This window comes from Adiantum capillus-veneris, chromosome 26 (assembly GCF_014529385.1).
Source record: "Adiantum capillus-veneris isolate H3 chromosome 26, ASM1452938v2, whole genome shotgun sequence".
Taxonomy (NCBI): Eukaryota; Viridiplantae; Streptophyta; class Polypodiopsida; order Polypodiales; family Pteridaceae; genus Adiantum; species Adiantum capillus-veneris.
The window spans coordinates 79,583,897-79,655,985 of NC_140956.1; positions in this window are offsets into that span (position 1 = coordinate 79,583,897).

The following is a 72,089-nucleotide window of genomic DNA, read 5'->3' on the forward strand; positions in this document are numbered from 1 at the left end:
TGATTGGCACATGGTAGCCCTCATACATCCGTGCACTATGAGGGGCTACCTCTATGACGTACCACCTATTTGATACATACTTTGTAGGATGAAATATCACCTACCAGAGCCACATAGCTTACATGAGAGCTTCCAAGCACATAACTTCTAAAATTGGATAGCTTCCAAGCACATAACTTACTTGTTCACAATGCTCGGGTAGTACGAAAGTGTCTCTTAGGTCGGTTCATTTTTTAGTCGAATCCACTTCAAGGAAACCAAACTCTCCATTGCGCACAATAGCATTGTGACCCTCCATGTTTATCTTGAACCATTGTACATCGAACAAGTCAACAAAAAATCCTCTATAATCAATCCTCAAAATCTCTTGAAGCATGCCGAAGGAAGTGAGTTCCGCCACCACAGGATCTGCATCGTTGACCAGACTGTTCAAATTTTTCCATGATTCCACAATCTTGAGTAAAACGCTTTTTGTCAATCCGTTCCACCCTAAAATGTCGACCTTTACACCATGCTGCTGTGTATGACTTATACTACAACCAACAAAGATTATGACTAGCTGTTCAAACATCTAGAAAGTCACTAGTCATACATTGAAAACTTACCTTGGTCGCGCAACCTCAAGAGTACTCCCACTCCTCCTCAGTCACTTCTTCACTTCACTGTTGTGCGCTTTTCAATTTATTTTGTAACCATCTTAAGCTCATGAATGTTGGTAGGCTCTTGAGACCCGCCGGATAATGCATCTATGGTCGTCTTCCCCATCTTCACTCAATCCGTGTCCTTTGTCACTCCTACTTTGCATCCTCGTATTGTGAAATCCACTTTTGCATCACTAGATTGTGAAGCATGCAAAATCGATTGATTTTAGCCTCTAGATCTTTCGTCATCTTCTTCTCAACAACGAGATTGCACATGACAATCCCAGATATGCACTCATCATCTATGGTTCGCCATAGCATGTCTTGGGCTTTATCAAATCTATCTAGCCACTCTCCAATGTAAACTAGAAACTCTGATACCATCCAACCTTCTGCCATGCTACCCTCCGGACGTGCCTTCTGACGCACATATTCCTTAAGTGTTTTCATGAAACGTTCTAAAAAGAATATCCATCTGGAATGTACTATGCCAGCTAATTCCACCTCATCAACTATGTGAACAAGAAGATGCACCTGAATGGTTAGCATGGTCGAGGCCAATATGGTAACTCATATATAGAGAGAGTCTCTTCATCCCTAGGGGCAAACCGTCATCACACATCTCCTTCTGCTCTAACCATGCTTGTGCATACATCTTCGGTGGCTCTCTTCCCAAAAAGCCATTGCGTAACACATGATTCTCTGGAAGATACCCTTGATGACCTTCGTAGATTTGCTTCTTCAATGAGACATTCTCCTCTTCTTCCTTGCATCAAGCATTTCTTCAAATGTAAGTCCATGGCCACCCTAGCATCATAGCATGAGGAGAATAAATCTACGGATGGTGTGCTATGGATTCTTGTAAATTGCACAGCCTTGAAACATATAGACAAAACATGGCATGGACGGATTTTTCTAGGGAAGCTCGAAATTAATAGGTGTCAGATTCTGATGGGAATATACATATTGTTGTGTAACTAGTGTTTGCTCTTTAGGCAAAGCGCGCGCCTTCATTGACATGCACTAAAATATAACCTAAATCTAATCTAATTTTAAATCGAACATAAATCTAGATCTAATCTAATCTTAAACTCAAAATAAACCTAAATCTAATCTAATCTTAAATCTAACCTAAACCTAAACGTAATCTAATTAATCTTAAACCTTGTCTTAATCTTAAATCTAAATCTAATCTAATCTTAAATTCAACATAAACCTAAATCTAATCCAATCTTAAATCCTAAACCTAAATGTAATCTAACTTAAATCTAACATAGCTAGCTAATCTTAAATCTTGCCCTAATTTTCAATCTAACCTAACCTTGATATAACATAAATCTAAATCTAACCTAATCTTAAACTCAACATAAACATAAATCTAAATCTAACCTAATCTTAAACTCAACATAAACATAAATAAAATGTAACCTAACCTAACCTTAAATCTAATTTAAATCTTAACCTAATCTCTCTCTCTTTGTTTCTCCCCTTACCTCTCTCTTTCGTCTTCTCCCCCTCTCTCTCTCTTTGGTTTTTTATTCTCTCTCTTTCTCTTTGTTTTCTCATCTCTCTCTCTCTCTCTCTCTCTCTCTCTCTCTCTCACACACACACACACACACACACACACACACACACACACACACACACACACACACACACACACACACACACACACACACACATTGTGTCTTTGAAAGAAAGAAAGAAAGAGAGAGAGAGAGAGAGAGAGAGGGAGAGAAAGAGGGGAGAGAGAGAGAGAAGGAGGGGAAGGGAACACGAGAGAGAGGAGAGAGAAGGAGCATACCTGGCTCTCCTTTCTCTCCTCGTGTATATGTGTGTGTGTGGGGGGGGGAGAAAGACAGAGAGAGAGAGGGAGAGCACGGGTTACCTCTTTCACTTGAGCACCAAAAACTTAGCTGAGATTTGAGTTCTAGTGCTCCTGGTTTATTTTTTACCCCTGTCGACGTCGCTATGCAACAAATAGAATAGCGATGCTCATAGCGATGCCGTGGATTTTCACTTTTGAGCATCGCTAATGTGAAGTACCTCTTGTAGTGCCTGTGAACCAGGTACCTGTGAGGTATAGCTAGCTCAAACTGTATCTGAAAATGCATACATAGCATGAAACTGCACAAGACTGTGCCAAAAGCTCTCTAGAATGCTCCACACAATCATACATGAGCACTATATGTGCCGCATCAGTTGTGCTAGAAAGACTGTGCAACTTGCGAGAAAAACTGATGGAAAAATGGCACACACTACCTCATCAATCGGTAAACTCCTCATCCAGAAACACTTGCCAAGAGATGAGCGCCAGGGATTTAATATTTACGTAATTACGTCAAATTTTGTGTGATCACAAGGTCTTATTGACACATTTACATGATCACAGTAAACATGATCACACAGAAACCGGTTTAGGGTGACTTGCAAACCCACAAAACTCCCACCGGGATTTCTTGTCTCCCCGGTGGGCTCGCCGGGTTTTATTATTTTCCTTGCGGGCCCGTCGGGGAAATAGAAAATCCTGGTGGGCTGTTTGCGTTATATATGTGCGAGCCCGATCGGGCCCACTGGGTGTATTATCGCTTTCGCCTTCTGAGAGAGAGAGAGAGAGAGAGAGAGAGAGAGAGAGAGAGAGAGAGAGAGAGAGAGAGAGAGAGAGAGAGAGCGCTTGTGTCACCTTTGTTGCAGGTACGTCGAGAGGAGAGAGGAGAGAGGGATAGAGGGGGTCGCGTGGGAGCGTGCTCTGCGTCGCAGTGCGCGGTAGCAGTTGGCCACACGATCCGGGTATGTGTTGTGTGTGTGTGTGTGTATACGTTGTGTGGTAGCATGCCTTTTGTCATAGTGTGCGGTAGTAATAAGGTACCTTACCACACAATGGGAGTGTGTGTGTAAGATGTTCTCCGGAACAGTGCTTATCGCGGGGGCATCACCTCGGTGACGCGGGAAATATGGTGTCCTTGTGGTAAGTATTGGCTTACTGTCTGGGTACTACGTCGGTAACTCGGTGAATCTAGTATCGTTATGGTAAGTCAACTTCCCTTCCCCTTTTCCAAAACACATATGGGCATCGATCGGTAACGCGGCTAATAGATGTTCGTATGTAGGCCATTGTTTTTCCTTAGATTCACACGGCACTTGGTCGGTAACACGGCTAATAGAGTGTCGTTTGTTAGAAGCATATGTTTTTGCATTAATGTGGCGTTCAGGTCGTTAACCCGACCATACGAACGTCATATAATTTGTATGTGCATGTGCAGTTAATTTTTTAACTAATAAGTATATGAAATACTTGGTTAGTAACGCAGCTGTGAAGAGTATTTCATATACAAAATGTATGAATTGTTTGATTTTGTTGTTTTTAGCTGTCCATTTGAAATTATATACTAGCTAATCATATTCAAAAGAATACTTTATTCATCAATCATCGCTATTTTAAATGTTCTAATTATATAGAATACTTTATTCATCAATCATCACTATTTTAAATGTTCCATTTATATAGAATACTTTATTCATCAATCATAGCTATTTTAAATGTGTCATTTATATAGAATACTTTATTTATCAATCATCGCTATTTTAAATATTTTATTTATATAGATTACATGTAAAAAAATATTTGCACACAAATTGCATGTTTAATATTCGTTTTTAATCTTTTTAAAGGACTCTCAAGAATTATCACTAGTTCTAATGCTTCATTTATATAAATTCTCTGCAAAAATCTAAATACATACAATTTGCATGTTAAATATTCTTTTATATCTTTTTAAAGAGCATCAATTATCATCGCTTTTTGATTGCTACATTTACATAAATGCTATGTAAAAAAGCGTGTGAACATAATTTTCTAGTCCAATTTGTATACTTCCAATGTTTTAAATGTTTTGAATATTTTAAGTCGGTGTGTGCTTTGTTTGAATTAGTGTGCGCACGGAGAAAAATATAAGTTACAAAATTCAATATATGCTGAAATGTTAAAGACTGTTGTCGTGCTGTGACACGTACATAGTGGGAACGCATGCTACAAGATCTATCTTGTAACTTTTTAGATACATAATTATCTTTCCTATAATGTACATATGCATATTTAAGTATAATAATAAGCCTTCTATCTCATTCTATTATTTTTCTCAAGGGTAACCTATCCTTACTTTACCATCAGAAAATACTATGGGAAAAGCTCAATAGCTCCGCCTCTTTAACTTGGGGCAAAAAGCATCGATTCTTTATTTCTACTATCTCATTATCATCTCACACCCTAGCTAGATCCTATATCTAGGGTAAACTCCAATATATATATATATTATATGTATTTTTTATACTTTTCTTATATTTCTTTTTAAATAGCTACTAGGAGGGAATTAAATCCTAGTGGGACACTAGGTGGCATGATTTCAAAGATACACTTATTTTAATGCATTATTGCAAGCATGATTACAAAACTTTGTCAAGGAGCAATGTCATGCTTTCATATGACATGAGGTGTCCTTTGGAATTAAATGAAAGTCTAGGCTAAAGGGACCACGGGAAGACTTTTGCTGCCAGAAATGGATCCTATTTTGATGAATTTTTTACACAAGGTTCCAATCTGAATTGGAAAATGGTTTTAAAATGAAAATCGTAGCTAATGAGCTAAAGTTTCTGCCCATATTTTTACTTTTTTATTTGGAGCCACGGTTGAGGATATATGATCAAAATACTGGACCCCAGTCTGCCCATGTCATGCAGGGACAGCTCATTTCCAACTTTTCCAATTCCTATTCACACTGGCTCCTCTCTTCTTGTGTAAACCCTTGGGGGTTCCCTTCACCTATAAAAGGGGAGCTCTTCTTCCTTGAAAAGGGAACTCAAGCATTCAAGCCATTGATGAGAGGAATTCTTGAGGGAGTGAGTAGTAATGCCGAATTGTACTTAGACCCATTAACATAAGCCCAAGCCTACACTTTCTCCTAGAGGAAGACTAGCCATTCTTGTACGCTATCCTTAGAAGATCAACTCTAATCAAAGAAGGTGTTGTACTTGGCGTATCAATCAAAGTGGGGTGCTCCCCTCTTCTTCTCTCTCCATCAATAATGGTGCCGAAGGGTTTGTCAAGTAAGATGTGTTCTACATTGATGTTTTCTTGATTTCTTGTTGTTTTCTTTTTCATCTCTAATCCGACATATATATATATATATATATGTATCTAATCTCATCTCCTTAACCAAACCTATCTCTCTCATTCTTAGTAATTCATCCTCTCTGCAAATTCTAGGTTCTCTTTTCTACAGGTACATCTCTCCCTGCAGTATCCTTATTACCTACGGGCAAGAATAGGGCTTGGGAGGGAAACTTCTCATCTCTTTACTTCTCTCATATCTACATTTCTCACATACTATCCTAGATGAATAACCCACATGATGATCATTTCTATCGCTTTCACTCTGTACGATCTATTAGAATTAACATATGGACTAGCCGAAAAATACACTTTCAACAACGCATAGTGTTTCTCTTTGGCCCAGAAAGGCTTAATGAAATACTTCTATCACCGGATCCCATCATACTACCTCTCATAGACTATAACTTTTCTTTTGACGTAAGCGTAGTTATCTTGCTATGAACCAAGAGGATTTGTACACACAATTAATCCCAATCACTAGACAAAATATATATAGCACAAAACTACAATTCCAAAGAATAATTCGTAGCCTATTTGGTCAGTCAAGATTGAATGCCATTAACTCATCTATTAACCCTTTCATATTACCCATGATACGATATGACCATAGCCTTGATGTTTTTATTTTCGTATTGTTTTGACATTCTCTTTTGTATTCTTTCTTTGTGTGTGTGAGTGCAAGAGAGAAAGAGTGAGTCTTCTTTGATTGCACTTCTTTCCAAACCCTAGTCTTCATGGCATCTATGGTTTAACTCCTTCATATAGTTTTTGTTGAGTTCTCTCACAAACTCTCACAGACATAAGCCCGGTGCTTTCCTGGCAAGACCGCAAATTTCTCGACACCGTTAACGCATGTATTATTTGATCTGAATTAAGTTCTTATAAACCATTTGTTTGAATTGGTTTTTACATGTGTAAGAGATTACAATTTTAAGTGAAGATTATATTCAATTTTTAATCAATATTTCCATAACATTTATTAAAGTCTTCAAGTGGTGGTTAAGAGTTTACCGGAGATAGTGTGAGAGTGGTAGTGTCATTCGCAACCATGAATTTGTATTTGATATGTTGTTTTTGTATTCTCTAGTGCAAATATGATGCCAGATCAAAAGAAATGTATTATGTGTGCCATTCGTAAAGAATGTATTTTGGTAATCTCATCATGTGCAGCTGACCGCATACAACAGATTAGTGAAAGCGATGTCTACATCAAAGACATCACTAGCGCTATATGGGAGAACACAGAGCGCAGGTTGCGACTCGAAGGCCAATAGGGGTTGTTGAGTCCAGCTGGGATACGAGAATTTGACCCCCACCATAAAGTTAGGACAGTGTTGGGCAATATGAAAGTATGTTGCAGAGACTTAAAGGAAGATATCCCACCTGCTTGTGACATGTCAAAGTTAGAGCTCTGGGATAAATTGTGGGAAGAACAGAAGGTAAAGATAAAGTGTGTGAAAGCGCAGGACCAAGAAGCTTTACCCAAGAGAATGAAGATTGCACAAGATGCACAAGCAGCTTTGGAGGTCGATCCGATGCCAGTGGTGCACTGCTTTGAATGCAAAGGGCGCTCATCTTGTCGGCATCCCTCACGAAGCCTTGGTAGAAGGTATGAGGATTGGAGCTGGCTCCTTCGATGTGTGCACATTGTACACTATCAAAGGTATCTCATTTTTTCTAGACCACATTACATATGTGGGAAAATGTTACAAGGGAGGGAGTGAGGCAAAATTTGACAGCTTTTAGACAGATTAAGGAATGCAAATGCTTCATCCCTCCATTGTAAGGTGCATTGGGTTTACTACAGAGTCTCCTTGGATCACGATATTCCCATACTACAATGGGGGTATCGTGGGCGACATGATGTGCCGCTTACCGTTTACTCACGGATTGTTCAGACGACACATGCAGAGGCTACAACACGGCTGGAGGTCATTGCAAGTAGCAAACAACCCTGTAAGCGAAATAGACACGGTGCGGATCAAAGAAGTGGTCGAGCAGATGCCGGCAATTTTTCATGCCTTAATCGACGGTGTTGCGGCTGCCCACTCGGACGGTATAGTGCACAGTGACCTGCACCCATTCAACGTAATGTTGGGCTTTACTCGCACCAATAATCCCCGCGTCGGTATCATTGATTGGGGTATGATGCTGAGAACACCTGCTAAGCGCGTAGCAAATAATTATTTGTCTCCAAGCGCACAGTCGAACGAAGCAGTTTTGAATGCATAGAGAGCAGGGAACACCGAGATGGCTAAGCGACCGTGGATTGCTCCCGAACTATAGGATCCACGGTGCGCAGATGTAGCCAGCGACATTTATGCAGTGGGCTACCTGTTCGACATGCTAATAGATTTTTGGAGTGCAGCCAGAAAATTTTATTTTCCAGACGATGTTTTTCACCACCCGGACGAAGATGTTATGAGGGCTATTCGAATTAAAGTAGATTGTTGGATGAAGTTAAAAGAGCGGGACCAAAGAAGAAATGCTTCTGACGTGTTGATGTTTTTCAAAGAACATTTAAAGACAGACCCTAATCCTGTGCAACGTCCACTTGTTGAACTTGCACCATCATTTTATCCGATTTAAACATTTTTATGATATACATGTCTTTTCAAGTGTATTCAAATTTTTATTGAAGTGTATTATCTGGTTTGAAGTGGTTCACCTAGTTGAGTCAATTATCTTTAAGCATTTTAAATTTGTCATTTAACTGTCAATATTTCAAATTTGCCTTGTGGTTCAATTAGTCGCATTTGAAGTGGTGGTTTTTAGTGGATTCCGCGTAGTGTCCCAATGAGTGAGAATATATATTTGCCAATGATATTGAATATTTGCAACTCTGTTGACTGCAGCTCTAAGAGAAAATGGCTGATCAAGAACAAGATATTGGCACCCAATCACTGCCTGATGATCAACAACAAGCGGCTGTTAATGCATTTCAGCGCATGAAGTCTCTGGCACATGGCATGTCAGCACAACAAGCGACGCGTACTGCTCGCCGACTCTCAAAGTGGGCAAATCCAAACCATATGCAGTTGAAAGAGATCAATAAAGAAGTGACAAAGGACATGATCAAGACAATATGGCCATGTGAGGATGCAGAGATCAAGAAAGGAAGGTGGAAGGTTTCCAAGTGCACGCATGATGGTATCAAAGATAACGCTGAGAGGATTTATTTGGAGGTTTATGGACATCCCCTGCACAATGTAGATTGTGCGCTATATTTTGTCAAAATGTTATATGTTCACTTTGTGCAACAATGACTAGTAGAGTTCTCGTTAAAGGAGACAACTGTTGCCACTCATGATTTAAGGGAGAGTTGTGACACTTTCACCCGAGATGAGTTGGCATTGATAGTGGAAGGCCCCAACCTACAGTTACAAAAACAGAAGGATATTTATATGACACAGTTGGCAGAGAAAGATGCAGAAATAACACGTCTTTCTATAGCCACCCAGACACCGCAACCCTCACAAGTCCAGATGGAGAAAAGCATTCACCGCTTAAGTCAAGACGTTCATCATCCACCACTTCCATGCAGGTTGCTCTTTTGCCATTACCTGTACAAAATCATTCGCAAAAGGACCTTCTTTTAATCTAAATGCACTCATTTCTTTGATGCAATCAATTCAGTCTTGAAGGTTGAAGTAGAACATGTTGACCATGCCGATAGAAATCGCCTACCACCTCTGTATTGGACATCATATCTAAATTCCAATACTCTGGATCGAGCATGTAAGCCATGCTATGGAGTGGACTATGAGCGCTCTTCCACCTTGCATGAAAATACTTAGCCAAAATTTTCCTCTGTTTGCCAGAGAATGGTGATCGCCACTCCTTATCTACTACAGACTCTTTCAGCTCTTCAGGATTTTCAAGACTCTGTTGGACTGACCACCATGTCATCCACACTTTGCCCAAGTTTGGTGCCCTTTGATCAAGATTGCGGATCGCGAACATAACGGGCATCATTACATGGTATGCATCCATTACACTCCTCCACCAAGCAACTTTGTTTACATTGCCACATAGACATGTAATTTTATCCTTCACTGTTTCTTTCTGCTCAAGCTCCCATTCATCAAAGGACGCGCAACTGAATGTGTTAATCACAACACATTTATTATAAAGAAGTGATTCCAAGGTATAAAAGTGTATGCAGAACCGAGTTTTGGCAGGAAGTTTCAACATCACTGACATGCGCATCCTATACAAATCGAGCACTCTCTCTCGTTTCAAGATAAATTTCATAACTTGACGTACTGATAAATTATTTTGGAAAACCATGTGGTTTCTTTGCTAGTGTACCAATCTTTCAGCACCAAGTTCAAGCTATGCGTATTACAACCATTGGCAAAAATGTGTGGAAAGCACTTCTTTATTAATTTACTAGCGTTTTTACAATTCTTTGCGTTGTCCATTACAACTTGAACGACATGTTCAATACCAATTTCTTTAATTACATCAATCAAGACCTCAGAAATGTATTTGCCACTTTTAATTGCACCAGAACTATCAATCGCCTTTATAAACGTTTCTCCCCTTAGACAAACCAGCATTACATTGATCAACGGTCTTCTCTGAACATTTGACCAACCATCACCCACAATCGTACACCCTGAAAGTGAAATATGCCCAAGTATTATTTTTTCAACATGCTCCTTGACTTCGATGTAACATTTGTCCAAGAAAACATTTCTTATCGTGTGATAAGAAGGAGCTGAAAATCTTGGACCAAACTCACCGATTTTCTTCCAAGAAGCCTTCCAATGATTGCTGTCTACCATGACCAAGGCACTTCCAATAAAGAATATTGCTTTGGCGAGTGCTGTTTATGCTTCTTTTAGAGACTGCACTCGAAAGCTTTGATGTAATGATTTTTGATGCATTTGACAAAGTCCACCTTCATTGTCACGTTTAAAAGGAATATTGCTTGGAATTTCCTCTCCTTGCGCATGTTGCTCTCCAAGGTTAGTTGGCGTCACTACAGGATCTGCGGAGTTAATATTTGGCTCTGGGAACTCTTGATTCGATGGCACAAAGCTATATATCTGTCGTTTCTTGCCACCCTTTTTGGCGAGCTCTTCTCTCAAACGCTTTGCAACTGCAGGTACCTGAGAATGTTCACATTTTCTACAATTGTTTTTAGCGCTACCCAGAAAATGATCCCTAATACGTGGTGCACCGCCAGATTTTGTTGTGTGACAAAATTTACATTGTCACTCCATATATCGGCCGCATATGTTGTGAGCACAATCCCACTCTTTGCCAGGAGCTTTTTTATTCTTTGGCTTCTTTGTACCACTTGTGCCCACATTTTGCTCCATTGCTTTTAAATTAAAACTGAAGAGAAAAGAACAAGATGTTACAAACTGAAAAAAGTTTTTTATTTTCAATATATATTATAATTTAAAAACCATTCAATATGAAAGTAACCATGATGCACAATATGAGATTTTCAATGCACGCTAGTCAATCCACATATCAATCACCTATATTGTGAGCAACCATACACATTGCAATGTAATCTATATATGGCATAATAACCATAACAATGCTATGAATCTCTCTATGCAATTATTATTATAATGATTATTTATATGTCCACTTTGATTTGCAAACAATAAGACACATCTAATTTCATTTGCTACAAAAACAAACGAAAGCAATAAAATATATAATTGGTCATTTCGTGCACTAATAATCTATCGTAATAAATAATGTAATCTCTGTATAAACCAATGCATGAATTAACACAAATAAATCTTCAATATAATCACCCAATTGGGGACTACTTGTAGACAGTGAAGGATTGTAGCCCACCCATGCAACCAATTCAATATATAAAAGCTATTTTAACCCAATCAAGGATTATAGCTCTTATATTGTAAATCAACTCAAATATAAGACTTCAAGGATCTTTATATGCCCGGTACACTAGTAGAGGACATCCGACCCTTGACTATCGACCAGTCATTTACATATGCTCATCTTCCAAAACCAGTTACAGCCCTCATTTGGACCACCAATGGCTTCTTCGCAATGAGCATGATTCCCCAAGTTTTCAGTTGTTTTGGTTTCGTACCTTTATGTCGGTAAACGAATTAAAATTTTTAGAAGTGGTTACCGAATTAAGAATCACGTCCCGCCCAAAAAAGGACTTGTGACTCTGTAACCTTAGGTCAAATCACAAGGAGATGACAATACCCGGCACTCGGATACACTCCCTAAGGATTTGCCTAACTAAAAGACCGGGGTTAGCACACTATTTACTATATATAATTACGCCCGCCTGGCTTTTTCGTTTTCCCGGCGGGTCCCACAGGGAAATTATGAAAGCCCGGAGGGCTAACCGGCTCTATAGGTTTTTGCAGGTCATCATCAAAGTCACGTTAACAATTAATGTGATCACGTTATTTTTTTGTGTAGATACTAGAGTTATTTACGTAATCACCCGATCGTGATTACGTTAATGAAATCCCTGTTGAGCGCGCCCGAGGTAAAAAACCCGCTCCGAAATGGCCCATCAGAGCTGAATGTGTCGTATGTGTATCGTCGAAGCCAAAAATTGGGAAATCGTCAAAGCTGAAACGCCGTGGAGAGTACATTAGAGTTGGGTTGCTCCAGATGAAGGCTAGAGGAGAGCGGATGCTGCTCTCACTCTATCGTCTCCTGCTGTGTTAAGGTCGGGAAAACGAGGATGTCGGTCGGAGCCAAATCCGCTCTGGAATGGACGTGGAAGGGAAGCCGATGCCGAAAGTACGCTAGAGAAGAGACCTGCCACTCTCTCTTGCTCTCGCTAGCTCTCACTGTGTCAAAGCCGAGGAGAATGTCGATGATGCCACCTTCCGTCGCAAGGGAGGAAGCACGCTAGCCGTCGATCGGTGTCAAAAATTGATGCCGAAGCCGTCTCTCGCCGCTGGACAGGAGTCTCTGATGCCGAGGAGAACGTCGAAATCAGGCCGATGCCGGGAGTGATGCCCGGGCTTACTCACCGAAGCTCGCAAATGCTTGTGTGTGTGCGCTAACGCCGAGTGTACACGCGCTTGCTCTCCTTTTGCCACGACCAAGAGAGCTCCTAAACTCTCTCTCTCTCTCTCTCTCTCTCTCTCTCTCTCTCTCTCTCTCGTTGAGAAGAGCTATCTCTCTCTCTCTCACACATCTCTGTATCTCTCAACCTGAGCGGGGAGTCTGGAGGTGGAAGGGTCAGGGTGTCAAGGATGTTGGATGTCCACTTGTGTGTGGTCAAAGGTTAAAAAAAAGGGGAAATTACCAAAATACCCCTCTAATTTGAGGAAATTCCCAAAATACCCCTCAAATTTCAAAAATTCCCAAAATGCCCCCGATAGTTTGTCATAAATTCCCAAAATGCCCTTCAAATTTTCCAAAATTCCCAAAATACCCCTGGTTGTGAGACTAAATTTCTCGAAAAATAATTTTTTTTGTAGGTCTTCACAAGAAGAATGATTGTCTATCGTACAAGATGCTAAAACTACAATTTGAGTTGGTTACGTAGGCTTTGGAGATGAATTGCTTCATTATTTTTAGACATAATTGCCTTTTTGCGATGGTAACTGGTGACAAATTACATGCCGAGCACTCAAAAACGGATCTCAATTGTAAAAAACGAATGAAGATTAGAAAATCTTGAACATTCCAACCAAAATAGATACAAGGGTATTTTGGGAATTTTTTAAATTTGAGGGGTATTTTAGGAATTTCCTCAAATTAGAGGGGTATTTTGGTAATTTTCCCTAAAAAAAATCTTTAATTCTCTCCAATTTGCTGCCGAAATGCAGGCTCTTTTGTCTGACGAGCACTCTATCAATTCCGAGGACTGTCGGTTGCTTCTGCAATCCCCCTCCCTCCCCCAAGATTATGTGTGTCTGTGCATGCGTGTGTGTGTGTAAGCAACACCACATACAAGCAAAAATTGCTCTCTCTTTGCGGCCGAATTGCATTGTCCAAGCACTTCTCGATTCTATTGATGCTCTCCCTGCTCGAGTTCCTTTGCTGGCAGTGCTGCCTACTCGACACTCTCCTTGCCTCTGCTCTCGTTTCCCTGCTGCAACGATCTGATTCCCCTTGCTTCAAGCCTTCAAAAAGGTTCTCTAATTTCAAGCTTGCTTTCGGTTCAGCTGCCCCAATTGCTCCTCTGAACAGCTTTGCCCGCTCTCAATGCCTTGCTTCCAGTTCGATGCTCTATCGAGACCTGCATGTTTCTTTTGTGAACGGCTTTCAAGTGTGTGTGTGTGTGTAATAGAGTCACACTCCAAGTTCTCGGACTGCCCAATCAAGGTCAAAAGCTCGTCAAAGCTCTGCATTCTCTGTTGCTTCTCTCTGCAGCTTCCTTTGTTTCTAGAGAGATTCCTTGTTCTCGCCAAGATTCCCTAAAGCCCAAGAGGGGTTGTGTGCGCCGGGGGCCGAGATTGATGATCCGCTCCGATACGGCTCCGATCCGCATTAAATCTTCCACCGCCGAACTGAAGACAGCATAGCCAAGCTCCGTGCTTCCGCGTCAATTACCGGGATGCCGTCGTGCACGCCATTGGCCGTAGACGGTAGTAGCTCTGATACCACTTGTGAGGGCGTGTGCGTGTGCGTGTGTGTGTGCGGTGCAGTGCGCATGTGGGAAGGAGAGAAGGAGAGAGTACACAGTGTGTGGGTGGAGAAACCTCAAGAAGTGTTATGAGTGAGGAGCTCATTATTCATAAGTATATAATGAACAAGGGTACGTACACACAGTGGGCGAACGGTCAGACACCGAATGTTCAGTCCCGAGCAAAGGCACAACTCCTTTACCCCAACAACTTAGCTTGTATTCAACTTTGTTAGAGTCCATAAAAGAGCATATGTTACCTCTAATATCCATAGTCTTCTCCTTCTCCACTACCCTATGTCCTACTCTTACAAAGATAATCCTAAAACGAGTTTTATACGCTTAGGCATAAAAGAGTGTGTGTTTATTTTTTGCAAGCTTTCGATTTTGAGCTTTTGCAATGAAAACCATTTCGCAAAATTTTTGACTTAGATTTGGAGCCTTTTCTAACGACACAGAAAAGCTAACCAAAAAAATAGGCATTACTTATATATACACACCAAAAAACATGCATAAGTTTTGAAAAGTCCTAACTTTGAGCGTGAACATCTTTCAAGATATGAACAAGTAACATTTATCCTTAGGTCCACCTTGCCCAAGAAAATGACTTTCATGCAAGAATGGGAAGACACAGTGCACCAGTAGTATATTGTCATATCCATCGCTAACAACAAACTAACCCCTGTTTAGCTTTCTCATGTGACATGATTCCTTTGAATTCCCTATTCAGAACAAGTGGCATCATTTCCCCAAGAAAGATTGAAATAACATTTATCGGGCATCTAGCATCTGTACTTTTTTAGGACCCCTTTCTCAATCTTTACAAGTGTGCTACTAAAACTATGCATCTTTTCAAGGACTGCCCTCCGAGTACTTGACTAAACATTATCGACATGCTTCCCCAAGATGGATCACCAAACATGTCATTGTGGCGTCCTTTGTCATCACATAACAGATAATGCAGGTGCAAACATTTGAGCAAGTGACAGTTTTCTCACAATAGTGGCAAGTTATTTTAGATTTATCTTCACTAATAGGATAGCCCATGCTAACTTGTCTATCCAAATGACCATAAAAGAATGCATCATTGTATCTTCTTTCACTCATGTAAAAAGGTCATGTGACAATAGCTCAAGCACATTGTGCATTCTATGGCCATGTTGGTTGATGCTGATCGAGGTCACGTGTGACCGTCGTTCTTCTGCACCATGCCGAGCATCCTTTTACTTTTGTGTTCTAGAGGAAGCTCAAAACAAACATTGCCATTGTACACAATTGGGAGCTCACTTACCCTTTTGGGAGGTCCAAAAATCTCTAATATTTTGAACAATCTACAAAATTTAGCTCTGCCTTTTATCCATGATAGATGTCTCCTTTGAACACTCCTTCCTGGCATGCTCATCCAAACCTTGTGTGTCCTAAACTATCAGACACCTAAACATAACCAACTGAATGCAGAATGTGGTAAATAGAGGATAATGGACGATCAAGGAGGTAAATCTTTTGGTCTTCATAATCCAATATTTCCAACAGATTGACCTTCGTCCTCATAGACCCTTTTGTCTGTATGATTGCATGTAACCTTTGTTGGAATTAGGGTTGTAGAGAAACGCACACAGCTTGGAGAAGACGAAGGAAGCTCAAGACACACAATAGAGAGTGTGTTACTTAGTATGCAATGGAAAGATAGATAGCCCTAGAGTGATGGGCGTATATACAATGCTCGGGGGAAAAAACCTCCTAAAGAGGGAAAAAATACCCCGGCGGTCCTAGTGTGTTCACACACATCACCACCACATGTATATGGTAACAAATCCCCCCTGGAGTGATGCGGTGAACAAGAGTTGGCACATGAGTAAAGGGAAGTGACATGCCTTGAGGACATGATCAGTCCACAAAGGGGAGTAAGCCCAAAGTTTTGTGGAAAGCTTCAAGATTCTCACAAGACAATGCCTTTGTGAAAAGATCTGCAAGGTTTTCCTGTGTTGGCACATAAGCCAAACTGATATCTCCTATTGAGAGCCTCTCCCTGACATAGTGGTAAATCACCTAAATGTGCTTTGTACGAGCATGAAAAACTGGGTTCCTCGCAACTGCCAATGTGCTCCGACTGACAGTGTAGATAGTGTTGTCAGTGTCTTGTCCAACACCCAAATCAGCCATAAGGCGTCTGAGCCATACACACTCAACCGTAGCTGTGAAGACTGCCCTGTACTCAACGTCACAACTCGAAGTGGCCACAGTAGGTTGCTCCTTGTCAACCATGATATACATGAAGTGCCAAGCATGAAACAAAAACCACTTGTGAACACTTGAGTGTCAAAACAACCAGCCCAATCTGAGTCCGAAAAAGCATGTAAGTCTGGCGGCAATGATCCCCCCTTGGGATAAAACAAGCCAAGATGTAAAGTGCCACTAAGGTAGCAGAAAATCCTCTTGACAGCCTACCAATGCTTAGACCCTGGGCTATGCATAAATTTGTTGACCTGTGAGATTGCAAACTGAATATCTAGCCTCGTGTTGCATACATAAATGAGGCAGCCAACAGCAGTTTGGTAAAGAGTGACATTAGCAGGATCTCCAACATCATGTAGACTCAACTTCAAACCTATTTTCATGGGAGTGCCAATAGGTTTGCAATCCTCAAGTCCAAACTTACATAGCAATGTCTCTATGTAAAGTTTTTGACACAAGGCAATACCACCATCACAGTGCTTAAAATGTATACCCAATTAATGATGCAACAACCCCAAATCTTTCATCTTGAAAGTAGCATTCAAATCAGCCTTAAATTCAGCAATATGTCTCTCATTTGGTCGAGTGATCAGCAAATCATCGACATAAAGAACCACCATGAGAAGTACATCACCCTCACGCTTGACATACAATGTGCTTTCTGTTGGACTGTTACGAAAGACTCATTTAACCAAATGAGTGTTAGCTTTCTCATACCAAGCACGAGGATATTTCTTCAACCCATACAAAGCCTTCTTACATCTGCACACTTTGTCCTCTTGTCCTTTTATGACAAAACCGCGAGGCTGCGTTACATAAACTTCCTCAAATATGTCACCATTCAAGAAAGCATTAACAATGTCAGATTGATGTACATCCCAACCAAAATGAGCTGCCAATGCACATAGAAAACGCACAGTAGTCATACGAAAAGTGGGAGCAAAAGTCTCTTCATAATCTATGCCTTTTTGTTGTGCATAACCCTTTGCAACAAGTCGAGCCTTATGGCGATAAATCTCACCATCCGGCTTGCATTTCAACTTGTAACCCACTTCATACCAATGTCCTTTTTTCCAGGAGGCAAATCACATAAAGTCCATGTGTCATTTTCTATAAGTGCATCATATTCTGATTGCATGGCAGCCATCCAATTTTTTGAATTCTGTGCTTCATCAAAAGATAGAGGCTCCTCAAATCATGTAAGCTAGACACAGCCAAAGCATAACAATGTGATGCATAAGATGCATGGCGAGAGCCTGAATGAGTACGACTAGACAACGGTGCATCCAATTTACTGTCACATAAAGTGTGCACCAGCCATTTTGGCATACCTCTAGCCTGGTCATTTTCAATCCTTTCCTCATCAAGTACATGATGTACATCTACATTAGTAATAGGCTGATCTGTAACATTTTTCGAAACCCCCATAGGCTGTACATTTTCCTCATTGGAACTTACATTCGTCTTTCCACCACTGAAAAGAGGCAACAAAGTGTCATAAATGTCCTGTGAGCTTACATTACTGTCTCTAGTACATGACAGGAAGGGCTGAAGAGAATCTTCCACAAACACTACATCCCGTGAAACCAGAATACTCTTTGTTTGCGGATGATATAACTGTAACCTTTGCTTTCAGCACTGTAACCAAGAAAAATACATTTGACAGCCTTATCATCCAATTTTTTGCGTTGTGTTTGTGGCACCAAAGCATATGCCAAATAGTCAAAAACACGCATGTGCTTAATAGAAAGCTTTCTATCATGCCATGCTTCATATGGAGTAATATACTGTAAAGCTTTTTTAGGACACCTATGAAGTACATAAGTGGCACACATGATGGTCTCAAGCCAAAAAGAATGCGGCAAAGCTTGAATTTTGACCATACATCATGCCATTTCCATCAGTGACCTGTTTTTCCTCTCAGCAACACCATTTTGCTGAGGTGTATAAGGCACTGTACATTGGTGTTTTATCCCACGACTAGCTAGAAATGCATTAAATTCATGAGACATATACACCCCCCCTCGATCGGAACGGAGGGTGCCCACAGTACATCATGAGACATATACACCCCCCCTCGATCGGAACGGAGGGTGCCCACAGTACATATCAAGAAATTGTTTGAAGCACATCAAAACTTCGGACTTCGCTTTAAGTGGAATTACCCAGGCATGCCTGGAGTAATCATCAATGAAAGTAACAAAGTAAAGGTAATTGCCCAAGGACGGAGTTTGCATGGGCCCACAAACATCACTATGCACAAGCTGCAACCTGCATGTGGCCCGAACTAAACCATCCTTTGGAAACTTAGAACATTGCATCTTACCCAAAATACAGCCTTCACAAACATGTTTGACAAGTGCTTCAAGAGGCGGTAAAGAAGCAACCATATCAGATATTCTACAAACGTAGCAAACTGGCAAAATTCAAATGACCAAAATGTGCATGCCAAAGTTTTGCATCCGAAATAGCCCTTAACAGCATTTGCAAAATTTTGTCCACACTTGTCATACAAAGTGAGATTATACAGCCCACGACACAAAAGGCCAGATGCAACAATTTCATCACCAAAATTGAGATCATGAACTGTACATCTGTCATCCACAGATTTGACTACAAGTCCAAGTCTAGCAAGTGCGGATACAGATAAGAGATTCTTCTTGATCCCAGGTACATAAAGTGCATCAACAAGTGTGAAGGAACAACCATTTGCAGCAGTAAGCACAATCTTTCCAACTCCCTGAACCGGATAAGAGGCATCGTTGGCACAAGTGACTGAATTCCCATGAGGCACAGACTCGAGAGAGGTAAACAATTCACGATGTGAGGTAATGTGCTTTGTAGCACCACTATCGAAATACCACATATGTGAATCTGCAGCAAACTCACAAGCATGCATCATGGAGAGCAAGATTGTAAGTGCAATCTATGCTAAAAGCCCATTCTACATCAACATCAGCAACACAGTCTCCTTTCACAGAAGACTCGACAATGGCTGCACTTGTAGTGGAACCAACATTTGCAGTGGAACTACCCTCTTTCTTCTTAGCCTCTTTGGCCTTCAACTTAGGACACGACTTGATCAAGTGATCATTAGCTTTACAATAATGGCGACGCACTTACTTTTTTCCCTTATCACCAGAATTTACAGATGAATTGCTGCCAACAGAAGCATTAGGAACAGAAGTTTTGCCACTCGCAGCAGAACCATAAGAAGTGGCCGCATTGCTGTTATTACCACCCTTTCTTTGAGAAGCAATAAAAGCATGTTAAATTGCACGCTGCCTAGTTCTGTTTTTTTTTGGAAAGTGACTCTTGCAATAGCAATGTGCATAATGCATCACTTGACAACTTCAAGATTTCCTTGGGTCATTACTCTACAAGTACTAGCAAAAGTCTGGTAGGAATCTGGTAAGGCATCAAGAATAGTTTGCACAAGGGAACTGTCTGAAATGACTTTACCTGCAGAAATAAATTGCTCATTGATATCATTGACACCAGCAAGAAAAGTGTCCATATCATCTTCCTCATGCATAATCTTTGACTCCAGCTCTTTATGCAACAAGCAATTTTAGCCTCATTGCGGCTTGCATAAAGACCTGCTAGAATATCCCAAGCCTGTTTTGCAGATTTTGCTGAACGAATGTGAGGAACAATTGTGTGCTTCATAGACAACACAATCAATGCATGAGCCTGCGCATCCTTTACATCCCAACGAGCTTGTTCTGACGTAGGCAAAACAACTCTAATAGCAGCAATCCTTGTAGCAAGACCTGCAACTCTCTCCTCTCCCAGTGTAATATAAAGAAGTCAAGGTTGATCTCCCTATCGGAAAATGACTCATTTTGATCCTTTTGATTGGTCGGGGGAGATTGTTACAAAAGGGAATATCTTCAGGCATCTGGGAGCCCCCTTGGGGGTGGACGTAACTCACAAGCAAAGATTTGAGTGGGTGTTTGAAAAAATCAAAACAAAAATGAGTAGGTGAGAGTATGCTCTTCTCCCATTCCCAAGTCGGATAAAAGTGATAAATGCCTTTATGATTCCTTATATTGCCTTCACTAGCCCGCTTCTCAAGATGGCTAAGTGTCACTGGAAAGAGTTCTTAAAACAAGTGAAAAGGTTTTTATGGAAAAACAACACGAAATCCTCCAGGCCATGGCAATGGGCCCGTTCGGAATGAGTTGCTCAGTCGGTGAATCAAGGAGGCCTCGGAATTCTCAACCCTGTGGCCCATGTAGAAGCTTGTTGCACCAAATTTGTTGTTTCCTTGGCTAAAGAGGATCAAATTTGGGCTCTCATGATCAAAGATATGGTAGAAGAAACTAAACTTGGCTCAAAAGGTGGAAAGTGGAAAAGGGTGGAGGTTCATGACAAGCTATTAGCCTTGGCGTGGACTACCCTAAGACACGGCAACTGGGCGGCAGCGCAAGACAATTGGTAAGAAAATGCAATAGAGCAGCAGGAGCCTTAAAGTGGGGGAAAAAACCAGATACTTCAAGAGCTCCATTTTGCATTGGTCCCCATTGGCTTTCCAAAGTTGTAGATCTGCCACAAATTCCCTATTTGGATAGAGACAGCCAAGAATCTGAATAATAAGGGTCTGAATCAACTGGGGCACTTCTGGGACAATGAAAACAAGAGTTGGAAAACCATTGACCTTCTGGTTACCCAGTACCAACTGAATAGCTTGGAGTTCTTGCTGGTCCAGAAAGTGAGGAAAGAGCTTGACAGTATAGTGATGCCTATCTATTATTTGCAGTTTAACTCGAATGCTTGGAAATGGCCCGGAAGCAGTCTCTTATGGAAACCACATCCTAAAGACATTTAGCAGACAATGATGCATAAGAAGAATTGGTCTAGCCCCCTTAACAAGATATGGAAATAAAAATGTCCGGAGGAAAGGTGGGAGCAAGTAACGGAGAACATCTGGAAGCCAAAGGTTCCGCAGGACATGAAGGTACATTTGTGGAAGGTAATTTGGGGTTCTCTACCCACGGGGGTGAAGATTCAGGAAAGAGGGATTGGGTCAAATCGATGCTTGGGGTGCAGGTTGGCTAGTGAAGATCTGGCCCACCTCTTCATGGATTGCCCAACTATTAAAGGCCTCACAGGGAAAATATGCGAGTGGGTCCAAAGAACATGGAAAATTGGTTTTTACAAGACTGATCTATTCCTTGCAGGGAATAATTCGGGTGGTCCTGCCATCCTCATCAGGACTCAAATCGTTAGGTACTTCTATACATTATATTAATCAATTTATAACTTGAATAAATATTTAGTACATTCTAAATATTGTATTCTTGCTATATGTAATTAATAAATATATAAAAATATATTATATTATAAATTAAACTACTTTATTCATATATATTATATTATTTAATATAGACATAGTGTTGTATTAGTTATAACATATACTATATGATGGCATGATGGAAAAATGGGACACTAAAAAATTAGATGATGGCAAGTCTCAAAAAATGGAACCAGAACTAGCCATTTAAATTTGACCTTTCAAGGTCTGCTCAATGACAAGTATGAGGAACCTACTACAAAGGATATAACGTGGCTAAAAGGTAGAATATGGCCAGATAATCAGAAGGCCATAGGGGCCAATGGTCAAAAGTCAAATGGTCAAACCTTTGTAGCCCAAAGGTAAAGTTTCAAACAAATAGTTCATCAAGTTATTCAGATTTAGAAGATTTCTCACCAAAGTTCAAGGAATCATATGGTGACTATAATTTTAGGTGTTCAGATGGCCACTTATCAAATTTCCGGTATTCAAATTATGATGACCATCAATAAAACTTGATAAGATTAACTTTAGAATCCGGCCTTCGACCATGGGTACTTATTTAGAATGGGTCTCAAAGATCATTCGTACAACTTTCTAGATCAAGATTTAGAAATTCAGATATATCTGATGACAGCTTCTTACATCATGCTCATTTGGTGGGGTCAATTGACCATTCGATCAACGGACCAGCAATCCTGTAGGATGGATGGCTAGCAACTGAATATGAAAACATCCCGCCATTTTGTCACTATCTGACACTTATTATTGCCATCACCTTCAAAATGTTAAAAAATCATTATTTTCATATGCTTTCTTGCTTGGCATGCCATTTGGTCATCTGCGTGCGCGTGGACAAAGAGTGTGCTATGGGAGCATAAAAAAGCAAGACATAAAACATTTTCCAAAACCTAATTGTCAAAAATTGCAATACTAAAACCTGCAAATGTGTGCTCGCATATCCCCATGTGTAGTGTAAAATTTTTAGTAAATCATATTGAAATATCATCTTAACAATCCATAATACCATCTAAAATCCTAGCTCTACAATATTCTATTGGGAGAGAACCGATGAGCCCATTACGTTTGTGAGGTTTATGAGAGGTATTTGGAGAATTTTGGAGAAAGTCAAGGGCATTTCGGGAATTTTTGGTCAAATATGAGAGGTAAATTGGGAGTATTTGAAACTTTAGGGGTATTTTTCTATGAAAAACAAGGTTGAGAAAACCATTATGCTGTGAAATCACCGCACATATTGTAGGGTCAAGAGCAGCAAGGTCATCCATGCATGCACAGATGACCAGCGAGCTCTATGTTTTTGGACTTGCAATCTACATTCAAGAGCAGCCTATTCATCTGCGCGCGCATGGACGACCAGCAAGTTCTTACATCCTACAAAGGATGGTGATGATCCATCCATTCCTCAAGCCAAAATGAAGGTTCAGATAGTGACTTTGACAGATGGCATTTCGGTGCTTGTAGTGGAGATCATACGATGACACATTTGTTATCTTCTTATGAACTTCATCTCTTTTATGAAAAAAAAAGGGACCGCCAAGATCCCTCCATCATCTGCGTGCGCCCTCCTATCGTCTGCACGTGCGGATGATGGGGGGCCTTGGGGGGTCACTATGTCTAAGTTATGCATATTGGGTGCGTTCAAGGACTATTTTTATAACCCCTTAGCTTTGAATTTTGAAAAATTAAATACACCGTTTTCCTATTCAATATATTATTTTTTGTCTCAATTTTATTTTACCAGTATGTAAAAATATGAGAAAAAATAAAATTTAATAACCTCTTCTGCTGCACTCGCGTGATAGTCAAAATTCTTTAGTGATGCCCTCTCCTTTTTTTTTGAGCCCTCCCCTTTTTTTTTACATATACATGGAGAGAGAGAGAGGGAGAGAGGAGGGGGGGAGAGAGAGAGAGAGAGAGAGAGAGAGAGAGAGAGAGAGAGAGAGAGAGAGAGAGAGAGAGAGAGAGAGAGAGAGAGAGAGAGTTTTAGTTTTAATCTTGCCATCGTGGAATTTTGTCTATGTAGTAGTGCTTCAGTATCTGTCTTGCCATAGAATGACAAGCAAAGCAAATCCTAAAAAGCACACTACAAAGGAGATAGTTGTTAAAGTCTATGCTGCCATGAAACAAGGTGAGCCAATCATAGGTATGGTGTTTAAAAGGGAAGATCACGTCAAAGAAGATTTCAGGTCACATTCAGAAGAGGATGCATGCTCGTTGTCTACCATGGTTGTGGCTTTGCAAGACACTATGTCAAAGGGAAGATCACGTCAAAGAAGATTTCAGGTCACATTCAGAAGAGGATGCATGCTCATTGCCTAGAAGAGGATGCATGCTCGTTGTCTACCATGGTTGTGGCTTTGCAAGACACTATGTCATACCATGGTGAATTATTTTAGAATGACATAATTTCTAACCTTTATGTGATCTTGCATCAACTTCATACAATAGCACACTTTTCCACAACCGTCAAATCAATGAGGCATGCTATCAATGAAGTGGATTTGGCGAATGTTACTATCTTTGAGCTCTCTAGGAGCTGCCATTGCTTTTTTGGCAGGACAGATCCTTGCCAATGAAGGCATCCTTGTGCACACTCATTTATTCAACCCCCCTTTTTCATCACCACCAATAGAGCGCATCAAGAGTCGTGGATGGAAGCTTGGCTTGAGTCTTGCGGGAATGGCATGTGCAACCGATTTATCATACCTTCTTCTTGACGTAGATAAGAGGCAAACATTTTCTCAAGAGTTTTTTTGTTTGAAAGTCTAACACCTTCATCTTTACATCAACGTTGCCAGGCATTTTTTGGATGAAGATAAAGTCACTAATCCATGCTAAAAAGCTTGCTTACTGACCTCAAGTACATAAATGTAAATAATGCTTTGACTTTTCGGAGTGCTGTTGTAAAATTTATGTATAAAGGTTTGGTTATGCTTAGTCATTTGCAAGAGTTTTGGGTTGGTTAACCTTCTAAAAGGTGGTTTTCAATTAGTGTTTTCAGTCGTGCTTGATAGCCGGTGAATCGGTCTCATACATCATGAGTTACATGCATTTGTAATGGGAGGTTCCTTACTTTGTAATGGGGGGTTCCTTACTTAGAAAGTGGGTGCAGATGCATGCAGGGAAAGGCAACTGGGTTGATTTGATAGATTTAATTAGAAAATGTGTAGCCGAGGATTTTTGAAAATAGCCGAAGTGATAAGCTCCGAGCCGAGCTTTACAACATTGCATTCGGTGCTCAGAGTCACCCGCCACACCTCCGCTTGCTCGGAGTGGGAAGAAAAATAGGAAATTTATATGGTTAAGTGGGGAGGTGGGAGGATGGTGCCAAGTGGCAATGGAGTAATCCCACATGGGGGGGGAGAAAGTGGGAATTGGAGGGTATAAGGGGGGGAGTGGGTACCCCCTAAGGTTGTATCAAAGGAGCAAATGGAGCTCACTTGCCTAGCCCATGAGGGCTCATGGACTTTGGGGGAGGAAAGGGTGCCCATCATGGGTTCCCACCAGCTAGATAGGCGCGTGGGTTTCTTTTGGTCCTATGGACACTTCCTTTTCCCACTTTCCTTGGTCAAAAAGTGGCCGACATGCCATTTTCTACCCAAATTAAGCCCAAAATGGACCAATTAAAAGGTGACCAAAGAGAGAAACATGTCTAAGAGGGGAGAGAAAATTCCTTGGGATAAGAGCCAAAAAACCCCCTTTTTAATAGCTGCAATTCTCTACACACCTTTTTTGCTTACAGAGACTAGCTTTTTTGGAGCTTTTGAGAGATACCCCAACTTCAAAATCTTGTAACCCTCTCGTCTGTTGTCGGAATAAAGCATATGGATACTCTATGGAGGTCTAAACGACATGAGATTCATCTTTATGGTCTCTTCAACAATTTTTTAATCATGGTTTGGGTTAGGGTTTTTTCCCGCCCGACTTTACAGGTGTTCAACATAGGTGTTTTTCGCAGCTTTATGGAGTTTCCTTTCCATGGTGTGGTGTGTGCAAGGCTATAGAGGTTCTCGTTTTCCTTATTGTTTGAACGCTAACGTCATTTTGGTGCCCCCACGGAAGGGCAAGTGCTCCTATTCTCCAATTCTTGTGAAATATGTCTATTCTGCAGGCAGTGAATGTAAAAGGGATGTGGGTCCTTATGGACAACCGCCTATGTATGTGAAAATTGTGGAAAACACTTGAGGCAGTCGTACAATTGGATTGCAGCCTTTGGAGGGTCATGAGGTTTTGTGAAGCCTAGCATTGGGGGCCGGGTTCCCTAGTGTGAGGTGAACTAGGTACTAGAGAGATCCATGGACATCCCTTGCGTTTTCCACGTCACATGTAAATGTTTTTGTTGCAATCAAACATGGAGGATGAGACCCCACAGTTTCATGGATTGCCTAATGAAAATGCATAGACGTTTTTTGAAAAGTTGGAAGGCAATTGCTTGTTGCACAATATACTAGACCAAGCTATATTATTGCGGCTGCTGCAATATAGTTTACGTGATGAGGCAAAAGTTTGGTTAAACAATTTTGAGGAGTTGATGTAGACACAAAATCCAGGGGTGGTTTTGGACTACAATGGCATGAAGCAAGATTTCCCGGTAGAATACCTATCCATCAAAGTACGTGATGAAGTTTGGCATGAAATTTTGGGGTAGACCCAAAGGGCTAATCAAAGTGTTGATGATTTTGTTATGCAGTTCACCCGTTTATGGGATAAATGGACCTGGGCTTTGAGAAATGAGATCCCTCCATCTATGTTAAAGAAGGACCATTTTGTGGCAAACCTAAAAGAAAGTCTGAATTTCAAAGTTGAGCTAAAAAGATTTGTCACCTTCGAGAAGGCAGTTGACATTGCCAAAGAGAAAGAATGGAAAGCTCAAAGGATTAATGAATACGGAAAGGCGTTAGATGAGCAAAATAATGGTAGCCAAAAGGAGGAGAGTCAGGCAAAATATGAAGGACAGCTTGTTCAAAGGGATGCTAATATCGAACACTTACAAGGAAAAATGTAAGACATGATGGCCATGATGTAGGAATTACGATTTGGTGTTCTTGGTGGTGGAGGTGGTCGTGGTCATGGACGTGGTAGAGGAACGGCTTAGGCATGTGAAGCTCAGCCTGATGCAAATGCTGGTTGTGGACAAGGCGGTTTTGAGCCACAGAGGAGGTTCATCCCCACTTGTTATAATTGTGGTGAACTTGGTTATATTAGCACTTATTAATCAAAGCCAGCAAGGATGGGAGGGGATATGTTTCCACTTCCTCAACAAATTCCTAACAGAGCTAGTGATTATGCATTGGATATGTGGGAAGATCAAGGTACGAGACAGGAAAATCAAGCCTCAACCTCTGGTGGTCATGTGGGTATTGTGCGAGTCAAAAAGAAATAAGCAGATGTGATGCCAGTAGGCAAAAGAGAGGGGGAAGGCTATGCAGAACCACGGCCTAGAAGAAAGAAAGGGAAGGAGAAAGAGGGTGAAGATGCGAAAGTTAAGAGAAAGAGAAAGCCTCCTAGACGATTTGAAGTGGTGATATACGGTTTAAAGGAAGACTTGATTGGGAGGAAAGTAGATTGTACATTTGGACACTTAATGAATATCGTGCTCAGACTTAAAAGGTAATGGAAGTCATTAGTGAATGCAGAGAAAGAGTGGAAGCATGGACAAGTCAGAGTGTTGTCTGTCGGGGGAGAGTTTTGCGGGGGAGAGTTTTGTCCTATGGTGAATGCTTGGCACAAAGGTGTGGGCATGGGAGCAGCCTACATTGATGGAGGTGCTCAAGTTTGTGTGATCACACAGTCATGTGTCGAGAGACTAGGTCTCATTACATGCGGAAGCTCTCGGTTTTAGATTTGACTAGCAAACCATGCCAAAGTGAAATGTTTGGGAATGATCAAGAATTTGAAAGTCGAAGTCTTTAATGTGAAGGTTATGGTAAGCTTTCATGTTATGCCAACAGCTCATCTGGGAGCCTTTCCTCTCATTCTGGGATGACCTTGGTTGAGGGTTGTTGGTGTCGTGCAAGATTGGTGCAAGGGCACAATGGGTGTGCATGACAAGAAGGGTGAAAAGAGAGTGTTTGATATGACTACCAAACAGCCTACGGCACTTGAAGATGTGAGTGAGAATGATGAGTCCGAAACTACTAGTGACGATAGTTCTGAAGACTAAGGAAGTATCACTACTTCTGAGGGTGAAGTGTCATTCTTGTTGTTGGATGAGGATCAGAGAGAAGTTAGTGAGGTGCTGCAATTATCATGGAAGTTTTAATGCTTCAAGCGGTTTAGAGCAACTGGAAGAGTTGATGCATCCAAAACAAGAATTACTAGTGAAGAAAGAGTAAATTCAAAATATGTTGAGTAATTATTTGACACTAGGAGAAAGAAGGAAGTACTTAGCAATGTTGGACAAGTTTCCAAATGTTTTCATTACCTTATATCATGAAATAAGGAGTTTTGTTGGGGATCCTATGAAGATCAAGCTAGTTGAAGGGGCAAAGCCAATACGACAAAAATTAAGAAGGATGGATAAGGAACAAATGAATGCTTTAAAGGAAGAAGTGGATAAGCTTTTGGATGTAGGGTTCATTGTGCTAGTGGATAATGCTGAATGGGTGAGCCCTGTAGGTAGTCACCCCAAAGAAAGACGGGCGTCGGAGAGTTTGTGTTAATTACAAGCCACTAAATGCAATGACCAAGAAATATCCTTACCCTTTGCCTTTTATTGATCAATTGTTAGATGCAGAGGCTCGTTCTGAAAGATACAATGTTTGTGATGGGTATTCAGGATACTTTCAGCTTATCTTCGCTCTTGAAGATCAAAAAACGACTACTTTTTTCACGCCATGGGGTTTTTCTGCTTTTGTTGCCTTCCTTTTGGGTTGACAAATGGGTCGGGAGCCTTTGAAAGAAAAGTAGATTGGGTCCTTACCCCGTTCCTTGGGAAATTTGTCAAAGGATTCATTTGACGATTTCTGTGTATATAATTCAAGAAAAGAGAATGTTCAAAAGATTGAAATGACTTTTGTAAGGTATGCTGAATGCGGGGGGTCAGCTAAACCCTCAAAAATGTCATTTGGAACAGCCACGGATGAAGCTTCTTGGGCATGTTATGTCTGAAAATAGGATTGAAGCAGATCGAGATAAAGTGGAGGCTTTGTTGTTACTGTCATCTCCAAAAGATACCAGACACTTGGCCACTTTCATAAAGAAAGCTAAATATAATGTCTCGCTTCATACCCTTGGCATCGCAGCTATTATATCCATTGCAGCAAACAATCAAGAATTGTAATAAAAAATCATAGCGAGCGAGTCTTGCAAGAGAGGATAGAGACAAAAAGGTGGGGGGTAGGGTGGTAGAACAAGCACAGTTATACACCAAACGCGTTTTGCTATCATTAGCTCCTCAGTGGTGTAAACAAAAAAGGAAGATATGGAGGGGTATAAATAGTGAGGTGTGGTGTGGCTCAAAAAACCGTAGTGGTACCATATTTCAAGAGGGAGAGGCTAACTTCAAGATAAGTTATTGCTCCTCCTAAGTGGGTACTTACAAAAAAGGAGGGAAAGGTGGAGAGTTATTAAGAGCATTTAAAGTAGTGAAAATTTTGTACAAGAAAGGGGCTAGTCAACAAAGGAATTTGACTTAGTATAGGGAAATGGGTGGAGTTTAGAGTGGTTGCCTATAAACATGAGGCCGAAGATAGCAGAGGTAAGGTTTTATCACTTACGGGTGGAATTCTTTTGGGGGGGGGGAAGGGGTTTTTTGGGTGGAGTTTCTTGGGCGGGGGGGGGGGGGTGGGGGGTGGGTTTGAGAGAAGGGTTCCGATATTGGGTGCATTCATCCAACATAACAAAGGTCTAGGCAAATGTGCAAGGTCCGTATTGGATTTAAGAAGACTAGTGAGGGGTTGGTTAATGGAGCAAGATAAGTTGAGATGACGGATAAAAGGTGAGAAAGGAATCTTGACGATGGTAGGAGAAGGTTTGGTATTGGACAGATTTTGAAGGAGAGAAGGTCTTAGATCGTAGAAAAGGTAGAGAAAGCAAGATTTCAATAGGGGGGAGGGATACCCTTTTGCTCTGAGCCTAGAATAAAAAAGGTTACGAATAGAGATAAAGCCTGAGAGAGAGCTTTCCCTAATAATGTACCTCTTAAGCTCTGAGAGAATAAAAGCAATCTTTTGGTGAGTAGGGTGCCAAGATTGCCAAGGGATATAGTTGTAGGAGTTTAGGTTTTTTTGGTGACAATGGGTGTCAAGGATACCATAAGCGGTAAAAGAGGGTCCCTTGAAAAAGTGGATGTCTAGAATAAAGGATTCTTGAGAAGAGATTGAAAGGGAAATTTTGATATGCTCTTGGAGAGGGTGCCTATACTCTTGGAGGAGTTTGATTAAGCTAGAGCGAGGACCGTCCCAGATTCCGAAGGCATCGTCTACAAATATTTTGAAGTAAAGAAGGGAAGGGGAAGACAAGAGATTCATGCCTTCTTCTAAGAAGCAAAGGAAAAGGAAAGCATATACAACTGCGAAGTTTGACCCCATAGCGGTGCCCTTAATTTGGTGCCAAAGTTCTCCATTGAAAGAGAGATAATGGTGGTTGAGAATAAGAGAGGCTAAGGATAAGATGAAGTTGACCTTAGGGGAAGGGAAGAAACCTTGGATGGAACTTTTAAGGGCAAGGAGGCCTTCGCGGATTGGGATACTAGGGTAGAGAGATTCAACATCAAAGGTGAAGAGGTTAATGTTGGGAGGGAAATTAGTAGAAGCTAAGTCTAAAATAAGAGAGTGAGAGTCTTTAAGGTGCTGTGTTTTGGACAGAAGAATGGGGTAAAGTTGGGCATGGAGCCACTTAGAGGCGTTCTCTAAGATGTATCCACTGAGGAGCTAATGATAGCGAAACGCGTTTAATGTATAACTGTGCTTGTTCTACCACCCTACCCCCCACCTTTTTGTCTCTATACTCTCTTGCAAGACTCGCTCGCTATGATTTTTTATTACAGTTTTTCGCAGCTTTATGGCGTTTCCTTCCTATAGTGTGGTGTGTGCAAGGCTATAGAGGTTCTCGTTTTCCTTATTGTTTGAACGCTAACATCATTTTGGTGCCCCCACGGAAGGGCAAGTGCTCCTATTCTCCAATTCTTGTGAAATATGTCTATTCTGCAGGCAGTGAATGTAAAAGGGATGTGGGTCCTTATGGACAACTGCCTATGTATGTGAAAATTGTGGACAACACTTGAGGCGGTCGTACAATTGGATTGCAGCCTTTGGAGGGTCATGAGGTTTTGTGAAGCCTAGCATTAGGGCCCGGGTTCCCTAGTGTGAGGTGAACTAGGTACTAGAGAGATCCATGGACATCCCTTGCGTTTTCCACGTCACATGTAAATGTTTTTGTTGCAATCAAACATGGAGGATGAGATCCCACAGTTTCATGGATTGCCTAATTAAAATGCATAGACGTTTTCTGAAAAGTTGGAAGGCAATTGCTTGCTGCACAATATACTAGACCAAGCTATATTATTGCGGCTGCTGCAATATAGTTTACAGGATGAGGCAAAAGTTTGGTTACACTATTTTGAGGAGTTGATGCAGACACAAAATCCAGGGGTGGTTTTGGACTACAATGGCATGAAGCAAGATTTCCCGACACAATACCTATCCATCAAAGTACGTGATGAAGTTTGGCATGAAATTTTGGGGTAGACCCAAAGGTCTAATCAAAGTGTTGATGATTTTGTCATGCAGTTCACCCGTTTATGGGATAAATGGACCTGGGCTTTGGGAAATGAGATCCCTCCATCTATGTTAAAGAAGGACCGTTTTGTGGCAAACCTAAAAGAAAGTCTGAATTTCAAAGTTGAGCTAAAAAGACTTGTCACCTTCGAGGAGGCAGTTGACATTGCCAAAGAGAAAGAATGGAAAGCTCAAAGGATTAATGAATACGGAAAAGTGGTAGATGAGCAAAATAATGGTAGCCAAAAGGAGGAGAGTCAGGAAGAAGCTCGAGGACAGCTTGTTCAAAGGGATGCTAATATCGAACACTTACAAGGAAAAATGTAAGACATGATGACCATGATGCAAGAATTACAATTTGGTGTTCTTGGTGGTGGAGGTGGTCGTGGTCATGGACGTGGTAGAGGAACGGCTTAGGCATGTGAAGCTCAGCCTAATGCAAATGCTGGTTGTGGACAAGGCGGTTTTGAGCCACAGAGGAGGTTAATCCCCACTTGTTATAATTGTGGTGAACTTGGTTATATTAGCACTTATTGTTCAAATCTAGCAAGGATGGGAGGGGATATGTTTCCACTTCCTCAACAAATTCCTAACAGAGCTAGTGATTATGCATTGGATATGTGGGAAGATCAAGGTACGAGACAGGAAAATCAAGCCTCAACCTCTGGTGGTCATGTGGGTATTGTGCGAGTCAAAAAAAAAGAAGCAGATGTGATGCCAGTAGGCAAAAGAGAGGGGGAAGGCTATGCAGCACCACGGCCTAGAAGAAAGAAAGGGAAGGAGAAAGAGGGTGAAGATGCGAAAGTTAAGAGAAAGAGAAAGACTCCTAGACGATTTGAAGTGGTGATATACGGTTTAAAGGAAGACTTGATTGGGAGGAAAGTAGATTGTACATTTGGACACTTAATGAATATCGTGCTCAGACTTAAAAGGTAATGGAAGTCATTAGTGAATGCAGAGAAAGAGTGGGAGCATGGACAAGTCAGAGTGTTGTCTGTCGGGGGAGAGTTTTGCGGGGGAGAGTTTTGTCCTATGGTGAACGCTTGGCACAAAGGTGTGGGCATGGGAGCAGCCTACATTGATGGAGGTGCTCAAGTTTGTGTGATCACACAGTCATGTGTCGAGAGACTAGGTCTTATTACATGCGGAAGCTCTCGGTTTTGGATTTGACTAGCAAACCATGCCAAAGTGAAATGTTTGGGAATGATCAAGAATTTGAAAGTGGAAGTCTTTAACGTGAAGGTTATGGTAAGCTTTCATGTTATGCCAACAGCTCATCTGGGAGCCTTTCCTCTCATTTTGGGATGACCTTGGTTGAGGGTTGTTGGTGTCGTGCAAGATTGGTGCAAGGGCACAATGGGTGTGCATGACAAGAAGTGTGAAAAGAGAGTGTTTGATATGACTACCAAACAGCCTACGGCACTTGAGGATGTGAGTGAGAATGATGAGTCCGAAACTACTAGTGACGATAGTTCTGAAGACTAAGGAAGTATCACTACTTCTGAGGGTGAAGTGTCATTCTTGTTGTTGGATGAGGATCAGAGAGAAGTTAGTGAGGTGCTGCAATTATCATGGAAGTTTTAATGCTTCAAGCGGTTTAGAGCAACTGGAAGAGTTGATGCATCCAAAACAAGAATTACTAGTGAAGAAAGAGTAAATTCAAAATATGTTGAGTAATTATTTGACACTAGGAGAAAGAAGGGAGTACTTAGCAATGTTGGACAAGTTTCCAAATCTTTTCATTACCTTATATCATGAAATAAGGAGTTTTGTTGGGGATCCTGTGAAGATCAAGCTAGTTGAAGGGGCAAAGCCAATACGACAAAAATTAAGAAGGATGGATAAGGAACAAATGAATGCTTTAAAGGAAGAAGTGGATAAGCTTTTGGATGTAGGGTTCATTGTGCTAGTGGATAATGCTGAATGGGTGAGCCCTGTAGGTAGTCACCCCAAAGAAAGACGGGCGTCGGAGAGTTTGTGTTAATTACAAGCCACTAAATGCAATGACCAAGAAATATCCTTACCCTTTGCCTTTTATTGATCAATTGTTAGATGCAGAGGCTCGTTTTGAAAGATACAGTGTTTGTGATGGGTATTCAGGATACTTTCAGCTTATCTTTGCTCTTGAAGATCAAAAAACGACTACTTTTATCACACCATGGGGTTTTTTTGCTTTTGTTGCCTTCCTTTTGGGTTGACAAATGGGTTGGGAGCCTTTGAAAGAAAAGTAGATTGGGTCCTTATCCCGTTTGTTGGGAAGTTTGTCAAAGGATTCATTTGACGATTTCTGTGTATATAATTCAAGAAAAGAGCATGTTCAAAAGATTGAAATAACTTTTGTAAGGTATGCTGAATGCGGGGGGTCAGCTAAACGCTAAAAAAAGTTCATTTGGAACAGCCACGGGTGAAGCTTCTTGGGCATGTTATTTCTGAAAATAGGATTGAAGCAGATCGAGATAAAGTGGAGGCTTTGTTGTTACTGTCATCTCCAAAAGATACCAGACACTTGGCCACCTTCATAAAGAAAGCTAAATATTCTGTCTCGCTTCATACCCTTGGCATCGCAGCTATTATATCCATTGTAGCAAACAATCAAGAATGATCCCTTGGGATGGTCTTGTTGTAACTCTTACATTTGCAAAGCTTAACAATCAAGTGATTTTGCCTATGTTGTGTACAATTTTTATTGATTTACTTTCATCAATTTACTTTTGTTAGTTTTGTATCTTTATCCTGCAAACAATACTATGGATGATGGAGTTAATGGTTATATTGTCTTGTGGGTGACTACTTTGAGTCTATACCTAAGCTTACACTTTCTTTCAAAGGTGAATCTGGGCCTATCTTGGATTCATTTAGGTTTACTCTATTATTGAAACATTCAATATGGTTGATGGTTGGCAGAGCAGTCAATGCCTTGCCACGAGAATTTTTTACTCTCGGAGGTCGCTATAAGCGTCTCTATATAAGGATCTGCAACATCGCTATATGCGTCGCTATAGAGATGGCTATAGCAACCCATATAGCGATGCTCATAGCAACGTTACTGTAACGACGCTATTAGCGACACTAGGGAGTATAAAAACCCAACGTATTTCCATCGCGAAAATCGTCACAAGTGCACACAACCTCTTGTAGTGGCTTTCGAGTGCAATCTCTAGAAGAAGTACAAACTGTACTCGCCAAAGCAATATTCTTCACTGGAAGTCCTTTGGTCATGGTAGACAGCAATCATTGGAAGGTTGCTTGGAAGAAAATTGGTGAGTTTGGCCTGGGATTTTCATCTCCCTCTTATCACACGATACAAAATGTTTTCTTGGCCAAATGTTACATCGAAGTCAAAGAGCGTGTTGGCAAAATAATACTTGGGAATATTTCCCTTTTAGGATGCACAATTGTGAGTATGGCTAGTCAAATATTCAAAGAAGACTACTCATCAATGCAATGCTGGTTTGTCCAAGGGGATAAGCGTTTATAAAGGCGATTGATAGTTTTAGTGCAATTAAAAGTGGAAAATACATTTGTGAGGTCTTGATTAAAGTAATTAAAGAAACTGTTGTTGAACATGTCGTTTAAGTAGACAAGACTCATGGAAGACAACATTCAAAATGGTTCTCAAGATGCTATGTGGCAAAGATTTTGTAATAACCTATTCATGTTGTTCAAGTGAAAAAGACTTTGCAACAACCTACTTTTGTTCTTCAATACACGCACAAAGTCCCTTTGTGTTGCTCCATGCTTGCACATTTTTTGCTTGAAGCCTTACACAAGACACTGAAGTCAATTAAAATACCAAAGAGCGGAGAAGAGTTGTTTGTGAAATAGTTCATCACGACAATGCTGATGAACATAGAGTCCACATTAGCCACTTAAGTTAATGTTTTTGCAATTTTTAAATTGCTAAGAATGCAGAAGAGAAATTTCCTTGCTACTAAGAATCAATCAAAGGCAGTTGCCAATGGAAACGCACTTATCGCTCTTTCGGTGTCTGGAAATTTAGAGAATGTATTACTAAATGTGCAGATACAAGATAATATGTCCCTAGAATGATGAGTGTATTTACAAAACACAAGGGAAAAAAACATCCTAGTGAGGGAAAAAAGTGCCCTAATGGTCTTAAATGTACATGGCAACAAATCTCCCCTAGAAGTAATGTGGTGAACAATAGCTAGCACATACATTATAAGGAAGTGCCATGCCCTATGGACATGATCAATTCACAAAGGGAACCAAGACCAAAGCTTTGCGAAAAGCTTCAAATGTCTCACAAAGCAATGCCTTTGTGAACACAATAGAGAATGTATTACTAAATTTACAAATACAAGATAAGATGGTCCCTAGAGTGATGGACATATATACAAATCACATGGAAAAAAAATCTCCTAGTGAGTGAAGATGTGCCTCAATGTCTTAAATGTGGTCACACACATCACTACCGTAGAATGGTAGCAAATCTTCCTTAGAAGTGATGCAATGAACAATACCTCTCACATAGAGTATAAGAAATTCCCATGCCCTATGGACATGATCAATCCACAAAGGGAATCATACTCAAAGGTTTCTGAAAAGCGTTAAACATTTCATAAAGAAATGCCTTTGTGAACAGATCTACAAGGTTGTCTTGTGCTAGCTGATCTCTCCAATTGGGAGTATCTCCGTAACATAGTGATAATGCACCTTGATGTCTTTTGTGCAAGCAAGAAAAATTGGGTTTCTCACAACTGCCAATATGCTTTGATTTTCAATATAGATGAGAGTGCCACACTCTTGTGCAGCTCACAAATCATCCATAAGGTGTGTGAGCCACAAACACTCAACTCTGGCTATGAAATCTACCTTGTACTCAACCTCACAACTAGAAATGACCACAATAGGTTACTTCATCTTGCTCAACCATGATAAACATGAACTATCCAGCATGCAACAAAAACCACATGTGGACACTCATTTGCCATAGCAACCAATCAAACCCAAATAAAAAAAGCATGTAAGTATGGTGGCAATGATCCCCCTTGGGATAAAAAAACCCAAGATGCATAGCTCCACTCAAGTAGTGAAAGATCCTTTTAATAGCCTACCAATGCTTGGACCCTAGGCTATGCATAACGTTGCTCACTTGTGAGATTGCAAATTGAACATCTAGCCTATAATATCTACATAAATAAGGAAAAAAATAATTGTTTGGTAGAGAATCATTTTTAGTTTTTCCATCATCATGTAGGATTAACCTCAAAACATATTTCCATAGGGGTGGTAATTGGTTTGTAAATCCAGTTTAGCAAAGTTTGGACATACTGACATAGTGAAATTTGCACATACTGACATAGTGTTATACCCTTATCATAATTCTTCACTTCAATGACCATTATGGTGCAAAAACTTTCCAAATTCTCTATTTCAAATGTGGAATTTAAATTAGCTACAAACTTAGCATTATGTGTCTCATTTAGATCAATGATTAGTAGATCATTCGCACAGAAAACAACAATAGTATACATGTACACATCCACATGTTTTATACAAAGTTCTCTCAATTGGGCTATTTTGAAAGCCACATGAAATCAAATAATTACCCATTTTCTCATACCAGGAATAATAATATTTCTTTAGACCATAATGCTCACATTTGCACACTTTTTTTCCGTGTTCTTTCTTGACAAAACCATGAGGTTGCATTACATACACTTCCTCATACAAGTCATCATTCAAGAAAGTGGTTTTAATGTTTGACTTATGTACATCCTATCCAAAATAAGCTACCAATGCACAAATCAAATGAAATGAATAGTAGTCATACAACAAGTGGGAGCACCGGTTTGTTCATAATCATGGATTTCATTGACGTAATCACGATCGTGTACATTGATAACTCTAGTATTTACACAATAAAATCACGTGATCACATTACTTGTTAACGTGACTTTGATTATGACTTGCAACAACCCATAGAGCTGGTTAGGCCACCAGAGTTTTGATTTTTCCCGGCGGATCCCGTCGGGCTTTTTCATTTTTCCAACAGGCCTACCGGGAAAACGAAAAAGCTCGATGGGAGTAGTATTATATAGTAGATAGTGTGCTTACTGCGGTCCTTTAGCTAGGAAAATCCTTGGGGAGTGTATCCGGGTGCCAGGTATAGTCATCTCCTTGTGAATTGACCTAAGGTTACAAGTCACAAGTCCTTTTTTTGGGCCGAACGTGATTCTTAATTCGGTAACCAATTCTTAAAAAAATTAATTTCTTTATCGAACATAAAGGTACGAAACCAAAACAATTAAAAATTTGGAGAGTCATGCTCATTGCGACAAAGCCATTGGTCCAAATGAGGGTTGTAATTGGTTTTAGAAGACGAGCACATGTAAATGACGAGTCGATATTCAAGGGTTGGATGTACTACACTAGTGTACTGGGCATATAAAGATCCTTGAAGTCTTGTATCTTTTACAATCACAGATTTGAGTTGATATACATTGTCACTCCACAATATAAGAGCTATAATCCTTAATTGGGTGGAAATAGATTTTATATATTGAATTGGTTGCATAAGGGGACTACAATCCTTTATGTACAAGTATGTTCACAACACTATTTGCAACAGACTATTAGCAGACAGAGCAAAAAAATTAGTGTATATGTTTTGCAACGAAAAGATATTGAATCACATCAAAAGTGCTGGCTATGAGGAGGAAATGCCAACCCGGTTGTATGATTGTCAAAATGAAGATGAAGAACAGCTCAACGTTGGTGTATCTCAATGCACTATAGACAAAATAGAAGAGAATCTAATAATAGATGTGGAGGTTCAATTACAAAGAGATCCACAACACTCAGATTTAGAACCAGATAAAAACTTCACAGATTCAATATAGCTTGAGTGTAGAATGAAGATCGTGTCAAAGAACATTGTAAAAGACCTTGTATTCAATGTGTTCTGATCATATACAACGCTTCATATTTGTGATTATACATAGTTTGTCGATCTCAATTGTGTTGGTCTGAAGCATCATCTTGGGCACCGAACAGATTTTTAATTGTGCTAGGGGTATCTTGGTGGGCTTTCTGATTTTATACTCATTTGCCATGCCAAACATAATATATAGTCCTTGTGGAATATCTTGTGAACAAATTTCACATCGACTACTATTTTGCATTAAACGAATAAGATAGATGAAGTGATAATAATGACCACATGTCAATGTATAATTTTCACTCCATCCATCAAAATTCTTGTAGCAAACTGGACATTAGGAAGATGAGGATGCATCCGAAGTAGATGAGGGGACCAATTCTGGATGCAAGACAAGGTGGCTTATGTGTGTCCCTTGTAAAGGCGGAGGATTCACTCACTGTGTCAGATTCTGAACGTCCTAGCTTAAGTGGTGAATGCTTTTTTCCATCCGGACCTGTGATGGCTGGGGTTTCTGGGTGGCTATAGAAAGCCGTGTTATTTTTTCATATTTCTCTATCAGCTGTGTCATGTAAATATCCTTCTCTCACTTTAATTGTAGGTCGGCGCCTTCCACTATCAATGCCAGCTCATCTCGAATGAAAGTGACACAACTCTCCCTGATATCATGAGTGGCAACAATTATCTCCTTTGACAAAAAGTCTCCTAGTCTCTATTGCAAAAATTGAACATTTAACATTTTTGCAAAATGTAACGCACAATATGCATTGTGTAGTGGATGGCAATAAACTTTCAAGTAGATCCTGGACTTAGCGTTGTCGGAATGTGTGCGGTCTAGCTGGGAAGGTGCAAAACCTCTGGCTATGAAAGTTTGTGATGAGAGTCACAAATAATTTGCAAAAAAGCGTTTGTGGAGAATTACCAACCCCATTTCTAAGGGTGACAAAGAATCTAAGAGCATTCATGACAGCAAAGTGACAAACCCTCTTTCCTATCATGCCTGGAAATTGCTTGTTTTCGTAGTTGAGATTATGATAAGAGGATCATCAAATCACATTCAGTTTCACTTTAAAAGACCATTTGAAAACACTAAAGTTTCATTCATGAAACCTCAATGCTCATACAAGCACAATTCTTAATGAAAACGCAAACCTCTTTCATGGTATCATGTAGCCTCGCCCCTAATCACATAGTCGTAGCATCAAACAGTTGAAAGGAATGCTGGAGCTTTCACCTTCACGACGACAATTTTTTGATTTTTTAGAGATTTATGAGCTTCTAAATTGAAGCCCACACACCATTTTGATAAGGGAAACCCTAATTCACTCCCTCAGTAGCTCAGATACAAGATTTCGAAGAGGCGGGATTGCCCTACACATAGGTTGAGCAACCATGGAAGCCATTGAACAGTAGTGAAAAATTGCAGGTTTATTCTGTAAAAAGAAGCCCTCCCTCTCTTACCCACGGAATTTTCAGCTGATGTGTCAATTTTTAGGCCACTTTTCCATTTTGGACCAAAACTATGCCATTTTCAGCTCATTTTTTACCCCAAAAAAAGCCATTTTTTATGCAAAAAATCCCAAACGGAGTCAAAAAAATCCATAAATCTGTGGGATCACTTGCATAAGCATAAAAATCATAGATAACTATAATTATCCATCAATATACCATTTTGGGTTACTTTCCATGCAATTCTGCAACAACGCCTGTTAGCTGCCATTTTTGGCAGTTTTTTGCCCGCATCAGTCTTTATAGGCGAGATGAGTATGCCACCATGAAACACTTGGAATATATACATTGTAAAACCAAATTATGCATCTTATCAAGTGGAAATGCACGCAAATGCACCACATCCAGGGCCAGGACTCCCCGGATAGGTATGCACATGATAATGACCGTAGTAGACGCTTCAACATATATCACAATATGTACATGATTGCTTTTATTTGCATACATAGAGAAGTGTTGAGAGTGAGGTGAATGTTTTTAGTTCACACTATTTACATGCCATGGCACGACATCTACCCCCTCTGAACCTGCACATCCTCCAGTATGTGCCACAACAACATTTGTAGAGCATTAAAACTCATGGTCAAACGTCATATTCTCACTTTCATCCTCAGTTTGCATATAGTTGGCTTCATCATCCTCTTCACTTGGTTGTGCATCAAATGGATCAGCATTCCCTCTTCTTTTGAACAATTTAATTCTTTTTCCTGCAATGGGAATTTTCAGTTCTGTCCCATCCAGTTCACGGAAGGTGTAAGTTGCATTTCCATTCGCATGTTTGACAACATAAGGACCAAACCATGTTTTTGCAAGCTTCCTTATTGTAGAGTGTTGGTTTTCAAGGCTACTATTGTACACCAACACCCAATCACCTTCTTCAATTTCTTTTGGTCTGAGCCTATGCATCTTGTCAAATTTGTCTTTGTTTTTCAACCTTGCATTCTTTAGTCGAGATTTTGCAAGCTCAATGTCTTCAGGGCTTCTTTCTAATTGCCGTATACACAATGCAAGAAGGTCTTCTCTACTCATTCCATCTTCCCACAGCAATACATTCCATGTAAGAACTACATCTTCAATTGGCATTACAGGTTTTTGACCATACATCAATTCAACACGCATATAGCCAGTTGACTGAACTATGTGATGTACGATCAGCCCACAATGCCAATGGAAGTAGCCTTGTGGCCACTCTCCAAGCTTACCTTCACAAGCCTTAGCTAAAGCTTTGATTAATAGAGGATGCCCTCTTTCACTTTTGCCATTTCCCTCTAGGTTATAAGCACAAGTTAAAGCTAGTTTGATGCCCATTCTAGAGAAGAATTCCCTTGCTTCATCAACATCTAATTCTCCTCTATCTTCAGTTATCTTTCCCACACACCCATAGCGACAAATCGCATCTTCAAGAATAAATTTACACATAGCTTGTGTACTCTTTGTCCTCAATGCACGCCCTTCAACTTGATTAGACAAATCTTCTCTTGCAAGCACCAAATACCTCATTTTCCAAAGTCCCAAAGGCATTGTAACCAAGTCCACAACCCATTTGTAATGCATGGCTAATGGATAAGTAGGATGGAGTCCATCACGATGCCGTACATTTGAATATGTTTGTCATGTCACACAAGACTTCACAAACTCAGCCACATCATTATACATCCCTTTCCACCAACACCTTTCTTTTACCTTGGAAAAAGTTGCCCATACACCTCGATGTCCTGCCCATAAACCTTCATGGAACTCCTTGATGATTTTTTGTTGAGTAACCCTAGCGCATATTACCGGCAATGGTGTTCCAACTCTTTGTTTAGGATGCTTCCATAAGTAGACATCCCTCAAGAAGTATCCATATGATTTTCTTCTAATTCCTGCTCAGTCCATCATCATGCTTCTGCAAACTTAAGTAGCGACCTATCAAGATCCATTCATCCTCATATAGTTCCTCTAAAAAGGACTCAAGTGAAGACACAAAACATGCATGACTACTCTTTGCATGATCAATAGTGTAAAACTTTGTGCCAACATCATCTCCCTCAATAGTCATGTCCTGTTCATCTTCATACCTTGCCCTAGATAGCAGATCTGCCATTGATTGTCTTTCCCTGCAATATGTTGAACTCAGGATTCAAGAAATTTATGTGGGCTATCCATCATAGCATTGCAATATCAGGAGTTGAATAGTTTGTGATCATTCCAAGAAGAGGCAAAGAGTCAGTTTCCACAACCACTGATGCCCCTATCAAGTACTCCCTGTCACACCTCAATGCTGTAACCACCCCCCATAGTTCCCTTTTTACTTGTGCATAATCGCATTGGCGAGAATTCAGAACCTTGGCTCCGAATCTCACCACATACCTTTTTCTTTCACCATCATCTTTCCCTATTGACCATACTATCCCTATAGGACTCGTGTCCACTGTCACAATGACAGGTCTCTCACATGCATAGTCTACCTTTCTCAAGGTTGGCGATGAAAGAAGTAGCTTCTTTAGCTTTCTCATGGCTTTTGTGTGCTCTTCATCCCATCGAAACTTTTGATTCTTTCTCAATAACTTATAAAGGGGATATGCTACATGTGCATAATGTGGTATCCAAATAAGATAGAAGACGCAAGCACGAAGAAATCTTTGAACTTCAGTTATAGTTGTACATGTTTCTTTCATGTTTTTGATTGCATCCATATTTTTTGGACAAGGCTTTCTACCATAAGGACCACACATATGCCCCACAATCAAAACTTCATTGACACCAAATACAGATTTTTGCCCTGACAAGCTAAGATTAACTTCTTCTAGCTTTGACAAAATCTTCTCACAATCTTTCATATGGTCTGCAACAAACTTACGGCACCCCCTTGAATCCATAGCTTCATATTTATCTTTGTCTTCACATCCTTTGATGGGCACATAATCAAGAAATGGCATTGTGATTTGAGGTATGAAGTCGTGTGGAACCATGTTCATCCCATTCATCATGTATGCAACTAAATTTGTTGCTCCTTGAGGTAAAGTACACATCCTTACCAATCCCAAAAGTGTTTTCATAGTTGTCAGATCTCTACTCTCAACATCTAGCTGAAATTGATCGTACCCTGAATAGAGATCTCCCATTGAGTAAATTGACCTTCCTGCAAACGCCTCTGTCAATTTATCCACTATAGGTCCTGTACCCACATTCCTGATGGTGACCTTGTTTATAGGCTGCTTATCTTGTATGAACCGGAAAGCTCCATTCCTCTTAGGCACAATGAGCCACATGTTTGAATATGGCACACAAGAAGGCTCCAGGATACCCATACTAATCTTTTCATTGAGTAGTTCTATTAACTTTGGCAAATGTGCTTTCGGAACCGGAATTGGACGTAGATTCCAAGGTACATGAGGGATAGTGAAGATCACCATAGGTGCAACAACATTAGGATCAACACACCCTATCTCATGTGGCTAGAAAGCAAAAGCCTTACCATGTCTTGAAAGCATTTCTTTAAAACTCTTCTTCTCTTCTTCTGTTAAAAACTCTTCACAACCAACTTTTATCTCTTTTAGGGATTCCATTGTGAACTTGTGTCCAGTTCTTTTTGGATCCCTGAGACTCAGCTGCAAAGAAGCTTGCTCTAGCTTTTTCCTGCAATCTGATGGTAAAGGTAAGGCCATTGGTCTCACATTCTTTGCCACCATTTTGTACTTGGTCTCCACACACACTTCTGGTCCTTCATTAGCATTGAAATCTTTTTGATCTTCAAAAGCCTCAATCACATCATACATTTACATAGAGCATACTTCCACAATGTGGGTTCCATCTTGCATGCTAGAATCCATTATAGCTTGAAGCTCAAGCATAGTATCTACATGAGAAACTTGTTCAAAGAAACCTGAAATGTATTCACTATCCTCTATGAAACCATTTTCTTTCATGTATTTCTGTACACTATATACATATTGTTGCGCATTTCTTTTCATATCCTCAAGCTTCAAAAGACATACTGACCATGCTCTGTTAATCCGTGGAAACCTGTAGAAAAATATTCTTCTCGCTTTGGGTCAGGCAAGAATCTTTTTCTTCTTGTACCATTGAAATCCCGCTTCACAATGGTACATGGCCAAAACCCCTTGTCTCCCTTTACTCTTTGAACTCTTTGTTTGCGTTTGGTAGAGGATACTCACAAAGACTATTGCGGTTCCTCTCGTGATTCACACACAGTCAAAAATTGCACAGCTTGCTTCTCATCTCTGCTCTTTACCCTAGCATAAGCAGAACCATCATCGAAGACCTTTGTTTCCATATGAACGACTGTGATGTATGGCTGCCCAAGGATACGAGGATAGGTAGACATCTCCTGCACAAAGAAATTTTTCTCATCCTTCACATTACCAATCGTCCCTTTCACATTTGGACAAGCCCCATATATCTCTTTTGATGAGTTATTTGGAGCTCTAATCATCCACCCATGGTCTGTGTCTATCGGCCACTTACCCTTCATGTAAAGACTCTTGGACATAAGATTGATCTCAAAGCCATGATCTATCAATGCAACATATGGCTCCTCAAGATCACCCACCTTGACTAAGGTTTCTGTTGTAGCTCTTGCCCAATGACTTTTGGAGTAGTGGATTTTATAGGAGGCTTCATCATCATCATCATCATCTGCAAATCAAGCATGTGCATCTCTTCAAGAAGACTGGTAGCATCCTACCACATTTTCATCACAATCACTCTCTTGGACATGACTCCCCTTCACCCTCAGACTGTGGAGGAATAGACTCAGTGAGAGTTTGCCTCTTTCTTTTTATTTTATCTATAATTTCTTCATGAAACTCGCATTTAGAAATGACAAGAACCTCACCCAAGGTAAACTCAACTTTTCTATTCAAAATCCTTTCCTTCAATACCTGCTTTAAGTTTGTTGTAGCTTCAATGCCAGATTGTAGTTTGTATGCAAGGCCTTTTGCTTTAGCTTTTCCTTGCTCTTTCTTCTTCCCTGTAGATGCCTCCTCGATAGGCCCTCTTGGGAGGAGGAGGCACCTATGGTGGAGCCTCATAAGAAGGTCCTGGATCCTTTCTTCCACTAGCTCTTGTAACCCTCTTTGAAGTAGAAGGACCTGCATCTCCATTCTCACGTCTGCACTTCTCTTCCACAATTCCTTCATTGTTAAAGCATTTTGCAAGATAGGCATGCACTGATAAAGAGTCCACACGGTCATCCCAACCTGTTGTATGGCGTATGCAATCACCGGCTTCATGTAATACCTGTTTAGTTACCTTCCCTTTTTTGGCTGAGGCTATTGCATATGGCCACAAGCTATCAACCTCCTCAAAATAATCTGGAGTGTACTTTAACACTTTCTTTGGAATTAGCTCTATCTTTGCCCCATAGGTAGCAGCCTCCACTACAGAAATAGCATGACTAGTTGCCATATCCTCCACTAACTTCCGCATACCTCCTTTTCCAAAGTTAGTTCCTAATGGCATACATGTCTCCCGCAGATGGATCTTGCCATCCTTAAAAAACACAAGATCTCTTTTTAATGCATCACTAAAGCTATCATAATCCCTTCTACCATGGTCCATGCCATCACACCATATGCATCGATGCACAAATCCTTCTTTGCTTTGGGATTTTTGTCCTGCCAACAGGTTGTCCTTTCTCTTCAAGCCTTGTTAGCTTTAACTTCATTTCTCGCATGCCCTTAACAAGCTCATCAAGCATTGAATTATCACCTTTTGGACTCACAATAGTAGGCTTTGGTGGAATCTCTGACGTTCTAGAAGGAGAGGTAGTACCATTCACCACCATCTTGTCCCTACGATGTTGCCTCTTAGCAAGCAATGAGACTGCGTCTTCAACCTCTTTCCACTCAACCTTTAGACCTTGTTCTGTATTCTTGTCTTCAAGGAGTATCTCTAGCTTTTCTTGGAGCTCATGACCTGCAACTTGAAGGAACAATGCGGTCTTTTCACTATCCAAAGTAGCCCGCTCTGTTCCTGATAGTTGAGCATAGCACCGCTCAAACTCTCTCAACAGCTTGGTGATGGAAAGTACTTCTTTTGTCTTTGCAAACCATTCCAAGAAGGTCCTTTTTGTAACCCTTTCAGAGTCCTCCATGAAGTATTACTCCTTTAGGGCTAATTTGAATTGCTCCCAGCCTTCTCCATGCTCCTCCCTGATTCCCCTTACATGGTCTCTAATCTCGGGGACCACAACAAGCTCAAAACTATGAATCATGTCCACCTCTGGTAGCTCCATATCCTTTACATAACCACGAAGAAACTTTGTGACATATCTCCCTTCAAATTGGTCCATTTTGTTCACAATAGCTTGAAGGGCTTTCGTTGCTGACACCTCCCTTCTTTCCGCAGCCTGCTGCTATTGCATAAACATGGCGAATGCTTGAAACATTTGCATTGTGCCTTGATCAAAATGCATTCCTTGTTGCTCTTGTTGATCCATAGCTTTAATTATTTTTAATTAAACCTTTCAAAACAAGTTTTTGAACCCCCACCCCAGCTACTTCGCATCGGGTTCACTAGAAATGTCGGAATGTGTGCAATCTAGGTGGGAAGGTGCAAAACCTCTGGCTGTGAGAGTTCGTGATGAGAGTCACAAACACTTTGGGAAAAAGTTTTTGTGGAGAATCACCAACACGACAGAGAATCTAAGAGCGTTCGTGACAACAAAGTCACAAACCCTATTTCCTATCGTGCTTAGAAATTGCTTGTTTTCGTAGTTGAGATTTTCAGAAGAGGATCATCAAATCACATTCACTTTCACTTTAAAAGACCATTTGAAAAAAACTAAAGTTTCAGCCATGAAACCTCAATGCTCATACAAGCATAATTCTCAATCAAAACCCAAACCTCTTTCATGGTATCATGTAGCCTCGCCCCCAATTACATAGTCGTAGCATCAAACAATTGAAAGGAATGCTCGAGCTTTCACCTTCACGATGACAACTTTCTGATTTTGCAGAGATTTATGAGCTTCTAAAGTGAAGGCCACACACCATTTTGATAAGGGGAAACCCTAATTCACTCCCTCACTAGATCAAATACAAGATTTCGAACAGGCAGGATTGCCCTACACATAGGTTGAGCAACCATGGAAGCTATTGAACAATAGTAAAAACTGTAGGGTTTTTATGTAAAAACTCAGCCCTCCCTCTCTTACCCACGGCATTTTCAGCTGATGTGTCAAATTTTAGGCCATTTTTCCATTTTGGACCAAAACTAGGCCATTTTCAGCTCATTTCTTACCAAAAAAATGTCATTTTTGATGCGAAAAATCCCAAACAGAGTCAAAAAAATCCCTAAATCTGTGGGATCACTTGCATAAGCATAAAAAGCATAGATAAGTATAATTTTGCATCAATATACCATTTTGGGTCACTTTCCATCCAATTCTGCAACGACGCCTGTTAGCTGCTATTTTTGGCAGTTTTTTGCCCGCATCAGTCTTTATAGGCGAGATGAGTGTGCCACCATGAAACACTTGGAATATATACATTGTAAAACCAAATTAAGCATCTTATCAAGTGGAAAAGCATGCAAATGTGCCATATCCAGGGCCACAACTCCCCATATAGGTATGTACATGATAATGACCGCAGTAGACGCTTCAACATATATCACAGTATGTACATGATTTCTTTTATTTTCATACATCGAGAAGTGTCAAGAGTGAGGTGAATGTTTCTATTTCATGCTATGTACGTGCCACAACACGATAACATTTTCTTTGATCGCATCATGGAGGCACTTAGATACCTTCCACCTTCCTTTCTTGATCTCTGCGTCCTCACATGGCCATATTGTTTTGATCATGTCCTTCGTCACTTGTTTATTGATCTCTTTCCATTGCATGTGGTTTGGATTTGTCCATGTTGAGAGTCATCGAGCACTGTGAGTCGTTTGTTGTGACGACATATCGTGTGCTAGAGACTTCATGCACTGAAATGCATTAACATTCGCTTGTTGTTGATCATCGTGCATTGATTGGGTGCCATAAACTTGTTCTTCATCAGCTATTTTGTCTTGGAGCTACAATGGACAAATAGAGAAATATTCAATATCATTGGAAAATATATATTTTCATGATGAAATAGTCTCATAGATGCACAAGGTAACAACTTCTCATCCACTACATAAGACGTCATAGCCGACTAAATCAAACCACAAATGATGCAACTAAATAAAATCACAATTTCCGGACCCAATTGAACCATGAGACAAATTTGAAATACCCCCTATAACATGAAAAATTTGAAATGACTAAAGATAATTGACTCAAGGAGGTGAATCACTCCAAACCAGATAATACACTTCAATAAATTAAAAAAACCTTGGACAAGACAAATGTATATCATAAAAATATTTCAATCGGATAAAAAGATGGTGAAAGTTCAACAAGGGGACGTTGGACAAAGTTATGGTCTGTCTTTAAATGTTCTTTGAAAAATATCAAAACGTCAGATGCATTTCTTCTTTCTTCCTGCTCTTTTAACTTCATCCAGGAGAAAGCATGAAATGTTGGTCAATTTTAAGGGCTTTTCTAGGTGGTTTTCGAAGTTATTCTCAGATTTTTTTAATTCCCTTCAAATAATTTATCAAGAATGTGGAAAATTGCAAGAAATGGAAAATGAACCCACTTCAAGAATGCCATCATTTTTTGAACATCATTTACGGGTAGAGGGTGACTGTGACTTTTGTTGCATGTCAGTCTACACAGAAGAAAGCTACCCACGCACTACTCCATCTTCAGGCACCCTGCGTGAATAGAGTGAGGAAGAACTACGGATGCATGCCCTCTCTGTGCGACCTCAATCTTCACTGGGTACTGTAATCCCCCCCCCTCTCTCTCTCTCTCTTGTTGTAGTTGAGCAATGTGTTTGTTTGAGGACATTGTTAATCATGGATTGTGTTTTTTTGTTTGTATATTGATATGAAGACTCCACCATGAGAGTGCACCATGGCAACAACTCATGGTGGTTCAACTAGCATGCTTTCATCCATTAGAAATCCTATAAGCTCCACAAAATTGGGCATAAAGTATGAAACTATCGGCAACAAAAGCATTGGTACATATCAACTTTGTCTCTTCAATTGTAGAAATGTTCTTTTCAATGTTTATTTATGTTTTTTTACTCTGTCAAATGTGGTTTGCAGCAAGATCTTCCTAGAGGATTCAATACCCCAACCAAACTCGATTCTACTACAAACGAGAGGAGTTTCATGAGGAGTATGGCTTAAGCTTGGATGGCAAGCTCTATCAGCACCTCGGTGAGACTGATGTCATAGATCAGGATTGGTTGTCAGTCTTCATGAAGAAAAGGGAGAAGGGCTCTAAAATCTCTTTGCATATGATGCACCCTGAGTTTGTAGATGAGTGCAGGTTACTGTTTCACAAATTCTACCAAAGCATGCCAACCAACAAAGAGATCACACACAAGTTTGCAATGTTGTTTGTGTATGAGCGCTGCCCAGCTACTCAGCAAGATCCTCCTACTAAGAATCAATCAAAGCGATTTGCCAATGGAAATGTACTTATCTCTCTTGTTGTGTCTAGCAATTTAAAGAATATATTACTAAATGTGAAGATACAAGATAATATGTCCCTAGAATGATGAGTGTATTTACAAAATACAAGGGCAAATAACATCCTAGTGAGGGAAAAAAGTGCCCTGATGGTCTTAAATGTACATGGTAACAAATATCCCCTAGAAGTAATGTGGTGAACAATAGCTAGCACATAGATTATAAGGAAGTGTGATTACTAAATGATCCTAAATGTGGATGAAATGCTTTTCATAAATCTTTGAGTATGATTCCCTTTGTGGGTTAATCATGTCCATAGGGCATGGCACTTCCTTATACTCTATGTGAGAGCTACTGTTCATTGCATCACTTCTAGGGGAGATTTGCTACCATTACTATGGTAGTGATGTGTGTGAACACATTTAAGTCATCGAGGCACCTTTTTCACTCACTAGGAGATTTTTACCCCCTGTGATTTGTATATATATCCACTCTAGGACCATCTTATCTTGTATTTGCAAATTTAGTAAGCTATACATTTCATAAAGAAATGCCTTTGTGATTAGGTCTACAAGGTTGTCTTGTGCTAGTTGATCTCTCCAATTGGAAGTATCTCCGTAACATAGTGATAATGCACCTTGATGTGTTTTGTGCAAGCAAGAAAGACTGGGTTTCTCACAACGGCCAATATGCTTTGATTTCCAATATAGATGAGAGTTCCACACTCTTGTGCAAACTCCCAAATTATCCATAAGGTGTGTGAGCCACAAACACTCAACTGTGGCTATGAAATCTACCATTTACTCAACCTCACAAAACTAGAATTGACCACAACAGGTTACTTCAGCTTCCTCAACCATGATCAACATGAACTAACGAGCATGCAACAAAAAACACATGTGGACACTCATGTGCCATAGCAACCAATCAAACCCAAATAAAAAAAGGATTTAAATATGGTGGCAATGATCCCCCTTGGGATAAAAAAACCTAAGATGTATAGCTCCACTCAAGTAGTGAAAGATCCTTTTAACAACCTACCAATGCTTGGACCCTAGGCTATGCATAGGGTTTCTCACTTGTGAGATTGCAAATTGAACATCTAGCCTGTAATACATACATAAATAAGGAAAAAAATGATTGTTTGGTAGAAAAACATTTTAAGTATTTCCAGCATCATGTGGAATTAACTTCAAACATATTTCCATAGGGGTGGTAATTGGTTTGTAAATCCACTTAGCAAAGTTTGCACATACTAACATAATGTTATACCCTTATCACAATTCTTCAACTAAATGACCATACTGGTGCAAAAGACTTTCCAATCCTCCATTTCAAATGTGGAATTTAAATTAGCCACAAACATAGCAATATGTGTCTCATTCAGATCAATGATTAGTAAATCATTCACACAGACAACAACCATAATATACATGTACACATCCACATGTTTTGCATACAAAGTTCTCTCAATTGGACTATTTTCAAAAGCCACATGAAATGAAATGATTATCCATTTTCTTATACCAAGCACAAGAATATTTCTTTAGACCATACAATGCTTACATTTGCACACTTTTTTTCGTGTTCTTTCTTGACAAAACCATGAGGTTGCATTACATACGCTTCCTCATACAAGTCATCATTCAAGAAAGTGGTTTTAATGTTTGACTTATGTACATCCTATCCAAAATAAGCTACCAATGCACAAATGAAATGAATAATAGTCATACAACAAGTGGGAGCACTGGTTTGTTCATAAGAATAGATTCCCTTCTGCTGAGTATAACCTTTTCAATAAGCCTTTCCTTGTAGCAATCAATACTACCATCCGGCTTACATTTCAACTTATAAACCCACTTTGTATCAATGGTATTATTTCCAAAAGACAAGTCAAATAAAGACCAAGTATTGTTCTTCACAACTCCTTTTGTTCATCTTGCATACCAACCATTCAATTCTCTAAATTCTGTGCTTCATAAAACGTAAGAGGTTCATCCTCCTTACACATACTTGGAACGCCCAAAGCATAACATTTTGAACCATGATGAGAATCTGAAAAAGTATATCTAGGAAAAGGTAGACAAGAATATGATGAGAACTTGAATGAGTAAGACTTAACAAAAGTGCAACCAATTTACTACCATGAAAAGTATGCGAGAACCATTTTTGGCATCCCTCTTGCTTCATCATTTTCAACCCCCTATCCTCATCAGTGCATTATTCGCATATGCATAAAAAATAGGATGATTTGTGATATCACTTGAATCCTATGTAGACTAAATGTTTTTCTCATTTGGACTTTCATTTGTAGTCCCACCATTGAAAAGAGAAAACAAGGTATCAAAAATGTCATGTCTGCTTGTGCCTATCTCTTTAGTATATCACAACAAGGGTTATATTGCATCTTCCACAAAAACAATATCTCAAAAAGTCAAGATACATTTTGATTGCGTATAATATAACTTGTAACCCTTGCTTTGACCACTATAACCAACCAAAACTCATTTGATAAACTTATCATTCAATTTCTTGTGTTGTTGTTGTGGCACTAGAGCATAACCAAGTAGCCAAAAACACATATGTGACCAATATATTGCTTCTTATTATGCCATGCCTCATAAAGTGTTATAGACTACAAAGCATTAATGGACATTTTTGAAGTACGTAGGTAGTACACATGACAATCTCTAGCTAGAAATCATATGGAAAATCTTGGCCTTTGACCATACATCATGATTTCTCCATAAGTGACCCATTTTACCTCTTGGTAACACCATTTTTTTGAGGTTTATAAGGCACTGTTCATTGGTGTTGTATCCACCTTAGCAAAAAATGTATCGAATTTTGTGATATACTCCTCCCCTTGATATGAATGGAGGGTACCCAAAGTGTAACCGGATACATTCTCAGTCAATTATAAAAATTGTTTTAAGCACATAAACACTTTGGAATTAGCCTTAAGCGGATATATACCCAAGTATGCTATAAGTAATAATCTAGAGAAGTTACAAAGTACAAATTATTATTATGAGGAGTGTGAATCGAGCCAGTGAAAACAAGCTACAACCTGCAAGGAGCCCACACTCAACCATCTTTTGGAAACCTAGAAACACTTCCAACCTACAACCTTCAGAAACATGCTTAGATTTTTCCTCCAAAGGGGGCAATGAGAAAACTTATCAATTTCTACAAATGCATCAAACTTGTGAAATTCAAATGCCCAAAACCTCCATGCCATAATCAAGCATATTAAACAGCTTTAGAATTTGTAATTTCATTTGCAAAGTCTTCCACACACTCCTTGTAAAAGTTGAGCTTGTAGAACCCATGAGACTAGGTACTCGCTACCACAGTAATGTCATTGGAAGTAAGATGAGGAACACACTCCTTGTAAGAATTGAGCTTGTACAAACCATGAAACTAGCTACCTGCTTCCACAATAGTGTCATTTGAAGTAAGACTGGAAATAGTGCAACTCTTGTCCACAAACGTCACAACAAGACCAAGCCTTGATAATGAAAAAACTAAAAACAAATTCTTGTTGATCCCAAGTACAAAAGTACATCACAAAGTATAATCGAACGGCCAATAGCTACAAAGAGTAAAATATTTTTGGCTCTTTGAAGTAGATAAGAGGCACTATTGGCACAACTGATAATATTCAATATTCCCACTAGGGACAAAAACAAGAGAAATAAAAGAGTCCTGATGAGATGTGATGTGCTTTGTAGCACCACTTTCAAAATACCACATGTAAATCTACATGTATACATCATGGATTGAAGGATTATATCGAAAGTGCACATGAAAGGCCCATTCTATATCACCAACCAATGGCTTTATTTGATGAAGATTCATTTTATTTCTTACATCTTGCATCTTTTGTCTTTATCTTAGAACATTGCTTTAGATAGCAACAACATAAGTTGTTCTTTCCTCTTTCAATAGAGTTGATATATGTATTGCTAATATGGGAGTCATTTGACACAAAAAAGGAACACTGAAAAGTAGTAACATTTCTATTGCTACCTCTTCTTTTGTTAGCAATGCAAGTCTGATCAACACACTACTTAGCATTGTAGTTTTCTTGACATAGTCTCTTGTAATAGCAAAGTTACCAACACATCAAACTTATTGGCATTATCATTTCATTGTGCAACTAGCCTCAAAGTAGAAGCAATAGTCACACACACACACACACACACACACACACACACACACACACACACACACACACACATATATATATATCAAAATGCATCCAAAACAATATGGGCAAGCGAATGGTCGAGAATGGCTTTACTTGTAGAAAACAATTGCTCATTGATATCTTTGATTTCAACAAAACAATCTTCATTTCATGTTCCTCATGCATGATCTTTAATTCTAGTTGTTTGCATAAATATACTATTTTTGCCTCCTTGCAATCCGCATAGAATCCAGCTAGAATGGACCAAGTTTGTTTTGATAGTTTGGTTGAGTGCATGCATGCATATGAGGAGTAGTAGTACGCTTAAAAGAGAACGTAATTAATGCATCAAACTGAATAGAATTATCTCTTCCCTATCCAACAAGCCTCAAAGTAGAAGAAACTATCTGATATGTATCTGGTAATGCATCCAAAATAGTTTGCACAAGTGAATGGTTGACAATAAATTCACCTGTAAAATATATTTCCCATTGATGTCTTCAATTTTAGCAAGAAAAATCTCCATTTCATCTTCCTCATGCAATTCTAGTTGTTTTGCGTAGTTATGCTATTTTTTCCTTAATGTAATCTACATAGAATACATGTAGAATGCCCGAGGCCTAATGTTTTTATTTTGGTTGAATGAATATGAGGAGTAATAATGCACTTTACAAAAATGTAACTAATGCATGTACTTGTGCATCTCTACTATTTCCATGAACTCATTCAGCTACATGTAAAACAACACTAGTCGTCCGTAAAAAAAAAACTAATAGAACTTGCAACATCCTCCACAAAACCTAGGTGTACATCAAAACCTTTAACCATGTTTGACACCCCTATAAATAAATACACAATGCATCATGCATTTAAGCCCACAGTGGACAGTTGTTTCCATCCAATTTTTCATCAATAGAAAACAACTTGAGAACATCATTGCTCTAAGCCATAGTGAAAGACTCAAACTCATATAAAAATACCCAGATAGAGTAGAAATTGAAAGGAAATTTTACATACTATATAGTACAAACCACAGTAGATTTTTTAAGACTTGTTATGGAAAAATTTGCAATGGAATAAATTTGCACAAAAGGACAAAACTACATATGCACCACTTGCAGTAGTGGAAATGGGAGCCAAAATGAGCCCTAATCAAAATTCATAGCTCCTTCAAATCAAACAAAATCATAGAAAGTGAGTAGGAGGGGTGCTGGCAATGTTGACAACTATGTCTGGGAGGATGCAACCTAATCTAATACCGATTATTGAAATTAGGGCTGCAGGAATGCACTCACAACTTAGAGATGGAGAAGAAACTCAAGGAACACAATAGAGAGTGTATTATTAAATGTGAAAACACTATGAGAATCTCAAAACATTTACCCCAGTGCTTAGTCGTGTTTTGTACAGAGAGAGTCCATTAAAATGGACTGATCAAAGAACAGAGAGGGGGGCAGGAGGACATTTTTTTCTATTTTAAAGATTACTATGCTTATTATCGAGCCTCGCTTTAGCTCTAAATATTCAAATTTTGGTGTTTCCCTATGTTTTCTTGTGAATAAAAATTAAAGAACATTATTTAAAATTTAGAAGAAATAAAAAATGATATTAGAACATGAAACAATGGGTACGTGGATAAACATGAAACTACAAAGAGGAACCTCCATCACATAGTTATGCATGCACCCCCATGTAAAGCAAGCACCATCATAGATGAGAAGCCAAACATAAACAACATCTTTTGTCAAGGCATGGGTACTACTTTCTTGGACTTTTCATATGCCCACATGAGCGACGTCCATGGCATCCATCCGTCATGTTTTGGATTGGCTCTCACAAGTTGAGGCAACTGAATCATCCTGTAATAGCAAAACACAAAAGAGCATGTTTTACAAGCTGAACCCCTTGTCTTCTACGTATACCCTCCAAGCTTGGGGATGCCCTACCTTGTGATGAACCTGAAAGCCCTTCATTCAACAAAGCGTCCTTGCCTTGAGGGTAATCCTTCCATTGTTTTCTCAGTGCCCCTTTGAAGTCCACAAATTTCAATTTTCATCATCTTAGAGTGAAATGTGCCCACATTTTACCAGATGGTAGCACTTGTGTTAGTTTCTTCAAGTTCTATCTTGCAACAATTTGCAAGTGGTCTACACTTTTGCAAGAATATTTCTCGTTCTCTTGAAAATGGGTTGTCCAAAGAAGAGAGAGGGAATGGGACGCCAAATTTTTGGTGTTTAAATTTTACCACAGATATAACCACCTTTATTACCGCTTGTACTACCGCACACTTCCCCCGAACCTCACACAAATTTCACCCAAGCGATTGCATCCATGAATTCTTTGCATATTCTGAAAGGCTTTCTGTAGTGGTGCCAACGAGCTCTCTTATCATGAAAAGGTGTTGAGGAAGGAGCACAATAAAGGAGCTCTTCTTTAGCACTAGGTTGGTAATGGGACACTTTTATGTCCTGTTAAGTGACCATTTTCCTTGAATTATGTCAAGAGTTTCAAAATGGATTTTGAGGTGCTATCTGTCTAGAAAGTTGTCTCATCAGCTGAAAAAAACTTGACATTTTTTTGGAATATCAATTCCATCTTTAAACTTGTCCTTGCACAACATTTCACAACCTAAACTGTGTGAAAAAACGGATCCTGTTTTTGGCTTTTTTCAACTTTCTGCAACTATACCACTCTAGAATTCATGTTTGTGAGGTCTATAATGCTAGAGAACTATCTTTAGTAGTCCTCAACATGTCCTGATGCTTCTAGGGAGAAATAAATGTTAACGTTGTAAGTTATGACCAAATTACAAAAATGGTCAAATCCTGTTTTTTAGCCAATTTTAGCTCCTCTATGATTTTTTTGGTGGCTTTCATGATATGCAAATGTAGTTTTGATTTTCTATGTCGCATATTGTAACACAAAGCTAATATTCCTTGAGTTTTGGGGCACCTAATACCCTATTTTGCATAGTAGACAACGATGGTTGATTTTTTCAATGATAGAAGAAAACAAAACATTCTAGTATATCAAGTATAGCTTTTTCAATATTGTTAGTTTCTTGTGACAACTACATGCATGTTGTAGGTAGTAACCATATCTAGTCATAAGGATCAAATTTGGCTAGATATTGAATAGTTTCTATGGGATTCTACAACTCATAATGTTGAACCCAGTTTTTTCATGTTTGATGTATTTAGCACTTCATCTTTGTCCTCAAGATTCCCCTTGGTAAGAGATGTATTATGCTTTTGACATGCACCATGGCTCCTTATGAACCTAAAGGACAATAGGGAACTAAGAAAATATGAATATATTATTTGTATTAAGCGTGGCTATAGAAACTTTGATGATAGGTTTGCAGAATTGTAAAAATTCAACTTTTTTGTACCTATTTCTTTTGGCAAAACAAAAAATAGTGAGTGAGAAGCAATCATATGTTCTGATCACCAACCCATTGAAGTTAACTAGGGAATTTATCTCAAGTACTACAAAAATACCTAATCTTATTTTTATGCAACAAAACGTAAGAAATGACTGTTTTGATGAAAATGTACTGGTCCATCAACTTTGGAGGCTTGGTGTGACCAAAAGATGAGAAATTTTACAAGTTTCTTATTTTTTCCATGTGTAGTAGGCCTTGAACTATAACCTCATGAAAGGATTTTACAAAATGAGTGGATCTACTATGGTTTTGGAGGTTTTTTTCAAAACCCTGAAAGGACACTTTTATGTCCTGTTAGGTTACCAACCTAGTGTTAAAGCACTCTTGCACTGCGCACAACACAAAATGCAGTTCCACTTGCACCCATAACTCTTCCTAATAACAATGAAATGCAATGTGTGAAGGTGGATGTGATGGAGAGAAAGAGGTTATAACTGTTTTTACTATCTGCAGAATTATAGTGCAATGATTTGGAGCCAAAATATGCAAATTTGTGTACATTTATCTATTTTTCTTACAAAATTACAAATCATTTTTAATTTTTCATAATTAATGGTTCCTAAAAATTATAGATACACTACAAGAAGTTGTGTGCACTTGTGATGCTTTTAGCGACGGAAATACATTGGGTTTTTATACTCCTTGACATCACTAAGAGCGTCGCTAACAGCATCGATATGGGAACGTCTCTATGAGCGTCGCTATATGCGTCGCTATATAACGACGCATATAGCAATGCTAATAGCAAGGCTTACAGGCTACCTATAGCAACGCTTGTAGCAACGTTGCAAGGCCTTATATAGCGAATCTTGTAGCGACACCCGAGAGTAAAACTTTTTGGTGGCAAGGCATTCACCCATCAACCATATTGAATGTTTCAATAATAGAGTAAACCTAAATGAATCCAAGATAATCTCAGATTCACCTTTGAAAGAAAGTGCAAGCTTAGGCATAGACCCAAAGTAGTCACCCACAAGACAATATCATACCATTAACTCCATCATCCATAGTATTGTTTGAAGAATAAAGATACAAAACCGACAAAAGTAAATTGATGAAAGTAAATCAATGAAAATTATACACATCATAGGCAAAATCACTTGATTATTAAGCTTTGCAAATGTAATAGTTACAACACCATTGTCATTATTGAGAAAATATACATGGTTTTCCAATAGTTACAAAAAGACATATACACGTCATCTCATGATACATATGCTATGACAAAAGGAAACTAATGCTATCTAGCTACTAGACTGGCATCATCTAATCAGACTTCTCATCGTGTCCAAGCGACATATCTGTTGGATTCTATAAAAAAAAACAATAAGACAGCTTTCTGTAAGTATAAGCATATAATTTAGAAAACAATACAACAAATACAAAAGAGTAAACCCTAATACTAACCATGCCGCCGTGAGAACTCACAATGTCCATCATGGCCTTTAAGCCCTTCCTGCCTGCATACTCATGCTCGTAAGCTGTGGGGTCACATCCTCTCATCGACCACTGTTCAAAACTTACAAAGAATCCATTATGTTAGAATTTAAAAACCCCTAAACCCCTTAAAAATCCTTTTGTTGCTTCCACTTTCTACCAAAGTAGTCAATTTAGTGAGATTTTCATTTAAATTTTCAAAATTACGTCCTAAAACAGACACGCGTGCTTGCAATGCTCTAGAATCTTGCAAATCCAACAACTCTAAGCTTTTATCCATGCCAGTAGCCGCACATGCATGCTCCCTTAGAGTGTCCGAATCTTGGCCTACTGCAGGTGTGACATGCGTTTGATTCTCAAAATCAAAACTATGATGCATGCATGTCTATATCTGAATCCATGGTCAATGAGTGGGATGTTTGGAGTAAAAGAATTACCATAGAAAGGTCCACTTGTTGAAGTAGTAGCAATTGAATCAAAAATTTTCTCTTGGCAGTAGTTGCTTTGAAATCTCGTCCAAAATCCAAAGGCGATGGAACCAAGACTCCCCTATTGGCTCGTTAGCCAATAAATTTTGAATTTTGGAACTTCAAATTTGCGATAGTGCAATACCCGTTAAAGGAAATTCTCCTTGGGATGCACCAGACACAAGTAGCTTCCTTTTGCAAAGCCCTCAAACCTTGGTCGTTGGCATGCACTGATCACGGGTAGCTTCGCTTTGCAAAGTCGTCAAACCTTGGTTGATCAAAGACTTCAAACTCTCAAGCCTTGGCCAATCAAGAACTTCAGGTGTCATGCAGGCCCTTGGAGGTGGGAACCGGGCTTTGCCCACAAACAAAATCTACCCAAGAGAAGGGGTGTCAACCCTTATAGTGTGAACCCATACGTTGATGGCGGGCAAGACCATGACAAGCAGTAGAGCACGTGAAAAATAGTAGAAACTCTATCTGCCCATGGGGAAGAGACGAAGTTTGTTCACAACGACATGGATATCCCATTTGGAGCAACCACAAGGGAATTTTGTGCAAGTCCAGCACGATCTTCTTTGTGTGTCCAGAGCGCTTCCCACGTGCGGTCTTTTCTCCATGACTAGAGAGAGAGAGAGAGAGAGAGAGAGAGAGAGAGAGAGAGAGAGAGAGAGAGAGAGAGAGAGAGAGAGAGAGAGAGAGAGAGAGAGAGAGAGAGAGAGAGAGAGAGAGAGAGAGAGAGAGAGAGAGAGAGAGAGAGAATCACACACTTCTTTTTGCATGCACACCTTGCTTTTCTAAGTTTAAGTTCATGCAACATAAATTAAGCAAACTACTACCCTCCCTCTCCTATAGCTTTGATACCAATGAAAGGACCCTAGGGAGACTACTTACCGGATCCACCACCTAGCCAACCAACCATTTATAGGGCCTTGCCTTGATTGGATCCCGTGTCCTTAGCTACATCCCGTCGGCCCTTGGCCCCTGGCCTAGGTCCTTGAGCCCCTTAGGTTGGGCCCTACCCTCTAACCCTTGGCCTGACATCATTAGTAAATATCACCCATGGAGTAGGTAGATCTACCTACAAAAGCTTCAACAAACTCATCTACAATTGGACCTATACCCACATTGCAAATTTTTACTTTGTTGATTAGTTGCATATCATGTATAAACCTCAAGGTACCATTTTTCTTTGAAACAGTAAAGCATTGATTGGAATATGGTGCACATGACGGTTCCAAAATACCCATTCTTATCTTCTCATTAAGCAAATCAATAAGCTTTGGTAAGTGAGCTTTAGGAGCTGGAATAGCACGTAAACTCCATGGCATGTGAGGATTAGTAAATATAACCAACATTTGGATCTACACATCCAATCTCACCTAGTTCAAAGGAAAAAGCTTTACCATATTTTGTCAGCATCTCTTGAAAACATTTGATCTTCTCATAAGTAAGGAAACCATCTTCTCTAATCTCTAGCTGCTTCAACGTCTCTTCAGTGAATTTATGCCCAATGCCTTTGGATTTATAAGCATAGGTTGACGAAAAGCTTCCTTTATCACTTCATCACTTCCTTTTGGCAAGGGTGAAGCCACTAGCTTCACCTTCTTTGGGTCATTCTGGTACTTTGTCTCTACTTGGACTTCGATTTTGTCACCTAAATCCTCCTTTATAAGTGTCAACAATTCATAAGCATCCATTGAATGCACTTTCACAACATTGGTTCCACTTTGTAGTCTGTATTGGTTGATCTCCTCCAGCTTTGACATAATATCCACAGAAGAAACCTCATCAAAGATTCTTGAAATAACATCATCTGGTTCAAGCACATTACAACCCTGCAAGTCACTTTGAATACCTGAAACATATTTCTTTTCCCATTTAGGTAACTCCACAAAAGAAACCTCTTCAAAGATTCTTGAAACAACATCATCTAGTTCAAGCACATTACAACCTTGCAAGTCACTTTGAATACCTGAAACATATTTCCTTTCCCATTTAGGTAACTTTGTATGACATTGAACCCTCTAATGCCAAGCCCAAAACCCCTGAAGAGAAATATTCTCTTTGTGACAAATTTCCCTCATCCTTACCACCATAGTGCTGCGTTATAGTGGCACTCAAAGAAAATCTTAGGAAAACCTGTGTTTTTTGAATTCCTTACGTATCTTTGGAAATGGATGGTCATGTAAACTATCTTTGTTCCTAGCATGGTTAACACACAATCAAAAACTGAACATCTCTTTTACCATCTCGTCTTCGGATCCTTGCATAAGCTGAACCATCATCTAGCACCTTTGTTTCTATGCGCACAACCTTAATGTATGGATGTCCTAATATGAGTGGATAAAAGGAATGTTCCTGTATAACAAAAATTTATTCATCACAAACATCCCCAATAGCTACCTTTACATTTTCTCATGCACCATAAAGGTCGCCTGGAAGCATGTTAGTAGCTCGAACCAGCCAACCATGATCCACATCAATCGGCCATTTTCCATTCTAGTGCAAGCTTTTTGACATAAGATTGATTTCTGAGCCGTGATCCACAAGTGCTAAAATTGTCTCTTCAATGTCACCAAGCTTCATAATAGTTTTTGTCGTTGCTCTAGCCCAATGAGTCCTTGAAAAGTGACTCCTAGGCACCATCTCTTCATCTTCATTATCATTAAAATGAACATGTCTTACCTTAGGTACAATTGGATTTGAAACCACCGCAAGACTTGGCTCTTGATATTCAAATACTTCTTCAATAGCATCTAACAATGACTCAATGGAATAATTCACTTGGCTCTTAACTGTATCAGGCTCTTGTTCACTTGGTATCTTGCATTTTAGCTTGATAATGTCAAATTATCTCCTCATGAAATTCACACTTTGCAATTCCCAAGATGTCACCCAATGAGAGCTCCATCTTGCTATTGAGAATGTGATCTTCAACAAACTTCTTTAAATATGTAGCCAATTCAATGTCACATTTCAAATTGTAAGAAGGTCCTCTAGGTTTACCTTACTTTTTGTCCTTTGGTACTTCTTCCATAACCACTTCAGAGGTAGGTTTGGGAGCAAATACAACGTCTTTCATACTGCTAGATCTGGTCGCCCTTTTTGATGCCCTTGCATTATCTTCATCTCTTTTACGTTTCTCTTCCACCCTAGCTTCATAAGCTTGAGACTTGGCAATGAATGCATACACAAAAAGTGAATCCTCTGGATCAATCCACCCAATAGCTTCTCGAATACAATTCCCAGCCTTGGATAATTTGCCACAAGGCACCTTACCTGTCTCTGCTCTCTTCAAAGCATAAGGCCAGTGATCACCATTAACTCGCAAACCCTCATCATCAGCTTTATTATATACCTACAATCCATATGTAGCTGCCTCTACAAGAGCAACATTATATTGTATCTCCTCAACTAGCTTCTTCATACTACCTCTTCCAAAATTCAGGCGGAGCAGCTCACTTGTTTCCCTGAGATGTATCTTCTTGTGGTTCCAAAAAATCACATTTTTCCTGCAAGCTTCATGAAAATATTCACAATCTTTGCGTTCATTGTCTTCACTATCACACCACATGCAGTGGTCATCTTGTTTTTTTTGTGGAGGCCTCCTTTGGTTCTGAAATGGAACCCTTTGCACCTAAATCTTCAAGTTGAACAGCTTTTAAACACAAAGGTAACTCTTGGATACCTTTTACCAGCTCATCCAGAATAGGCTCCTCCAATTTATTTTTTGAAGTGGTCAACTTCTCCTTGATTTTTTCTTCACTTGTCTCTATGGAATCAGCCACAATCAGTTTGTCCACCCTCATCTGCCCCTTCATGATCATATTAACTGATTCAAGTACCAATTTCCAGTCATAAGTTAAGCCTAATTCTCTTGTTGAATCTTCAAGTAGCTTCATCAAGCTCTTTTGAATTCGTGGATCAGCAACTTTGACAAATAACTCCACTCGTTCAGGGTCAATGATCGTTGCTCTATTGTAGACAATTGTTCCGACTTATTTTCAAATTCTTTTTGCATCTCTCGTGCGGATAAGACCTTATTCTTTAGCTGTATCCACTTCATAAAAAAAAATTTGGTTACTCTTTGAGAATCTTCAAGAAAATACTCCTCTTTCAAAGCTTTCTGAAAACCCAGCCAATTTTCTCCTTAGAGCAGCTTGTATCTCGCCAATTCGAGCCCTAAGTCTAGGCATGACAATCAAATGAAACCCTTCGATTGCTTCATGATCATCAATTCCATTATCTTCCATCAATTGCTCATACACCCTACACAATTTGGAAATATCTCAACCTTCATACCTCTCCAATTTATCTGTAGCTGCTTGTTGGGTTTTTTCAATCCGCTCTTGCAAGTTGTATTATTGTTGCACACTCTGTTGTTGTTGAATGTAAGCAGAAAATTGTTGCATGGGAGTCTCTTGCGGTGTAGCCATCTCTCCCTACTACAAATTTTCCACCCAGCTTGCTTCACGTCGGGTTCACCAACGATGTCAAGGGATAGGGATTAGGAGATGATCCGAGAAGGCACCGGACCTCTGTCTGAGAGAGAGAGAGAGAGAGAGAGAGAGAGAGAGAGAGAGAGAGAGAGAGAGAGAGAGAGAGAGAGAGAGAGAGAGAGAGAGAGAGAGAGAGAGAGAGAGAGAGAGAGAGAGAGAACAATAGCAAATAACCCACAATAGACACCTTAAAAACTTGAAACCGATAGCAATCATTTATAATAGAATGTTGTACATATCTTGCAGTCATGGTATTCCAAGAAAATGGTAATCTTTATACATGTTTCTCATTATGGAAGCGGAGAAACACGACATCACAAGGGTTGTGACATTTGCACTGGTGCTTGCTTTCTTGAACTCAGCCAGTTCAGCTCCTATTTTCTTGATGAGGGCTAACTCATTAGCCGGGTCTCTTGCTGATTAGTGTTGTCCTAACTGGTGCCATCAGTGCTCCATGAAGCCTTGTTCTAGACCTAAGTAGCCTTGGAAGTTGGGGTTTACTGGGATGCAAGTGGCCCAATAAAGGAATTGCCAAGCTACCATGCTTTAACAACAGTTTGATGGTGAATCTTGACCTTAGTAGTTTGTTGAAGCAAGCTGCTATGTAATGGTGTAGCCAGATCAATCTTTGCTTTGTCATCTTTCAAGTGTTTGAGCAGCATTGTGAGAAACTTTTCACCTACATATTTATGCTTGTTCTTCAAACTAAAATCTTCAATAATAAATTTGTATACTTGGGAGTACTACGGTGTTGTTACTGGGACTCCTTGGGCCCCCTTTTTTCCTCTTCCTTAATGCTTCAAGATCTTCCTTAATATACCTGCTAACCTCCTCAAATGTGCATGGCTTGGCCTTAGGATTATAAGAAATCCTAAGAACATGCCCCAAAGCTTCTACTAAAGCTTGCACTTCCCTCCCATCGAGCTTAGCAATGCCACTTTTGACATTGAAGGTGTTGATAAATTGCTTGATAATCTCTGTATCACACCCTACTCTGGTAGCTTGCACTACAACCCCTAAATCCTAGAGCTTGAGCAAAGTTTTCTCATGAATGTGAAACACATACTTGCCAGTTTTCGTGTAACGCACGATAATTTCTTGTTTGGTGTTTTGTGCATGTTCCTGTGTAGTCTGCTCCTCATATTCCTGTTGAGCTATCTTCTTTGTTTTGGCCATCCTGGTTTCTTTTGAGTTCTGCTACAAGATAGATAGATACAATGCAATGGTGGTCAAACAAAAACCCAAGAGATTTGAAGTATCAGGCTTAGAGCATGAGCGCGTGAGAGTAGAAGGTGAAGAAGGTGCCAAGCTGCTAGTTTGTTATGTAGATGGTGATGACGAAGAAGGTTGGGGTGCAAAGCTAAGTTGTGCAAGAGCATGAGCGAGAAGTGAAGGTTCATGCACCTTTCACAAGTTAATCTTTATATGGACCATGAATGCACCATAACTTTGCTTCCTCGGTATTTGGGTTGTTGTGAGCCACATGTCCTTCATGCATTCATCAAGATGCCTATGCATTACTTGGATACTACTGGATTTTCCTCATAATAGCCTTTTACCTTTATGATTTTCAGATGGTAGTAATCCCGATACATCTTGTTTCCAAATATATTGGGTTTTTCTCCTAAATCAACTAGCTTCTAAACTCTAGCATGATGTGAAATAGATTTAGAAGTTCTTTTTCTAATTTTGATCGGAATGCTAGCTTTGGAATCACTGGTGTTTCTTATGAAATGGAATAGTATAGATTGATCTTGGCCCCATTGTATACTCTACGCAACAGTAACCTAGATAAATCTCTTAATCTGACTATGCCATTGGCGAATACCCAATCCACTTCATATGGTCCTGACCAAGCTATTTTCAAATTCAGCTTCTTTGGTCCTAGCTTAGACTAATATAGTAATACCAAATCTTCCTTTTTGAACTCTTTGACGTTTATCTTGTTGTCATGCCAGTATTCTCATCACTTCTAAACAACCATCTATTCGAGCGTATTAGCTCATTCAACCTTTGTTTTAGATTCTTATTAAAATCTATACCATGTTCCACTGCTTATCTAAGACTTGGAATAGCAAACTCCATAGGAACTACTACCTCTCTATCATATACCCTTTTGGAAGGTCTCATTCCAATATTACCTTGTAGGCAGTCTTATATGCCCAAAATGCAATTTGTACCTTTGCATCCCAGTGGTGTGGTTCCTTCTCTATTATCTTGGCTAATATAGTCTTTATGGTTTGTTGCTACTTTCTACTTAGCCATTGCATCTTGGATAATAAGATCATTGATCTCTTGTGCTGAATTACAAACAGATCTATCACTTTTTCCATGGTATTATTAATGAAATGAGTTCTCTGCTCTAAAAAAATCTCTATAGGATATCCATATCCAGTGCAAATCATATTCTCGTATAAGAATACAATAGTTGACTTGGTAGTATTGTCTGGTAGTACCTTTTCCTCAACTCACTTGTTGACGTAGCATGTAGCCATAATGATATATTTGTTTTTTTGGGAGTCACCTTCTTGAATGTATCCATAAAATCCATTCCCCATTTCAAAAATACTCCTAGTGGCTATATTGGAGTCAAACATGTTATATCTACTCTTGTTGGTATGGCCATACGCTAACAAATGTCACATGTTTTGCAGAATGTGCGAACATCTACCATCATAGTTTGCCACTAGGGGCCTGCCTGAAGTCAATGGAAAATTTTCCACCTGCATCCCCGTCATGCGTCTCTGTGATGACCTGCATTCTTCCCGCACACACCTTCGAGGTGCACCATCAACTCCTAGTCAATAAATCATCTCTCCAATGATGGTGAGCTTCAAACTTCTTATAATCAGTGCCTTCTTCTTTGATTGAGACCACTATTCTAGAAATCCTTCCTTTAAGTGGTAGTCATACACCTCTCGCCATTCTCGATCTAGGTCTTCTTCTACTGAGCTCTAGAAAAGTTCAGCATCTACTGGCTTATCTCTTAATGATCTTTTTGAATACCCTTCAGTGATTCTAGAGAGGAAATCAGTCCCACAATGTGTTTTCCATGGGTTATGGACTGTCAGAGGAACGGAAATAAGAGATAATAGAGATGTGATAAAGAGAGAAGGGGAGATTTCATTGTTAAATAATATAATGTTCTGGTACAACAAGATAATAGTATGATATAGGGCACACCCCAATGTGAGGAGATCGAACCACTTGTACACCCCAAAGCAATTGTGTCTCTTGCATGTGGCGTCTCACTCCCACTCACACTCGCAATCTGCAACAACAGAAACCCAACTCTGCAATCACCCTGAAAATCACCTCCAACATCACTTTTATATTGATGTTCCTCGACATGCGGCCCAATCCAACTTGCACCCCAAGTCAACCTAAAAAAATAAAAGGAAGAAGAGAACGTGATCTTAAAACGATACGTTGGGTTAACTTTTTTTTAAAAGTGTTGAGCTGAAACTGTTCGAGTTCATCTCACGGCATTTTGTTTGTCTTGTCATGCTCTTTGATAACAATGAAACATTAAAAAAGAAACTTGCTCAAATTTGCTAAACATCTTTGTGCAAAACATCAAATTTTACAAAAACTGTGCAAAACTGAAATTTCCTACTTTTTCCTTAATCTGCGGGCCGAAACGAGCATCAAAGCACCAAAACCTATAAAATCTCAGAGAATGAAAGTTGTTCCCTACATTATAGGCTTCAATCTCTACATACAAAACTTTTTCAACCTTCAAAAACGGCCCAAAAAGTGACATTCGGGTAAAAATCATTTACTGAACGAAAACGATCAAAATAGACTTCTACACAATTGACAAACTTTAAAACAGCCAAAACTTCCTAAAAATTAAAATTTATTGCTAAAACACTTTGAAGTAGAGTCTTGTTACACTCTCCCTTTTTCAAAATCAACTCTGGCCTCAGAGTTGGAAGGAGGGGAATTCATTTTGCAAAACATTAAGATCAACCCATGAGGCATCCTCTACTGAGTAATTTTGCCACTTAACCAAAAATTTTGCAATGAAATGTCCCTATTTTTAAGATTCTTAACCCATCTATCTAACACTATGTATGGTTCTATTGTCAAGGTTCCATCCTCCTTCAACTTAGAGTTGTGTTGTAAAACATGGTGCATATTAGGAACATACTTTTTCAATTAACTCACATGAAATACAGAATGCATGTTAAGATGAGAAGGTAGTTCTAATTTGTATTCTAATGAACCCATTAGGAAAAATATGAACCCTCTGGGGGCCCTTTGGGATTAAGGTTAATTAGAGGCCAGCCAATGAGAAGAGGGTGGTGGACACACTCTATGCCCTCAAAACTGTAGGGGGACAAAGTAGTCTTACACTTCTTAAATGGGCTCTTACCTAGTGAGAAGGTGGCGGGCGGGGGGTGGGGGGGTGGGGTGGGTAGGCCATATAGAACCTCCAACTTCCCTCCTTTTTGATCCGGTTATGAAAAAATCCCAAAAAATTGGAATTTTTCAAAAATTTCAAAACTCAAATTTCATCTTCTGAAAACCCCCCTAAAACTATTTTATGGTCAAAAAAGCATTTTTTGATCTCAAAAAGTCAAAACGTGCATCCAAAAACCCTAAAATTCAAACTTTTTAAAAAACTTTTAAAAAATCTTTTTTTGCTATCCAGAGCCCTCCCAAAAGTATTTATTAGGCAAAAAGTGATTTTCTCTCTCTAGAACCCCTTTTCCAAGCCCTCCTTGGTTGCAACCATCACACTCATCCTCTACTCCAACACACTCTCTCTCTCTCTACACCATCTCCATTGCTGCAGCAAGGAAGCTCCTCTCTCCTCCCCTACCACCTTCCATTACCACACCAAGCAAGGGTTATCCACCTTCTCCTCCCAGTGCCACACCAAGCAAGGGTTGTCCACCTTCTCCTCCCATTTCCACAAGGGTTAACCACTTTCTCTTATCACTTTATCCCACCTACATTGTAGCAACAGGCAAGGTTCTTCTCCTCCTCCTAGTTTGCTTTGCTCAACCATGGCCAACTCTACTTCGCAAAGGCAGCCAAAGGATGAGGTCACAGCACTTGCATGCCACAACACTAGAGGTGTAGATGATGAGTGGGTGCCACAAGAGTTCACCAAAGGTGCTTGGGTATACATGCAACCATCTGATGTTGGCCCTCATCGTGTGCGGAATCGTGCAAACTTGGATCTTCATTGGAAAGGAAAGCTCCTTGGCTTCAAGAACCGCAAAGACAAGGGGACCGTAGCCATTGTGCAACATGTTTTCTCAATGTCAACCATGCACTTGCAACAACCAACTCGATTTCCAACACATTGTAAGTACATGTTTTGAGAATACAAAGCTAGGTGTGAAATCACAGTGTAATGTTATTATGGATTCATACTTAACATTTTTCATGCATTTATAGTCATATTTCCATCCACGTTGGTGGAGGAGCAGCCACTACATAGTCTCTCCGGCACATTCAATGCTATACATGCGGATATTGGAGCAATAATGTTCCCACATCTTTGCCCAACCAAACTCGTTCAAAGAAGGATTTTCTTCTATTCTCACTCCTATATTGTCCCTACTTCTACACAAGCATTTGGAACGCTTAAACCCATCAAAGTAACTTCCTTATTAAGTATAGAGTGGCCGGTCCCAGATTTGTGGTCGGTAGCATCTTTCAAGCAAAAGATGATAATGGATGTCCAAAACTCTTTGAAATACTCTAAAGCTTCTAGGTCTGTGGGCTTGAGTTGGTGTTTACCTATTCATTGTTTTGTGCACATTTTTAAAGAGTTTGGATTTGTGGAGACTACCACAATGCTTGTATGTAAAGATGCACATTACGAGGAATTAGGAAGGCTTTTAGAAGAGGGATGGGGTTTTGTGGAGGGCATGCACAACGGGGACCGGTACCGTTGTAAGGTTGTAGCTTCAGGTATTGGAATGCGCTATTTGAAATCCCGCACCTCCTTGTACATACGATTTCACTATGATCGTTGGATGTGCAAGCTTGGAGTGTGGACTCCCTTACAAAGTGTACACGGCGCTATTGCAAGCTTTGACATTGAAGTGAAGATGCCCAACGATGCTTTGGAGGCAGTCCAAGTGAACAAGAATTGGACTCTCAGTAATGTTCGAGAACATTTGGTAATTATGGGTTTTGAGGCCCTTCAACAAGCACAATTTCGTTTACAAGGCCACAAGGTGAGAATCCTTCCACCACATTTTCAATCCATCATGGTTTGTCGATCATTAGATGCTTATTGTAATGAATGTCCGCAGATTGGGAAGAGAATGGAAGACAAATTGAAGGTCGAGGAGGACTGGGGGATAGATCGAACTATGCTATCGATCTTATAACTTTGTAACTCTTGCAATTTTCATTTTGATCCCCGCTGTAATCAACATGATTTGCTTCGGCAAATCATGCCTTTGAATATAATTTTTTGCATTGGAATGAGAAATCATTTTTTGGTGAAACTGCCTTTTTTTTTATATCTTAAAAAAAGGGTCCATTATAAAAGAGGGGCCACCTAACTCATTCACTATTTTCACTTTTGCAACTCTTGAGCTCCTCCACTCTCTATCCACACCCCAGCCTAGACATGGATGCTGCCACAGCCTCTACATCTGCACCCACATCTACCCCTTTGTCACGCTTCATCCTCTTCCTCGAGGACACCAAATACAAAGGGAAGTTGGACCTCCACACCTTTTTTACTCGTCTCCCTGACCTTGACGCCACAGTTTCCCTTCACATGGATGCATTTGAGGAGATTTCTGCGCTCATGGAGGAGCACATCATAAAATATTATGTATCTATCCCCCCACATGCAGGGATCTGGGTGCCTTGCGATCTTTTGCGCTATATACACAAAGGTGATCGCCCATTCTCCAAGCGGTTGCAACAATTCCAAGAAATTGCAACCCATGCAGGCCATTACTTATACAAGCAAGCCCATAGGGTGTCAGCGCTCAAGAAGCGAAAGTTGGGGGTGGAGTACCTTTCTCGGCTCGCAACATTTATCTTCTTGGTGAGCGAGGAACCTGATTTGGAGGAGCTCCGCTTACCACACCTTCAAGTTGGGTCCTTTATCAAGGACACCAAGGAGCAGCAGGTTATCCCCATGAACCCTGCAGCGGAAGGAAAATCACACTGGCTCGAGTACCCTAGGGGTCTTGAGGAAGTGGTTGAGAAATCCATAGTTGCGGCTGGCCCTAGTGACACTCCAGTGCCACTACCACTGACGGATGTGGCAATCCCAGAGGTAGAAATCAGCCCCTTCTCCTCAGTGTTAGTGGATGGGGAGGAGTATGTGTTCCTGCATGATTTGGAAAAATCATTTGGCCTGACATGGATGAATGCTTGAGCGTGCTATGCAACAACAGCAAATGTCCCTTAGACAATACGCCAGATGCCCTAGAAAGCAAGCTCTTTCCAGATGGGGACTCTGTTGCTGATACTATTTCAGTTGTATGTGCGGAGGTCCTGGCAGGAGAGCAGTTGCACGTGGCTGATGAAGATTTCCAAGCCACACAAGCCAAGGTTGAGGCTGCTAGGATGCCTATGCCATTATGCGACCTCCCATCTGATGATCCAAAGCTTGTATCTGTGGTGCATGGGAGCATTGACTTGGATGCAAAGGGCAACAGGGAGGAGGACGACAAGGAGCAGGAGGTAAACTGTATCCTAATTTTCATGTTACTATTTTATCCTTCATTGTCTTTTTTCTTTACCTTCATCGGTTTATGACAAAATGTTGTGGAGGTTGATGATTTTGCTGCAAGGATGGGTGGCAAGCGGACGGGCTTTGGACCTCAAGCTTCCCTTGCAAATTACCTAGGACAACTCCCCCCTGGCGATGTGGCCATTATCCATAATGAATTTACTCCCCAAGCCCATTTTATGACTTGGTCGTTAAAAGCTTTGCGCAAGTTTTTGTCTTTGAGCACCATTGCTCAAACTGCGCATCAAGTGTTCCTAGTGCGTAGATCCATTGTATGCACAGCGTTTGGCACTGGCTTTCGTGGTAAAGTGCTTGCCCACATAGGGATACATGCTTCCATTGGCTCAACTGACCCAAATGCCATAGCGCAGTCCCTCTTGACTGGGGAGTTGCCTTACGCGCAAAATAGGCGCCACGAAATGGTCAAAAAAATTATGAACTCCTCAGATACATGATGTAAAATCACCGTGCTGGAAGGAATAAAAAATATTTGAAATTGTCTCTCTATATTGCAAATTCTTTTGAATCTGATTTGTCAATCTTGAAAATTGTTTCAATTGGTGATATGAATTGTTTTTTGATTGGTGACTTTGTTATTTCAAGTTCTGTATGTAATTGCAGTCAATTTCAGTATATTTGTGCTTTTTAAGTACCCTAGGGGGTAGATTAGCCTATAAGGGGCAAAAAAATGCCTGGCCACA